This window comes from Gymnoscopelus braueri (genome assembly GCF_963280865.1).
Source record: "Gymnoscopelus braueri genome assembly, chromosome: 18".
Lineage (NCBI taxonomy): Eukaryota > Metazoa > Chordata > Actinopteri > Myctophiformes > Myctophidae > Gymnoscopelus > Gymnoscopelus braueri.
The window spans coordinates 33226571-33298659 of NC_137618.1; the positions used below are offsets into that span (position 1 = coordinate 33226571).

General features: G+C 41.0%; 3 protein-coding genes across 5 annotated transcripts; all 3 read left to right on the forward strand.

Moving 5' to 3' along the window:
- Positions 1–25699: 25699 nt before the first annotated feature.
- atp5mc3a (ATP synthase membrane subunit c locus 3a) lies at positions 25700–28073 on the forward strand. Of its 2 annotated transcripts, none has more exons than XM_080457188.1 (5): positions 25700–25752; positions 25954–26048; positions 26943–27017; positions 27148–27338; positions 27490–28073. In XM_080457188.1, exons 2-5 carry the CDS (start codon positions 26010–26012, stop codon positions 27602–27604), a joined length of 420 nt encoding a protein of 139 aa, XP_080313314.1. In that variant the 5' UTR covers positions 25700–25752; positions 25954–26009; the 3' UTR covers positions 27605–28073. The 2 variants fall into 2 exon arrangements, with proteins under 2 accessions (XP_080313314.1, XP_080313315.1); XM_080457189.1 differs by having other exon boundaries at positions 25749–25840.
- A 956-nt stretch (positions 28074–29029) lies between these two features.
- On the forward strand, positions 29030–37421 carry LOC308073789 (cyclic AMP-dependent transcription factor ATF-2-like). Of its 2 annotated transcripts, XR_013932045.1 has the most exons (7): positions 29030–29056; positions 30201–30275; positions 30361–30457; positions 30546–30667; positions 30782–30898; positions 35254–35368; positions 37335–37421. XR_013932045.1 is itself a non-coding variant. In XM_080412935.1 (6 exons), exons 2-6 carry the CDS (start codon positions 30228–30230, stop codon positions 35293–35295), a joined length of 426 nt encoding a protein of 141 aa, XP_080269061.1. In that variant the 5' UTR covers positions 29030–29056; positions 30201–30227; the 3' UTR covers positions 35296–35412. The 2 variants fall into 2 exon arrangements, 1 of the variants encoding a protein (XP_080269061.1); XM_080412935.1 differs by lacking the exon at positions 37335–37421 and having other exon boundaries at positions 35254–35412.
- Positions 37236–50559, forward strand: atf2 (activating transcription factor 2; the record flags this gene model as incomplete). The annotated part of the gene is made up of 5 exons (XM_080412203.1): positions 37236–37421; positions 39294–39641; positions 40141–40347; positions 45244–45349; positions 48315–50559. Coding segments are annotated over 5 exons (1059 nt in total), but the record flags the coding sequence as incomplete, so codon positions are not given.
- Positions 50560–72089: the final 21530 nt, after the last annotated feature.

The following is a 72089-nucleotide window of genomic DNA, read 5'->3' on the forward strand; positions in this document are numbered from 1 at the left end:
TCTATTTCTGAGCTAATGTAAACGATAATGAATTAATTGAAATAGTCAAAATCAGAAAATCATTGTAAGCCCACTGTGGCAGAGTGAAGAATGCAGATTTAGAAAAAACAAACTATCATTTAACTGTCATTTCAGATCAAGAGCACCCCCCACCCCCACACCCCCCAAAGGAAGAAAAAAAATACCCCAATGAGGAGACTATCAGAGTACCATATCAAGAAGGGCTGTCCGTGGATCTGCCTGTGGGATGGAGGTAAGCTTCGGGGCTTCTCTCTGCCTCTGTCTGTCTCAGATTCCTGTGGATCCACCCCCCTCCTGGATCCCAGATTCTCTCCATCATCTCCTCCAACCGCGAGGTCTGACCGGCAGGGCAGGGGCGTGTGGGCGGACATGCTGGGTGCTGGCAGCATGTTCCGTCTGCCAGTGAGTAATGCAAGTAGAGAGAGAGAGAGAGGGGGAGAGAGGGAGAGGGAGAGAGAGAACCCCCCCCCCCCCCCCCCCCAACACTCATAGAAAGAGAGACGGGCCATAGATGGAGAGGCTGGCGGTCCTGCTGTGACTTGGCGCACCCCACTGGACAGCTGGAGACCTGGGGAAGGGAGATGCTGCCAAACACGGCTGACAGAGCAGGGCCATGCTGGAGGTGGAAGGCTGGGCGAGGCCTGAGGTGGCTCCCATACCTGCAGCAGATCACCAGCCCATCATCTGTAATTATCTGCACTTATATGCTGGTGAAATAAAGGGGGGGGGGGGGGGGTTCTCACATCTTTACATGCACATGCACGCAAACACGCACACACAAATATGCCAGCACATGCACACATATATGTGTGGTGCTCGCAGTAAGGCACGCGCACATGCACGCATGCACGCACGCACGCACACACACACACACACACACACACACACACACACACACACACACACACACACACACACACACACACACACACACACACACACACACACACACACACACAACACATGCATGAACAAAGACACATTCATACCAAGGTCATGTTAATAATAACAAAAATCTAATTTCCAATGTAAATTGTGTGCCTCTGTCCATACAGTACACAAGGCTACACAGAGTTGATAGTTTTGTGAAGATATGATAAGAAAAACATGAACGATATACAGTACTCAAACTGTTTCCGCTAGTTAATGCTGAACACAAGCCTGTATAAATAACAGAATCTGCAAAGATAAAAAAAAAAAAATTATGTGTGAGGTGGATTTATGTGGGATATTCCACAACCATTCTAACATTTCATGAGCTCTCCATCTTCCTTTGGTTTCAGGGCTTGCGTGCTGTATATGCAGATGAGAGTAAAGTGCTGCAATCTACTGTGGGACTCTTCATCATGATGCTGTGGAATGAAGGTATTTTACGCTATGGCATCTCACACAGGATAGATCCCTCCTATAAGGAATAATGCCACATTAATGTTATGAATATCAAGCCAAGCTCTCCGCAATATAGCCATGGCCCATTTTCTCCTTCTTCATTCTCAATCTATCTGCTTAATCTTGATTCATCAGTTACTGAGGCTTATTATAGAGGCCTGACAGCATGCTCGGGCTCTTGATAAATGACACTGCTCAGGCAGATTTAAAATGTGAGGCTCAAGTGCCAATTATCTATGCAGACCTGGTTAATAAGGAGATCTCTTGTTAACTATCTGATCTCAGCGTGAACATCATTTGTCATGAAGGTCCATGTTTACCTCAGAGACAGGAGTTGCCGAGACCTCCCCTGCCTAACATATGTAAAACCTGGATCTTTGTTCCTTTAATAACCTTTTATTAGCGGGCTGACATCATGATTAAGTTCAGTCCAAACACGCACACAATGAGGTACACAATTACCCTCACCCACTCAGAGAACCATGCTGCAGATCACGGTCAGAGAGAATAATGAATATTGAGCTGGTGTTTGATCCATTCCACACCGAAAGCCCAATTTGCTAGGAACACCTGGAGCTGTGCCACTGCATGCAGTTTTTGAGGTGATGATGGATACTCATGGGACCTGATTTTCATGAGTGCCCCTTCTCCTGATTTGTAAAGATGATAAGTGCTTTGACCTTAACTCATCATTACAGCTCATTAAAGCTACCGTTTGTTCCGACTTTGAAGTCACTGCTTTAGTTTTATATCTGCAGACTATTGAGAGCAGGGAAACTCGGACGAGGTTCTCTACGAGGTTTTTTGTGTGTGTTTTTTTTTTTTTTTTACAACTTCTCTCAGGTCTCAAGGTCTCAGTTTAATAAACACTCAGTGTGGTCAGGAAACAGGAGAAGGTAGGAGGTGAGATGTCCCCTGTCCATTGTGACCATAAAGTCCAACCTGTCTGGCTGCCTCTCTTCTCCCCATAACTGAAACAAAAGAGAAATAAACCCACATATTTCACATTTATATTCAGAAATATACAAGAATTTACCAAAGCAAGATTAGAGAAATATATTTTCAGATCTTTTACACATATTTTGACCAATCAAAAATATATTCTCTCCCATATAGTTTCTCCAAAACATGTAGTTTATTTATATATATATATATATATACACCTTTGTGGTGTATTTATTGTGTTTTATCAGTGTCAGCGTCTGCAGGCATACTGCTTGATGTTATGTATACTGTTCTTTGGAAAAATGCAAGGGGAAAAAAAAGCATTCTGCTAGTCTGTGTAACTGAAAGGACTTTGCCTTCCATCAAGAAACACCTCGAGTGTAGAAGTTGTAAAATAGTTCCAGACAACACTTGGAACATTCTTTTAACCTTAGTTGTCTGGCACGCGTTGCAAAACAGAAAAAAATAAGAGGGGAAAAAAAAGATTTCTAGAAATAAATAATTAATCAAGGTGTTTTCTATTATTGCTTGGATATGGAGTCAGTAGGAAGCCAGGTGGAGCGATCAGATCTTCCCCAGCATGCCCACTTCCTGTCCCCACGCGGAACACTGGACTGTCTAGGCAGCATCTGCTGAGGAAAATAAAAACCCCGATTCCTTCTTATGTAGAGAAGATCATTTGCATAATATCCCCCTCTGTAAGGTGAAAACAGAATAATAATTGGTTTGCCCTTTTCTCTCTGTGTGTTGTAAAACAGTTAGGAATTAATTTGAGGATAACTGCGCAATTAATTCTAAATGCTAACGACGATGTGAGAGCTTTGAGGATATACAGACTGAGGTCATGAGGCAAAGACTTTGTGGTACAGCTCCTGCTAGACCTTATCCAGAGAGGGACTGGCATGGTTAAAGGGTGTATACACAGTAAAATCCTCACTGTTCATTTAACTTAGAGAGTGTACAAATGTAACCAAATGTCAATTTGGTTACATTTGTACACTCTCTTACAAATGGATAAGTTAACACTGAGGATTTTACTGTGTGGGCTCACAAACAGGGCCATTGTCGAAACCCGTTTACCCTTCCTAATTTATCGGTACACTTGCAGCTTTACGCCTGCCACATTTTCGCATCTCATACACGGCACCAACTTGTTACGATACTCTTAATTATGAGTAATAGTGGTGCCAAAAAAAGGGTTTCTGTGATGACTAGGATTCATGAGTCTGTTTTTAACCTCGTTACACAACCCTGTAAATTCTACATGCATCCCCATTATACCTAATGAGCAACACTGTAATCAGTGCCCAGCTGGGTGCTATAGTTATTTTCTGGGTGAACGTGTAAGAACTGTTGAGAACGATAGAACCGGATATACTCTATATATACATATAATGTACTCTATATGCTTTCTCCAGACATATGCCAATAACAGTCTCTGCATGTGAACCGTATCTGAATGTCACAATCAGGGCTGTTTGGCGTGACAGCCATGCGGATCCAACAGTGGATTTTCTGGTTCTCAAGAATTGACACAGCCAAATATCTGCTGAGCTCCCATTTAGGCCAAGGCGTACCATATCAGGACGTTCTATCATTGCGATAGCAATGGCCTGGACATGTCTCCCCACTTTAAGCCTGTCCTATTAGGAGTAGCAGCCTCATTCCTGGATACTTCCACAGCAGGAAAAAAAGAAAGAAAGAAAAAAAACAGAACACGCCTCACCATGAGTCCCAATTACACCTAATGATGGCGAAAGGATGGAGCACATGCAGATTGTGCAGCAGTTCCTTTGTCACGCCAGGCACCGGGCATGATCATTTATCACACCAGTCATATCCTGCACTCCTCCCTGAGCTGAGACAATGCATCCCAGTGCATCATCCATGCTGTTATTTGTGTTTAACTGCCAGGAAAAGGAAAATAAAAGCCTGGTTACAAAGCATTGCAGGACCACGGTTGTATCCTGACCAAACATGAGAGCACTTTGCCATCAGGGAGGAAACACTGTCATTTTTTCACTCCTCTGAATAGATTCCTCACCAACATCCATGTCCAACCCGCCCATACAAGCCAGTCAGTCTCCCCTTTACCCTTGTGTTTAGATTATTTGGTTTGTAATCAATGTTCGCTTTGAAACACAAATGAGATAGCTGTAAGATCTGTGTATAACACGTTTGAGAGGCAAGGGAGAGCTTAGTGTGAGATTTGGGAAGTGCTGTGAGAGTGTGTATTCTGCTGCGGCAGGGAGAGGGCTAGGCGCTTGTCAGTGGCTTTCTCCTAATCCAGGCCTGATCTTTGCGTTTGATCCGCAGCATGGTCCTGAGACAGCGTGAGCAGCAGCCATTGCTGTAATTTAAAGTCAATATTGTACTCATGATCCCTCTCCCCGGGCTAACTGAACGGCCTCTTTCACTGCCATGGAGATAGTCATCTCTGCTGCTTAAAGGGAATCCTCTGCTTGAGCAGATAAAACACCTGCTAGTACTTTACGTATGTTCTTGGAGTGAGAAGGAAAGAAAGGCCTATGATTGTTTCGTTTTTTTGCTCTTTCCCTCTGTATCTTGTCTGTTATATGAACATCATCATGTTATAGAAAAGCAGTGTAGTACATTAATCTATAATATTACTGAAGTACCATCAAAATTGCTTATTGACACAAGGTTTGGTAAAACAAGCCCATAGTGACATCAGTAACTTTGATGATTCATTGATTCATTCAGAGGCACTCTAACAGTACTAAGATTAGAAGTGGAGGTCTTATCCACAAATCCCCCCCCCCCCATGTTATTAACAGGAAAGGATCTGAGCTATTTATCCTGTGTGAGTGACATGAGATATTGAGGGATGGCTCAAGGGTCCATTAAATCCATACACATGTCATGATCTGCACCGTGTTACACTAAAACTTTCAACTAAACACATTGCTGACAAACACTTTGATTGAGGCTCTACACAGCTGTAAATTTGATAGCCAGGGTCACTGAACTCTTTCCAGATAGAGGTGAAATGTCAAAAATTGATTCCTTTGGTGGCCACAATTTGTTTTGACATGCTGTGAGCTCTTTATTATAGTGTGGTCTCACCATTTAGTGTGTAACAAAATGTAATGGTTATTTCCTGTGTCTTCAAAGACTAAGATTAAATGTTGCACATGTTATATCTGGTAGGTGTTTCAGAGACAAACGATATAGCATATCTTCAGCTGAGTATAGGATATTCCACTAAGCATATACAATAATAAACTACCAAGTTCCAAGTGAAAATTCAGCTACGGTACGCCTTTAAAGAAGTGCTGCATTGCAATGGCTTTCGACAGTTCTGGGCCCCCCTGTCATAACTTTACTAGCTCTCAAACAATACTTAATTCTTGTAAAATGCATATTATGTTGTCTAACTGTTATTAAATTATCCTTCCTGATTTAAATTTCTTTAGTGGGGCCAAGACAGTACAAGTTAAAATCAACATACTGTATGATTTTGGCAGAGGACCTGTGTTGCATGTCATTCCAGTCCTCACTTTTCTCTCTCTTCACTGTGCCCCGTGTACACAGTCAAATCCTATGATAAGTGTTAATTTAACTCTACAAATGGACCCGTAAGTTTTAAATTAACAATCAGGATTTTGCAGTGTAAAGAAGAAAAAAAGAAAAGAAAAGGGGGGGGGGGGGGGAGTAAAAAAAGGGGCATAAGTTATCAAAATTAAAAGTTTGGTAGAGCAATGGAGTGTATGGAAAATGTTTATATTGCATGGAACATCAAAATATATTAAAAATAAATAATTAATCTGCAAACTTTTTCTGCTTGGAGGCAAAGGAAGTGTAGTGTAGTGGAGGTGTAGATTATTCTTTAGGCCCAAACAGATAAATCAGGGCTAAATCTAGGACTATTCTAAACCGTGTCTATTAAAGCTAACTGAAATCAGTCTGGGACTAAGCTTAATCCATATCTCTGAAAGCAGCCATATGCCAGTGGCCCACTTATAACTTAAATGACTAGTTTAGTTAACCTTCCTGTTTAAGTCTAACATATTGTTATGACAGCAATAGTGCACTGCATAATTTCCATGGCATTAGCATCAGTCATCTTCCCTCGTGCTATAAATACACCTGACAGCAGAACAGTTTCGGAACTGTTCTTCAGAGGGAGAGTGTGCGGGGCTCCAGAGGTGAGGTACTTTGATAGTACAGCTCATGAAATATTTGCTGACTTCTATCACCTATGGGACTACTGTTCTGATGGAGCCAATGATATGTGCCCCTATTAGTCTCCAAGGAGTTTCCCTAGCCCACTTTCACCCGATCCGTGCCAATTAAGCAGCGGAATTATGTATATTAGCTGGAGTCACTTGTACTTCCGAGCACAGGCACACATATAGGGAAGGATGACAGAGGAATACCATTGAATAATTAGAGTGAATTTTCAGAGCCCTGGAAACTCAATCATATTCTGCCACACGCTAACTATTTTTAACCTAATCTCTCCTTCTCTCCGCCGTTCTCTCCTTCCTCTTGCCTTCACTTGCTCTGCATACTCTACAACCGAATTACAGCACAAACTCTGTGTCCCAATGTAGTTACAAAGTCAAATAATAATTGCCATGTGGAACTCCATGTGACAATGAAAGAGGATGGTGCTTTGCAGCTGACCACGGTACGCTAGAAAAACAAACAACAAATTCACAAGCAGCACTAACTTACAATTAATTAACTAATTAACTTTATATGAACTACTGCATTTATATAATTTGGTAATATGTATTTTTAATCTCCCATTCACTGGTTTCTCTCATTGTTTGTGTTTGTCCTCTCTCTCTCAAGTATATAAATAAGTAAATAGATTCCGGAGGACATGCATGGGAAAGCATTAATGGAACTCAATATTCATTGTCGTTTTTCAGTTTTTGCAAGCTTATTGCATCACGCTTGGTTTGTCATCCGTACAATGCTCAGTGAAATGTTTGGTGGTCTCTCTGTGGAGCCGTGGAGTGTCACAAGCAGACCCCCTCATCCTCACAGTCACAGACACTTCCCACAGTCATCAGTATTCTAATGACTCACCACAACGATCCTGGGGGTGTTTATTTTTAGAGGTAGAGAGATTGATGAGATGCTCATATCATCCTTAACCACCAACTAATTAACTAATTAGGACATTCAAATGAAGCCTTGCTCTGGATAATGCAGTGTGGCTTTGGCATGGGCAAACAACTCTTAAATACAATCCAATAACAGCTTGACTCAGCTGTGGGGTTTCAGCGTCTTGGTCCCTTGAAAAATAAAATGGTTCACGTTCAACTTATTGGCAGCATCAAGGAAGGGGAATCTGGGAAGAAATATAACGATCAATGTAATGTTTCACTTGATTACGATCATAATATTCTTCCTCTTTGCTGTATTTTACGCAGGTGTTCATGTGGGTCCCATATACAGTAGTAGATCAATGAGGTGTCTCCCATCTCCCCTCTCTTGTCCATACAAATCCTTTTAATTCAACATCTCCTACTCTTTGGTTGACTTTGAACTCATGCTCTAGAGGTGAAAGGCCTTGAAGGCTTGCCGGAGCAAAGACTTCACTGTCTGTATAATTAGTTCTTTAGCATTGACATAGGACCTCTCACCTTGTTCTCACCAAGCTTAAATTGTCCCTGGGCCAAATATGCATTATGATCCATCTATTCACACTGATAGTTTGCATGGAAATCATTTATGTGTCAGCATAGATTTAACTGGGAGATATTTGGCTGATTGTTTATAGCTGTTGTTTATCAACTTCTCAACAAGTTCGGTATGTAGCGAAGTGATGAACCATCTGACCACCCCAGAGCCTCCTGATTATGATTGAATTAATGCCTGTTATACCTCACATTTGCAGCTTGTTTTCTAAAGTATGCTTTTGACACTAACGTTTGAGGGTTTAATCCCACATGGCTCCATCTTAAAGGTTAATAATCCTTTTAATTAAAGGATAAGCCTGCTATTGAACACAAAGTATAATCACCAGAAAGGATTACCAGGGAAATGAATGTAGCCGTAGCAATTAGTTCAATAATTAAGGTTTTAGTGCTGGACAGAGATCAGAGAGCTCTCGTGATGTGTCATAAAATTCATAGAGTTGTTAGGGCACTGTGAATATGTTGGTTGGAGCTTTACTGCAAAGCGCCTGCGTGTGCACCCGGGGTGGCTGTGAAACATGCCATCCCAGTGGATGGAGCTGCAACAGCTGTTCCTGCCTGTGTCTGGTGTTTCGCACAATATGATCGCTCCATCAGCGAGCTCCGCTCTCCAAACAGCCGCATCTGCATTCATCAAATACACTTATCAATAAACGGGGGGCGCGACAATAAATGATCTCTGAGGGGAAACAAAACAGCAAGCTAGGAAAAAAGAATCAGCCGTACACTTTAATCACCGATGTTGTTAATCAATAGAACAGCTTCATATCTCTTAATTAAAGTTTTATTCCCTGCAAATGTTTGGTGAAACTGTCTGAGTCTCCTTTTTCCATTAACGGAGCCAGTCGGGGTCGGGGAGCAGCGGTGGTGGCAGCTGCTGATGACCAGTCACGATGGGGCACTTCATGTTTGTAATTGCATTTTGTCACCTACAGAGGGTGTTAAGAATCCTTGTTAAAAGCTGGGGGGAAATCTCACAGTAACAATTATTGTAGAGCAAATTACCAGGTAGGCAATATCTAAGCTGTCAGGAAAGGTTAGTAGGAATGAGAGAAAGGGGATGGACTATTCAGACATTCATCATGGCCTTAGTTGCCACATCCAAATTGAAAATTGGAGGGAAAACATCATTCATTTTCACAAAATTTGAATGAGTTAGTTCATATTATTACTGTGATTGACAGAGAGGGCTGGATGAATACACAGTGTGTATTCTGTGCTTGTGTGTGTTTTTTTTAAATATCCCTTCATTCTACATCACATCATACTGTACATTTTCAAGGTCTGGCATCAACAATAAATGATGGATGAGATGTGGCCATATTTGCAGGAATGGCCCTGTAATAACTTGATGATGCTGATCAGATCTAACCTTGAACATGTATTTATAGATTATATTAGACATCTACAGATCACATCTAGTGATGTATAGCTATAGGTAAGATTTCTTCAATGGCCTTGCAGTGTTACAAGTCCTAAACCATTGCATAGTGTCGTCATTTGAGAGTTCTCATCCCACCATCTGTTTCTCCCTGTATTTCTCTTATACCCCACACTTGGAAATGATGCTTCCACAATTTAATGGGAATGTGAAGCAGCTGTAAAATATTTATTCTCTCTTTCCTCTGGTAAAAAATCTGTTGATTGGGCCAGAAGCATTCTCCTCCTTCACTGGCAACAGCATTGTCCTTTGAATTCCATTTATGCCCAGGCATAAATTGAATTATTGGAAAGCTATTTTTTCTTGCATGAAATCAGTGAAGCAGTAAAGGGGTTAAAGTCGAGGAGTCGTAAAAACAATAAGACAGGGTGTGAAAAAAACTACCTCAATCAAAATTGGTTCAATATTTAGCCTCTCGCCATATCACGGGATTTAATAGGACATGCTCCATGTGTATTTATAGATTGGCGGGCATTTTGCAAATGTACGGTCACCAGCCTACAGTTTCTGCTACGGAAAATGGGAAATACTATAGCTATTATTGTTCATTGATTATAAAAGTTTTACTCTGTAACACACAGCTAACTTTGAATTTTGGGAGAATATACTATGGGACTTGATCTAGTTTGGTGAAAAACTAGGCCTGAGTGACCCACAAAAATAGTCTCAGACTTATTATAGAAAAGTTATGCTTGGCCCTGTGGGTAATTACAGCGCAGTGGCCAACTTCTAGCTGCTACAAGTCCATTTGAATTTGGGATAATTATACTGTCTCCTCATTGACTCTGATATGATCTGACCTGCTGTTTATTGCATGTGTTTATATGAGGATTGTAAGAACCTGATTGTTCCCTGTTTTTTTCTCTACATGTATCAGTGGATTTCAGGTCTCTAAATTTGTCACAATGTCTCCGTTTAGCCATTTGCAAGCTGTGACCATTGTTGATTCAAGGTGAGACCTGATATTATTGCCATGTAGGCTAGTGTTTTTATTGTTGTTATTGTCGAGAATGGGCCCATTTTGCCATTTAATTGAGGCTCATGGGCTTGGCTGTGAAACGACACACTGGGGAATAGCACGTCAAGCGGCTGAATTTCCACAGCCATTAACTGCTCTGCACTCAATTAGAATGCATAGAATCCTGACATTTCATAACTTATGAGTCTCTGGGCCAATATAACGCCTGGCTATAAAAGATCCACATTCTAAAGATACGCGGCCAGATACTCATATCCACTTTGAGATTAAACTGATTGCTCTGTGATGTTTCTTTTTTTTTTTTTTTTTTTTTGGAAAATCCAACCTTGATAACGGGTGTAAATGTTGTGATAAAAACAAAGCAGGCGCTCCAGTTTGCTAGTGTGGTGTAAACACATAGTGCTGTGCTGAATAGAGGATCCTAGAGATTAGTCTTGGTTTGAATCTTCTCCGTCTCTGCACTATCAGTGAAATTCATTCTCATGGCAGCATTCGCATATTTCCAAGTCTAATAAATCACGTTGTGTATCAGAAATAGCGAGGATACAGGATACATATATAGGACTGCTGTAATGCATCATAAACATGAAATATGAATGGCAACAAATTGAGACACTTAATAAAAACTAAGATTTGTTGCACCACTCTGTGCTACCCGAGAAAAGGTGATCCTGACAATCAGAAATTATGATGATAGAAATGTACTTTGATTGTGGTTTAATTTTCTTTGGTGATCTCTTGCCGCCACAATAACTCTGTATGAGAACAGACAGGTCCTATTTGCCATGTAATTAATAATGGGCCGCTGAGGCTAGATTTAGCTATTATTTCTAATATGTTGTGTGATTGTAAAAAGCACCTTTTCCAACAGTACGATTGCATTCATTTATTTCTTGTTATTTTGTAAATGCTTTTCCAGGGCTTTAATTTATACAAAGTGAAGGGGAATTTTCTGCACAGCCATCAGTAATCCAATTTGAAGAGAGATTGCTCCTGTTTGAAAGGTTACCAATTAGTTGAAATTCATTGCTTATATAATTCTGTATATTACAAGAAGCAATCTTAAGTTTTGATTATGCTGGGCATGACTTTTAGTTGCTGTTAGTTATTCAACTAATTGTTCATGATAATACTTTCAAGTAAGAAAACTCTGTTTAATGGTTAATCAATCAAACAATGAATACCAGTGAATAATTTCAAAGTGATGAGTTGTGAGAGAGTACATCTACATCATAAAGTTACTAACAGACGACACTTGTTAGGAGATTAGGACCTCGGCAAGCAAATTGAACTCGGGTGTTTGGCTGCAGGTAATAGATCACACTTTCTGGGAGTTCTCTCTTGGTGGCCAACCAATAATGTTAAAATAGGTGAGGCCCTCTGCCACACACAGCAAAGAGCCATCAGCAGTGCCTTCAAGGTGGGGCCATGTATAGGTCACCACTGCTGTGACTCTTGACAATATGACAGATTAACGACAACAGGTTGAGCCCTGCACTTTCGGCCGCCCACAATCTCAATTATGTCTGTCTTAATGTACATTGAACAGCCACAATCGGAGGGCCATGGACGGGGTAAACACACTTGCAGGAAGCAGGCTAGTGACAGGATAATAAAGCGCCATGATTGATTCAGCTTGCTCTGTGCCAGATTGGTTTATTGTGTGGGAGGAGTAGTACCAGATTGTGTAGGCTTCTGTAGTAAGCTGTTCTCTTGATTCAGGACGGGTATGGAGGCAGGCCGTGAGATTATAAGTAAACATACTGATCTTCATGTAAAGCCAAAATCTCCTGTGCTGTACATGTATGCGTGCGTGCGCGCCGTGCGTGTGTTGTGTGTGTATTGCACGTTTTGTTATTCTACACAATACAATGTTGTGTTACAAATGTGACGAAATGGACCCGATTTGGTTACACATACAGTCTCGGAGTTGCAAATGGATAAATTAACAATGAGGATTTTACTGTGTATTCAAGCTACAGTATTTTCACATATTTGTCTGGACATTTATGTTATTCAGTTAGATTTTTTTGTTCTGTAGCTTTCTAGGTATCTAATGCCAAATATTGTGATGTTATACAAAGAAACAAAGTTACATGACTGACTTGCTGCTGGTGTGTTGACTGTTTGCCTGATCCTGTATATGGGAAAGAAAGTTAATGCATATTAATGGGCCCTATAAAACCAGCTAATTGAGCATTCCGGAACTTGCTGAGTTGGGCATCTGCGACTGACATTGTGCAGCTCCAGGACCCACACCAGACTGCCTTTATTAGCTCTCTGAACTGGGATGTAGGTCAAGCCATTAAAAGCAGGAAGGGCTCTGACACTAAATATTGTCCTGACAGGCTAATATTTGACACCCTGATCCATGAGCATTACTAAGGATAAATTTTGTCGCTGTCGGGTGGAAACCTTGTATGTCCAAAACTCATACTTTTCAGGAAATGGAAAAAATAAACTGTGTTCCAGTGGGTGACACACTTAATCACTTTAACTTTGTGTTTAAAAATTAGCAAAAATAGTAGATCTACAAGCTCACAACGTGCCCCGTTGTGAGCTTGTAGATCTGCTATTTTTGTGTGATACTGTAGTATGAAGAAGTAGGAAAAAGTTTAAATATGGAGATACAAGGTTTCTACCCGACAGCGACAATTTGCAGGAACCTGTGGTGAAGGGCCTCTATGGGGAAGTTATTTGATAATGGATTGCCCCCTTCAAAAGTTAATCCTAGTTTAGAGCAGTTTGATTGAACACAATGAAATCCAACCATATGTGCCCCATAAACATCAACTGCGTTCCATATGAGTGCTAATGCGTATTAAGTAAACATGTCTTATATGTAAGCAGGCTCATGTCATATTGACTGTGCTTTGAATACCAAGTAGCTTATTTAAATGTTGTTACTCATAACTCTATAGGAGTGCTCTTAACTATAATCATTCATTTAGTTGATCATTTCAAGCTTAGATAATTTCATGTTTTCTGAGGATTTTGCTTATTCATTGACTTGAACTTGTCAAACCATCACAACCCATAATTTCTGAAAACACAGGTCTACAGTATATGGTCTGTTTTCGTATGATTCAAACAAAGCTTTTACAGCCTCAACATTATGCATATAAAACTGTTCAGGTGTCACACGCTGCTTTTTGTATCAAATGCTGTATTGTCAGAATTATGTTTTTTTTTTAATTAACATAAGATGTGGATATTAAATTAATCATATTTAATTGCTAATTGTGTACTGGACCATGACTATAGTTTGACTGAAATAGCTCAAAACCCACCATGCTCTTAATCTACAATAGTGTGTTTACCATGCATTGTCTGTCTATCAAAGTTCCTCTCCATATGCCATCCTTAACAACCTTCTGTCTGTTTGTGAATTTTCATGTGCACATCTTTGTTAGATGTCATGCATGGAGAGAACAGTGGTCATTCCGTTATGGTGGTCAGCTCATCTCTGTCTGTTCTTTCGTGGCCATCAGGTGGCATTTAGGCAGCTGTTACTAAAGAGTCGTAAGCCCTTTGATTTTCAGTCTTAAGTGACCTTGAAGAGGCTAGAGGAAGCACTCATCTGTAAACCAATCATCGCACGACTACCCCTGTCATCCACGCTACAGCTCACACAAGCATTGTGGCTGGCTCTCCTGATGTTGATCAGAAGAAAAGGGAAAGGGGTCTGAAAGGAGATGATACATGGCAGTGTTGAGAATCTACTGAACACTGTAAAACGTTTTCATTTCAATCTGTGTGCAAAAATGGACCCGGAAGTTAAATTAATACTCTCGATTGTACAGTGTATATCTATTTTTCTTTACCTTAGAATCCATTTAATATTGGATTTCCTGATAAATACTTACTGAAGTAAGACACAATTTACCCCAAACATACTTGGCCAGGAAATGCATGCAAGTGATCATTTCTGCCCTTGTCGAGAGACCAAGAGCAACACAAGTTTTAGCGTGATAAATTGTCTGCACAGAACACATGCTCTTAAACATATGACATCCAATTGGGTGTTTGAATATAGAGGTGTTACAGACTTAGCTGAAAAGTCCGGATAAAGAATAATGATACAGTACTGCAAGCCTCAGCACTTCTTAGCCCACTCCCAACTGCTCTGCTCGCCAGCAGCACAAAGATCAGTGTTATTATAGATTTGTTGAAAAATCAATTGCAGGAATGCTAATGTCCTTTAAATCTTTCCGAGATAAAGGATGTATAGTGCATTATTGCAGGATGATTTCCAGCTGTATCAGGGAACTGTCTGCCTACTCCTATTGTGGATTATTGGACTAGCTGCTTGAAGGCCATCTACACTCTGAATAAAAATGATTGTAGACACTGAGGGTGTTAAGAAGGATCCATGTAGGTTGGAGGGTTATTTTGAGGATTCTGCAGCAGGTGAAAGATTTTTGGAAGGTTAGTTGTGAAAATTCATGACCTTATATGAGCTGATTTTTTTTTGTTTTGTTAAGTATGCACGTCTGAACAACTTAGTAATCGGGATATTACAATAGTGTTGCAGTGGATTTAGTACAACTATAGATCATTAATTCTCCTGTTTACTATTTGATAGCTAACTTCATATATTCAATATTACTGTTAGCCTCAAAATAGTTGTGTGTCAATATCACTAAATCGTATGACCTATAAAGGTCCCCCTCAGAACTCAGTACCCTCAACAAAACACTTTGAACCAAAAGACAGGTTAACAGGACCAGGTCAATCAGGATGGAATATAAAAAATCAGACAGATCCGTTTTGATCACATGACCATAGAGATAATGTGTACCGATTTGCGTGATGTTTGGACAAAATCTGTAGGAGTAATATAAAGAGAATCGGCCTGCTGGTGGCACTATAATAAGCCAATGTGAAAAGGGTGGCATTTCTTCCTCAATCTAGTAGGAATGTTCGTGCAAAATTTCACGGCAATCAAACATTCATGATTTGAGGCTTTTTTTTAAAAAAACAGGCCACTAGGGCCCGTTTTGGGCAAAGGTTTTTCCTTGGCCTCTATGGAGATTGCATGCCGATCTGTGCAGTTATAGGTAAAGACGCAAATCAGCCTGTTATAGCGCCACCATGAGGCTGATTTGAAATGGGTGGCATTTCTTCCTCGGCCTTGTGGGAACATGCGTGCAAAATGTCACAGCAATTGCACACTGCGTTTATGATTTGAGGCATTTTGGTCAAAACGGACCAATCCTGCAAACTCTGGAAGCCAATCTTAGGCAATTAGGATGGAATATGAGAAATCAGACAGATCCGTCTTGATCACATGACTATAGAGATACTGTGTACCGACAAAATCTGCTGGAGTGATATTAAAAAATTGGTTTTGCAAAAATTGCCCTCCTGGTAACAGGCCGATCTGAAAATTTGGGGAAGAGCTTCTGCTCTGGCATCCAGGGAGTGTGTGTCTGTGCACAGTTTTGTGACGGGGACACACACACACACCGACGGACGGACGGACGGACGGGTGCAAAACATAGTTTCGGCCTGGCGGAGACAAATGACACAGAACTGAGTTAACAAGAGGCCATCACATCACCCTGTTGAATAGATCAAGTATTGATGCTTCTCTACACCAAACCCCACCTGGTCACTTCAGTCAGACAGCCATGACTGCTCTCTGCACTCTGACACTACTGTTGCACTTATAAGACTATGTTTTGCACCCTGTCCATCCGTCCGTCCGTCCGTGTGTCCTTCTGTCTGTCAACAGCTAATCTCCCGCATCGTTGGCTTGCTTGCAACGAAAGAGCAGAACCTCTGGCCCAAATTTTTCACCTGGGCCGATTTTTGCAAAACACATTTTTGGACAGTACTCCTACAGATTTTGTTCAAACATCATGCAAATCGGTACACAGTATCTCTATAGTCATTATACGAAAATTATCTTTCAGATTTTTCATATTCCATCCTGATTGGCTACGATTGGCTTCCAAAGTTTCTTCGTCCGCAGAGGCGTTGCTAGGTCTCTACTAGGTTGGGGGCTTAGCCCCCCAGGCAACGGACACATGCACGCGTGCGCAGCGCGCGTGCATGTGTCCCCTCCCCCGCACACGCGATTTTTTGTTACTTTTTGTTATGTTTTTTGTTACTTTATTTCGGTTTTAGGGTTAGGGTTAGGGTGGCTTTGGATAAAACATTGGTGGCTATAGCCACCGAAGCCCCCGCGTAACGACGCCACTGTTCGTCCGTCTGTTCATCATTCTGTCTGTGAACAGCTAATCTCTGGCACGGTTGACTTGCTTGCAGCGAAACTGTGCACACACACTCCCTGGAAGCCAGGGCAGAATCTCTGGCCCAAATTTTTCACATGGGCCTGTTATAGCACCACCAGGAGGCCTATTTTTGCTTAACACATTTTTGGATAGTACTCCTACAGATTTTGTCCAAAAATCACGTACATCGGTACACAGTATCTTTATAGTCATTAAACAAAACGGTTCTTTCAGATTTTTCATATTCCATCCTGATTGGCTAAGATTGGCTTCCAAAGTTTGTCCGTCCGTTTGCCGCCGTCATTCTGTCTGTGAACTGCTAATCTCCGGCACCAGAAGAGAAAGAAAGTTTTTGCCAAGATATATATATATCCACAGAGCTACGCTAGTGAGGGAGAAACAAAGAAAGGGAGAGACAGAAAAGGACAGTCGCATCGCATCTATTCAACTTCGGTGAATACGTTTATTTGTTAAAAACAAGGCTCTGTTTACTGGACACACAAATGCACACCCGATACGCTTGTGCGCACAGTCACCCACCGTGACCACGTAAAAATCCAATGAATGGAAGTCCACAGTTGCTCTTCTGGCAACCGAACACGCACGTACGTGGGCATGCACACATTGCACAAGTAAGACGCGCGAACGCTGGAAGCGAACGCAGCTCGAAAATTGTGTGTGTGTGTGTGTGTGTGTGTGTGTGTGTGTGTGTGTGTGTGTGTGTGTGTGTGTGTGTGTGTGTGGCAGGCTGTGTCTAAATTCCTGCACTCTGGCACCCTCTACTAGGTAGTGCATGAACACAGACACACACACACACTCACAAGCCGAGCAGAGTTTCATAGTAGGCTCCACTTGGGCGGAGGCGCGGCTTCGCCGCGCCTCCTTCCGCGTTCGCAACTAATAATAATAATAATGATAATAACTAGAAAAAGTGCTCCTCGGAGCACAGGTCTCCGCCAGGTCAGGTAGGCTATTGTGGCCTCCTGGTGGCGCTATAATAGGCCAACGTGAAAAGGGTGCCATTTCTTCCTAGGCCCGACAATCGGACACTGACTGCATTCATGATTTGAGGCATTTTGTTAAAAACATTTGTTTCGCTAAATTAGACCTGCTGGTGGCGCTATAACAGGCCAATGTTAAAAGGGTGACATTTGTTCCTCAACATAGTGTGAATGTGCGTGCAAAGTTTGACCGCAATCGGACGGTGCGTTCATGATTTGCGGAATTTTGTTCAAAACAAGCCAATAATGCAAACTTTAGATGTCAATCTTAGCCAATCAGTATGGAATATGAAAAATCTTACACATCCGTCGTGATCACATGACTATAGAGATCATGTGTACCGATTTGCGTGAAATTTGGATAAAATTGGAAGGAGTAGTATAAAATAATGTGTTTTACATAAGTCGGCCTCCTGGTGGCGCTATAAAAGGCAGATGTGAAAAATGCAGGGCAAAGGTTTTTTCTTGACCTCTAGGGAGTGTGCATACAAAGTTTTACACAGATCGGTGCAGTTATAGGTAAAAACCCAAATTGGCCTGTCATAGCGCAACCATGAGGCTGATTAGAACATTTTCAAATAGTAGTTCTTCCTCGGCCTAATGGGAATGTGCGTGCAAAATTTCAAGGAAATTGCATGCTGTGTTCATGATTTGAAGCATTTTGTTCAAAACGGAGCACTCCTGCAAACTTTGGAAGACATTTTTAGCCAATCAGGATGGAATATGAGAAATCTGAAAGACCCGTTTCGTTTAATGACTATAGAGGTACTGTGTACCGATTTGCGTGATTTTTGGACAAAATCTGTATGTTTTGCACAAATCGGCCTCCTGGTGGCACTATAAAAGGCCCATGAGAAATTTGGGGCAGAGGTTCTGAATTGGCATCCAGGGAGTGTGTGTGCACAGTTTCGCTGCGATCAAGACAACGGTGCCGGAGATTAGCTGGTCACAGACGGACGGACACACGGACACACGGACGGACGGACGGACAGGGGGAAAAACATACTCTCTCGCCATGCCTTTTGGCCTGGCGGAGACAATAAAGTTTTCTCTGGTTTACATACTTGCATACATCCTAACCACTGATATTGGCCCAGGATTTAATTTCATTTTATTCACATCTTCCTTTTATAGCACCACCAGGAGGTCGACTTATGTAAAAAAAAGGATATTACTCCTTCAGATTGTATCCAAATTTCACTCAAATCGGTACACATGATCTCTATCATGTGATCATGACGGATCCGTTTGATTTATCATATTCCCTCCTGATTGACATCATCTGCAGGAGTGTTGAACAAAATGGAGGGACAGCGAGTGCATTTTCCGGCAGCGGCAGCTGCCGCGGAGCTGCTGCGGAGCTGCCGCGGAGCTGCCGCGGAGCTGCCGGCGGCGCCAGCTTTGGGAGTGTGCTGCGTTTGTGTAGCGAAACGCAGTCAGTGCAAACGCAGTCCCCACCAATATTATTTACGATTCTGTGCCTATCGGTACATAACTCGGACGGCGCTTAGTCGACTAGCAGACCATCGGCCGGTCGTCGCGGGCACTCGCGCCTGGAGGCGCTCGGGCGCGACTCCTTGGCCTCAAGGTCTGCTGAGTCGGCGCGCCTCCGTCATGGTCCAAAACTATACTTTATCGGCGAAAAAAAGAAGTTGCCGGCAGCTGCCGCTGCTCCGCCGGCAGTCACTGCCGGCAGCTGCCGCTCCTCCACCGGCAGTTCCGCGGCAGTTTCCGCTGCCGTAAAATGCACTCGCTCCTTCTGACAAAATGACTCAAATCATGAACGCAGTGTCCGATTGCGGTGAAATCCTGAAAAGTAATAATTTCGGACATATGAGGTTTCCACCCGACAGAGACGATATGCTGCAGGTTGATTCTCTCATGATTCACTCATAAATTATATTTTCTACAGCCAAAATAAAACTAGTTGCTACTTCTTAAAATGACTGAATAGCAGGCTCGCCAGAGCCTACACATGTACACGTACTTTGATCCGTTATCATCATCCAATGGGAAATGTAATTTCAATCTACAGTATATGTGGAGGGGGAGAGCACTAGATGATATTTTGACAATGATACAATGCTATCGATGAGTTGTTTATATTGTGTTTGACTAATAATAGGCTGGATATCAATGTACATTGTGTGATGTTGATTCATGTTTTCCTAATTGCACTGTACACCCTGTTGGAAAGAATTGTTGCAGTGCTCAAAATAAATACATCATAACATTTTCATTTAATAAAAAGTGAGTGGATGAAACATTAATCTGGATCACAGTAATCTACTGCAGGCTGTTCCTTCTTGTTTTATAATAACTAAAGTGATCATGCATAAAGTTGAGACAGCTAGGTCTTTTCGGCAGTGACCCAAAGATTTAGCATCACTCCCAAGAAGCTAACACATAGCTCCCATCTACCATATTCACAGGGCAGCATATTTGGTCTTACATCACAGTGGTTCTCAAAGTGGGGTCTGGGGACCCCCAGGGACGTGTCCTTGAGGGGGTTCCAGGGGGTCCCCAGCAAAATTAGTTAATATAGCATCACAATCATTTTAACCACATTAACCCATAGAGTTATAATATATCTAGAGAACGGACTTCCCCGCCCCCAGCTATTCATGTCAATGAAAATTGCTCACTGGCTTTTGAAGCACCCGGAAGAATGCTCTACTTCTGCATTTGGACACCAAATTTGGGTGCCCAAATCAAGCAAGGTTTTGAAAGGAAGAGTCGTGCAGTCCGCCCTCTAGATATATTATGACTCTATGGGATGCGCCATGACACTCGGGATGGCAAACCTCGCACCGGAAGTTTGCTGAAATACATTGCAGTGGATGGAGCCGGCTGGACCAGCTCATGAACAAACATTATTTCTGAACGATTGCGACCTTTGTCATATAATCGGTTCAGGAATATAAAAGAAGAAATATCACAGGTTGTTTTCTAATCACTTGCTTTTCGATGTGCAAAAGCACATCATTTTATTGAGGCATCTAAACAGCGGCAGGTATCGTTTCTGTCTCGGAGGTATCGCGATATTTGGCTGCCAGACAGGAAACGTTGGACAGTCTTGCGATACTTTGGCCGTTCAGAAACATACTTTGTGCTCTTTAGATACCTCTATAAAATGATACAGTGTACACATCAAAAATGTCTTGTGCATGCTGCCAGTAGGCCATGGAAGTAAGTGCCTGAATATTTTTCACATATTGTCAATATTTTGTTTTTGTTAACATCTTTCACATTTTGTGAATTCACATGCACCGTCCCACTGTACCTCCATGTTGGACTGACGTCACCAATATGTCATCGTCAACATGACATCAGAGATCCACAGGGAAGCCATGCCGCTATCACACCCCGTCTTGTTCTACCCTGAATCGATGTAATAGAAAGGGAAAGTATGAGATAGATACATGCAAATGAGTGCTTTGATGCAGAAGATCAGCTGAAATCTAAAGGTAAAATATAGATGAATTTTAATGAAACAATAACCTATAAAACACTGATCTTGCCAAAAATATGAGGTTCTACTGTTGTGTGGTGCATCCATGGGTTGGACATTAACATGACGCCATGAGCAAGCCCCTGCTTCTGCTGTCAGAGAGCCTCCTCCCTGCTTGTCAGAAGCTCCAACGAGGCACTGTAAAAACCTTTTCCCCTCTCCTTAACAACTGCAAAACAACACGCGCTCACACACACACACACACACACACACACCGGGCTGAGGTGCCTGCATTTCTGAGGCCTCTGACAGGACGTGCTGCAGGCACAAATTGTAATTCATAAAGGTTAAGGGGGTCAATGCCTTTTATTACCAGTCTGAGTGCATCCAGCCTGATGGGGTGGGCATGCAAATGGAATGTCTTCAGAGTGTTCTCTCTGCGAGAACTCAGACAGCAAAGTGTGTGTGCACGCCTCAGTGTGGGAGTCAGAGGGAGGTGGGTGAAGGGGGAGGGGGGGGGGGGGGTTGGTCGGGGGGGAGGGGGGGAGTGCACTCTCCACCTTCTGCAGCCGTGTAGGACCATACTACCACTGGCCTGTTAATTAGATGATATGACAGTGACCTCAGGTAGTTAACGACCACTTTGATATGTGCTGTCTAGCGATTAATGTATTGTTAATGTTCATGTTTTATCACACAGCCGGCTCTGACCTATATACGGCTACACTACACTTAGACCTGTTTATGCTTTACATACATTAACAGAAATGTAACGTCAGAGGCATTCGATTGAGATAATTACTGTACGTATATTCAGACTGATTTTAGTTTTTCAAGCTCTATCAATTGTTCATTGGCTGAGTGGAATAAAAGGGAATATTTACACTTACTGGTGTTAGGATACAGTGCAAGTTAGAATAAAAGAAAACTGTACCGACCATATTAATAGATGTTGTTGCAATATACAGTACTGTGCGGTGTGCACCCTGTGTGCTCTTAGCCTGCATAGGAAGGGTACCATGACCCTGGCAAAAAAATGCTATGGAACACATTCGACCCAATTGCTCCCTCTGCTGGAATTTAAAAGAACCACTATGTCTTGTGATTTAAAGTAACATAATAATGGCATGGTGGCAGATTACAATATATTATAATTATATTGTAATATATTGTATTATATTGTAATCTACTGCATCCCCAAACAAAAACATGAAATGGTGCTTTTTACATAAGGCTTACCACTTCAAGGTAAGTGTATAGTGAGAAAAAGATGTTTGATAAATGGAAATGTCTGAGATAATACAACACCCACTTATGTAAACTAAAAGCATAACGTATTTGCATCTGTTCTGTGCTTTGTTAATGCATGTGATGCGATCCTTCAATGTCCTTTCCACTATGTCTGGGACACTTGACCAACTGAACAACTCTGTGCCTCGCATGTGATGAAGAACCTACAGTAAGTCTTCCTCTCCTCTTTGGAATTTAAAAGATCATATCCGAGGAGTCAGTGGGAGATTCCTCCCCTAAAGCCAGCATGCGGCAAAGAAAGACTCTCCGTGCTCATTACCTTTCCATCACTGGCCAGCTGCTGTGGAGTCATTCATCTATATTACAAATCCACCAGTGTAGGTAGCCTGCAGCTCCACCCTCAGCCTGTGAGCAGCACAGGCAGGGTCCTGGGCCATCCATCCCACTGGGCACACTGTTAAATTCACACCACAACAGGTTGTGCTAGACTAGAGGTAAGCCGCAGGCTGTTGTATATTATGAGAGAGAAAGTGTTTTCTGAAATAATTGAAACTTGCTACTGTGTTTCCATACACTTTTAAGTATCCTGAGATAAGGTTAAGAGATCTGGTCTGATTAAATAAGGTGTTGACAAATTATGTCTTCATAGAATGAACAATGAATTAAAGGTTAAACAATTCTTGTGCAATACTAGTTGTCACCCACGCTTGTAAACAATGGTGCCTCTAAAAAGAATCCCTGCTTCTGGTGGGCTACAACATCTTGGGAAGATATTTAGTTGATATGAACAGGCTAATTGAATATGGCACCTTTGGCTCTTATTTTACTTTATAGTCAGGGGATATTAAAAAAATCTTGGAATAAATTCCTTACCAAAAAAACCTTCACCAATGTGTTTGTAAAGGTGTCTAGTAACACATCTCACAAAGACTGAAATGCAGTTTCCCTAGGAGAATTTGTGACAGCTCCTGAAAGTTGGGGTACCCACCATAACCTTATGCGGGGGGAAAAAAAATCAAAATTTAATTCTGTTTTAAGTAGCATGTGAGGGGTAAAACTAGGGTGTTTTTATAATTCTGAATCCATTGCAAGCATTTGTTTTGCACCAAAACTACTCCTTGGGCTAAAAACGGCCATAGCCATCCTTTTCCAGGTATACTTTTTGTGTAAAAAGCCCATTGAGATTGGGCTGTTTTTAGCCCAAGGAGTGGTTTTGCTGCAAAACAAATGCTTGCAATGGATTCAGAATCATAAAAACACCCTAGTTTGCCCCCTCACATGCTACTTAAAACAGAATTAAATTTAGATTTTTTCCCCCTGCATAAGGTTATGGTGGGTACCCCAACTTTCAGCAGCTGTCAGAAATTCCCCTAGGGAAACTGCATTTCAGTCTTTGTGAGATGTGTTACTAGACACTTTTACAAACACATTGGTGAAGATTTTTTTGGTAAGGAATTTATTCCAAGATTGGACATTTTTCTGCTAATATCCCCTGACTATTAAGTGAATCCAGCTGCAAATACATTTTCATAAATGTTACTCAAAATACAAACATACCACCTGATTGCTTAAAGGAATATTGCACTTTAAAAAAAAAAATCATCGTCTACTCAGGCTTTTGTGAACACCGCAGACAATTTTTAAGTTGTTTGATTCAGTATTTAGATATTTGATATTTATTTTATCAGACACGCCCCCTTCCTATACAAACCCATTGTAACTCCATTTTAACCATGATAGATTCATCAAGAACACCCGTTCTTGGTTCTGGTGACTCATACTGCCCTCCTAATACGTGAGGGGGCCATATTTTTCAATTATTTTTTTCATTTATTAAATATGAAAAGATTTGGAAAATGAAAAATGTTAATACAATTGAAAAAAATGAAAAAGGTAATCAAAAAAACATGGCCCCCTCACGTATTAGGGGGCGGTATGAGTCACCAGAACCAAGGACGGGTGTTCTTGATGAATCTATCATGATTAAAATGGAGTTTGAAGTTACATTGGGTTTGTATTGGCTGTCTGATAAAATGAATATCAAATGTCTAAATACTGAATCGAGCAACTTCAAAACTGTCTTGGGTGTTCACAAAAGCCTGAGTAGATGATAAAATGACCCAATTTTTTTTTTAAAAGTGAAATATCCCTTTAACCTCTACCCTGAAGACAAAATGAGGGTAACTCACCCAGCCAGTAAAATAATTACAATCATTTTATCTGTTTGTGTTTACCTATACTTACATTATTTTCTTGGTTAGCTGTGAGGTCTTGAAATGTTACAGCCATTAAAGCAGTGGTTCCCAACCTTTTTTCCCGTACACACACACACACACACACACACACACACACACACACACACACACACACACACACACACACACACACACACACACACACACACACACACACACTACTACTCGTACAACGAATAGTGAAAATAGCAAGATGTGTAACAGTAGGCTAACAGAGGTGTAACAGTTACTCTGGTCCTCAATGGTCTGGGACCCCAAGTGGTCCTTGATGGTGTTCCAGGGTGTCCCCATGCAAATTATAGTGATAGTTCACCAAATAAGATGTTTTTTTTACAGAATGGGTTCTGAATTGGGAACCAAATTGACCCTTACGGGTCTGTAACTCTGGAAGTGCAGAGGACTTTACAGTGTGGATTGGGGTCCCATATGGCAATCATATCTTTATTCTTATGTAGGCTAGCCTACACTTTCCCATAAAGTTCAATCACAGAACTGGAAGTCCAAATTAGGCAAAGTCTTATATGTTTCTCTCTTTTTAGAACAAGGCCGGAAGGACTTACTTTTGGCAGTTTTACCAGAAACTTAAACGAAGCAGAAAATATCAAGTCTATATTTTTTCATAGTGGCCTTAATCAAATTACAACATACATTTACCACTTCAGCGCTATTTCAACTTTGGCTATTTGAAAATAGCCGATCTTTGAAAATAGCCGATCGACAAGCTCACAACGCGTCGCATCGCGACACGTTGTGAGTTTGTAGATCTGCTATTTTCAAAAGATTTTAATACATTTTAATACATACAGTATGATATCTTGTGAAACGGGACATTCTGCATATTAAATGAGTACTTTTACTTTGGTACTTTAAGTATATTTTGATGCCAATACTTTTGTAATTTGTGTTTTTCTACATTGCAGTATTGCTACTTTTACTTATAATTAAAAAATGTTAGTATTTTTTCCAGCAATGCCAGACGCTGTAAATTGAACACATTTGAATAAAGTTTATTGTGAAAAGCCCTCCCTCCCTCATCATCCGGGCCTCTATATACGTCACACCGCGCGTGCGCATACCCTCACTGTGTTTCGACCTTCTGCAGTCGGTAAGTGTCTAATGGCAGATTCAATGAGAAACTCTACTTTGTAAATCCTCCATCATCCTCCTTTCTCTCTGCATCTTGCACTGCGCGAGTGAGGACTGCATGCAGAACAGATGATAATTGATATTCGAATGTCTTTATTTTCTCAGTGGAGCATATTTATATCCATTTGACCTTACTTTGTGTCTGCTCTGCTATTCACAGATATAGACCCGGGCTTCAGATTCGACCGAACCGGTTAAAACTACCTAAATTCCACCATGTTCACCTGTGCAAAGTTCGTTTCTACGCCGGCTCTGGTGAGTTATTTTGTATGTTTTTAAATTGAGTTGCTGTGCATTTCACTGGCTGTCTAATATGCTTATTATATTCGTATGGGCCTGCGGTTGAACTTGAGTGTTAACAGCTAGCTTGGCAAGGGTATCTGCAGGCTAGGCTAGCAGGCTAGCTACCTTGTTAGCCTGCTATTGTCATTGCTGTCGCATATATTGTGTTCTACTGGTGGCATTGCATAAATGATTATAATATTGCACCAAAATGAACATGGGTTACTTACATCTGCAGGGACCCGTGCTAATGCATATCTGTTAGCTTGTAGCTAACATGTCAATGACTATATAAGGTCAACTAAAGTCCCATTTCTTTGTAATGCAGAGTTCATATTATGGACACTTATGCCACTCAGTAGAGCACTTTTCACTTATTTCAGCAGAGAACTGACAATGTTCAGAAAGCTGGTGTGTGAATTGTCCAAGGTCATGTTTCTGTTTCAGCTGTCAGTCAAGGTAGCTAACCAGATAGTGTTAAATACACTGTTTGGCTCAACAAATGCAACATGCTTGGCCAGAACTATGGAGCCACATTTGAAACGACAAAAGAAATGCAGGACAAATGTGATCAGCGTTGGTATTTAATATTAGTGATATTAATGTAAACAGGCATGCATTCAAAAGACAACACTGAATGGATGACATTTAAGAGTTCAATGACAGCCATGACATTCAAGGTGCCTCCCACCTGTTCTCACAAATGCATGCAGCCTTTGACAAAAGAAGCTGCACAGTAAAATCCTCTGTTATCCTTTTGTAACTCAGACTCAGAGCTCAGTTACATAAGGATTTACTGTGTAGCCATTGCCTCTGTGGGCAAATTAGTGCTTAATATGAAATGTACCCTTCTTGTTTTTGACACAGGTCCGTGCTGGCTCCCGGGCTCTTTGCCGACCCCTGTCTGCCTCTATGTTGTCCAGACCCGAGGCTAAAACAGAGGTAAGAAACGGGGAGTCTTGGAACTTTTGCTTAAAGCATTTCCATCGTTGGCTGCAGTGTCCTGCCAAAATGGAAGTATTATTTGAAGCTTGCTTATCAAATGTTTGCATCTTTCCTTCCATCCCCACAGAGCTCTGTTGCCCTGTTGCCACAGAGCCCTTTCACTCAGGTTGCACTGAGAGGCTTCCAGACCAGCGCTGTGAGCAGGGACATCGACACTGCCGCCAAGTTCATTGGTGCCGGAGCTGCCACGGTCGGAGTGGCTGGATCTGGTGCTGGAATTGGAACAGTGTTCGGCAGCCTCATCATTGGCTATGCTAGGTGAGTGTCTGTCATGTTCGTTACTGTTTAACGATCAGGCCATTGTGACCTTGCACTATCGCAATTAACATATACAAGTTCCTTAATGCTCAAATATTTTTGGATGCTTGTTTTGCCTCACAAGTCCTGACAATATTTCTTTGTTTTATAGGAACCCATCTCTGAAGCAGCAGCTTTTCTCTTATGCCATCCTGGGATTTGCCCTCTCTGAAGCCATGGGTCTATTCTGTTTGATGGTTGCTTTCCTCATCCTGTTCGCTATGTAAAGCTGTCATCATATAGAACACTTTAATTACAGATGTGACTACATATTTTATTGTGGCTACCAAATTGTTCCGTGTTGGTGTCATGGAAATGTACATTTTTCAAGTCTGTCAGAGGCTGTCAGAAATAAGCAAAACATGTATTGTAAAAATGTAAGAAATTACACCATTAAAATGCATGTATTTGAATATTTAACAAATGGCAGTAAATTTTGTATGTGTGGAACATCATCCCTACTCACCTGAGCAACCCGCTATCTTGACTGTCACCTATACTGCGAGGCAGCTGTAAAGGCTTGCTGTCAATCAGCCTGGTGTGTTAGCCCATTTTCTTGATGCATCAAATGCAAGCTTTTGGGGGTCCACAATGATGCTTGTTTGGGTTCATCCGCAGGTCAGTAGCAGTACTGTAAGTAGGCAGAAAGTGCTGGCTTTTGTAAATGGCATTAAATAAACCTAGAGATCAATTTCATGGTGCTACATAACGGTTTCAGCTTTTATTTCGAATGTGATGAATGAATGTAATGGTCAGGATGATCTTGAAAGATTGAAGCCTATTTGATAAAAATATAATGGATTCCTGTACTTGTTTTTGGAGCAGAATATTGAATGACTAAATTACTGTAATTTGAATGGGATGACCAAATCTATTTAACCCACTAAATGATACAGGTAGCTGATCATCTGGAAATAAGATGTGAACCCTCAGCCCATCTACTACACATAATGTAGATTACTTTTCAGAACAACTTAAAGTGTTAGGTTTTTTTTCACCACATAATGAAGTGCTTTATCTCGGTAATACGATTTGAATGTTTGCTTTAAGCCATGCCATGCTCTTAATACCGTGGAAAAGATGTTGCCTTGCACTTACAGTGCAAGTGGTACAGTGGTTCTCAAACTTTTTATGTCAAGGACCCCCAAAATATGTATTTGGCTGCGGACTCATCTGAAAAGATTTCGTGCCAGAGGACCCCAGGAAGCAAAAAAAAAATCGTATTCAAATACTTTAAAAAAATAGCAGATCCACAAGCTCTTAGCGTGGCACGAAGTGACACACTATGAGCTTATATATTTGCTATTTTTTTAAATGGCCAAGTATAGAATTTGGTTGAAGTGGTTAAAATGATTGTGATGCTATATTAAGTAATTATGTTGGGGACCCCCCCAGGACCCCTGGGGGTCCCTGGACCCCACTTTGTGAACCACTGACTTAAAGCAAGATATTTGACCTAAAATACCTTGTTGAGCTGCTGTCCATGTCTTTTTAGTTGTCATTGCTAAACTGTATATGACTGGGCCCTGGGGGGGGTGATCGAGTAAATTGAACGGTTCCACAAATCTTGCCTTCCATTCAACACCATTCAACATGACGTTTACGGAAGATCCCATGCTGCGCTCGCGATATGTTGAGACAGACGTGGGATTTCGGCTGGAAGGGTTGTGCCTGTGTGGGTAAGTGTCCATATAAACTGACAGCCTATTGAGCACAAAGATATCGTAAAAATAATAATTTGTCGGACTTCGAGGTACTTATGCGTCATTTGCAATGAAGTGGGTATAGAACGGATACTCTTCACTCCTCAGTTAACTGATATTTAGAGGTAATATGGTGACGGGTGTGATATGTTGTTACAACGCTGGGGCTCTGACTATTCCCTGGAACGGCCTGGTTTATTATGTGAATGAACGCTCACACACAGTATTTACATGAAGCCAGATGTTTTACATAATGTCTGGCAATAAGCAGCTGTCAATCGCTTTCGGCGGAAATGTTGGCTAAAGAGTTGCGTTGAGGATGGAGGCGATATGGCGTCTTATTTTGACACAAACGGTTCAAAACCAATGCATCGCAGTCTCTGAATAGCGTTGTTCAGAGCAGAGGTGTGTATTCTGTGTGTAAACAATCAAGTCAAAGCAGCCGCCCATCTTTTAGGCTTTGTCAGGATGACAGGGTTTCTAGCTAAACATCCGGTCCTTTGGTTGCTGGACCCTGGTTCTGTTTGTCCTCCCAGCCATGATCCATGTCATATGTCATCTTATCTCTTTGTTATATGTGAGCTATTTGTCAGCTATTTGAACTAAAGCAACACTGAACATTGTGAATGGTGATCACATGCATACATAGGTAAGGATAGGTGGGCACCAAGGAAGAGTGGGCACCTCGGTGTTAAATTGGCTATTTTTTTTCCAAAATGTTATAAAATAAAATATTTGGAAATGTTTTAAAGTATACATGATTAGAACATGTTTAAACATTTGACAATTAAGGTCTAATAGTTCTACAATTGCTACAAAACCTGTATACCGGTACGGTATCCAGTCATTTTGGGGCATAAACAAGAAGTTGAAGGATAACATTATGTCTGATAATGATGTACCGTGCATCATGTATATTTTATATTACCATTTTTTCTTTTTTACATTTTGGACAAAATAGCCAATTTTACATCGAGTTGCCCAGATGTCCCTATTGCCCACCTATCCTGTATCACATACATACATACATACATATATGCATGCAGACTACGTGGTCTTTAAGATTTTACTGTAACGTTATAATAAACTCTCAGATGTATCATTCTTTGTTTTATGTTAGGGTGAAAAAAAACAGGATATCCTTAATATGAGTGATGATAAACCATTCCTTTGTACTGCTCCTGGGTGTGGTCAGGTAGGCAATATATTTATAATAAGACTATTATAATGCTCCTTCTTTACAATATTGGTTATCTAAGAACTTTCTGTACCTTCCACAGAGATTTACAAATGAAGACCACTTGGCCGTTCACAAACACAAGCATGAGATGACACTGAAGTTTGGTCCAGCAAGGCACGACAGTGTCATTGTTGCTGGTACGTACTATTCAAGTCAATAGCTTTTTCTTTATCTTGTAGTTAGTTGTTGACCAGTCGCAGTGTAAAATACTTTACTCCATTTCAGACCAAACACCCACACCTACTCGCTTCCTGAAGAATTGTGAGGAAGTTGGACTCTTCAATGAGCTTGCAAGTCCATTAATTGAGCATGACTTCAAAAAAGTTACTGAATATGACATAAAAAAGGTTTGTGTCCGTTAGACTTACATGAGTATGATGATACGATAAGCGATTTACATTTTGTTTGTGCCAAGTATGGAAAGTCTGATGAATTGGGATTACTTATTTTCCGCCATGTAGTTACCATTGGATTTGTCACCTCTTGCAACACCTATTATACGAAACAAAATTGAAGCGATGGAGGCACATCGAGACAGTCCACTGCCTCATCCTGAATCTACTACAAGTGATGACAAGGTAAGCATCATCTACCTCGTGTAACCTGCCAAATGACAAAGAAGTCACAGAACTTGTCTCGTTGTGAATAAATAGCAGCCCACTGCTTTGATAGGCAATCTACTAATTTTGCTCGTTACAATGCGTATGCATATTGTTAAATGAATATGAATATGATTTAAAAAAGAAGCAGGTTTTTATTTTCATGTGTAGATGTGGAGATTTTCATTTGGCCACAAAATGTATAATGGTATAATTGTGCTGATAGATTTGCTGTGTTCAGATTTGAAAACTATTTAAGGTCACTCCCTCACCTGCCCCCCAAAACTAAAAGAAAACCCCAGAATACTATACTGCATAATTTGTTAATATTATTCTTTAGAATAATGTAATATGTGTAATGTATGTAAAATGTGGTGGTCATTACAAAAAAAAGTGTCTGTCTTATCCTAAAGATAGTGAGAAAAAAACATATTATCCTATATTCATGGCTGTCCTACAGTATCTTAGACCTCCAATCTCATAAGAAATCCTTAATATTTTTGTTTAATTGTTTGTTTTTAAATCTGAATCAACAATCTTTTCCTTATGTCTGTATTTGTGGTTAGAATGGACACAAAATTCTTTTTCATTGTTAGATTTTTATTTTGATCAGTGAGTATGCATTTCTATCAACTGTATTTTTGTTTTTAACAATGGTGCTACTTTTTTGTGTGTCAAATGTTACTGCAAAAGTAACTAGGAAAAAAAGAGGTAGGCCTTTAATTTTGGGAATTTTATGTATTGCAGCACCATAGCACAATTAGCCAGGGTGACGTGTTTCCACTGTTTCTCCCTTCGCAAAAAATGCAAGGCTGTTGTTGCAGCTCCATGTGTCTGAGTTTGCTATACAGTAGCAGAAGTAGTTTAACTTCAGGCAGACAACTTCAGTCACGCTGCCAGACACTTGATACGCTCTTTTCACTGCAACACACATTCAACTCCTCTGTAATAAGGCAGTATATTTAAGCTGTGAAATAAGGCTGCAACTATTCATTATGTTCTTAGTGATTATTCTACCAATTACGTTTTCGATTAATCAAATTATTAATTATTAGGACTGTATTATATGTTGTTTGGGATTATGTTTTTCTATATCAACAACTTAACACAAAACATTTCTGATATTTTTCATAATCAACTAAATGTAATAGTCTGATTAACCATTTAAGCCCTACTTTATACTTCGATTTTCAATGGTGCTGTGCAAAAATAGTAAGAATAGCTGATGTACATGTTGCAAACCATTGTTAACTTGTAGATCTGCTATTTTGGCCACTTTTTTATTGATTATTTGATTTAAAATTGATATATATATATATATATATTAATTGATTAACTGTTGCACCCCTACTGTGAAATGCACTTTCTGACTCTCTCACCGTGCTATTATGCTGGTGCTCAGTTGCTGAGATTACAACCTTCTCACCATTCTTGCATCCCCCACCCAGCGCCCGCCTGTAGGCTCAGATTCTAGATTTCTCATGGGGATGTTAACGATCATCACTCCCTGCACTTTCATTTGCTCTCATTAAGGTGTATGCTTGCAGAGAGTGTTAAAAGGGTATTTCACTTCTACTGCAGACTTTTGTGTGCACAAGACAGTTTTGAAGTTGCTAGAGTAAATTATTTGCCATTTGATCAGCACGCCCTCCTATATTAGCCCAATCAACTTCAAACTCCACGTTAACCTTGTTACGCCCAATTCACACACCACCAACAGCATCATGATGCTTGCACGTTCTGACTGAGTAGCGAGTTTCAATGCCAAGTACTCTATGCAGACGTGCATTTCCATGCCTTTCAACATGTGAGGCGTAGAATCTGAGAAAACCACAACTTTGCTGATGGTGCATTAGCATCCAACCAATCATTGCACACCACCTCCCCCCATTTCTCCACCCGCCAGGGACAGAAGAGTTTTCTCCCTGTCCGTCAGAAAACAAACTGTGCCGCATTCAAACCTGGAAATACTAATGATTTTGTTCTTTTTATGTTGTTAATCTGTGTATATAAAATATATATTCCCTATCGAATGTCGACTTTGTTACACCAATATTGTTCTTGTGAAGCAGTTTGCTTATGCCTATTTATTAATATTATAAAGATCGCGTCTGTCATTTTGACAGCAGGATTTCCACAGGTAATTTGCTTTCCACGTGTGCTGCACTCAGGGCGTTGCTTCTTTTTATATCAAAGTTTTGAATGAGCAGCTGTGCATTTAAAAGTAATGAATATTCGGCGACTACACAGCATATTTAATGCGTAAAATATATACATCGTTTACTAACTACTAACTACTACTAACTAAGCCATCGGAGATGAGATTCTAGTGCCTGCATTTCTCCTGCCTGTTTGTGTGCTTTGTTGCTGGGCTTTGTTCACTGATAGGCTGAGCACTGGACTAGTAACTGGACTAGTAACACACTAGCTTGACATCATTCACAATTGACAGAAACAAACTGCTGTATTTACGTAGAGAATATTAAAAGGTAGGGTAAGTGATTTTCTTTGGTTAAAATAAGTGTTAAATAGCTCTATATTCTGATAGTGCTGATTGCTATAGAGTGTTTGTTCAGTAACAGGAGTCTCCATGTCTATCCTCCAGTCAGGATACCAGTTTTATCCAATCAGGATAGAGAACTCAGACAGGATACAGATTAAACAAGTGCAATTGGAAGTGATGACACAAAGAAATGAGCAGACAAAATTGGAACTGGAACACTATAAAAATTAAGCTGATAAATGGGTACTCTCTCCTGATTGGCTGAAAATGTGTAACCTACCTGAAAATGTATTTTCTGTTTATTAAAGAGCTGGAGAGACAGGGAGACTGTAACTGAACAAACACTCTATAGCAATGATTACTATCAGAATATAGTGCTTTAACCTTTTAACAGAAAACGTTTTGTTTTAACCACAAAATATCACTTACCCTACCTTTAGTAGCAGTTGTAGATCGATAATAAACAGTCAACTAAACAACATACATAAACAACCAAGTTTGTTTGTAAAAAAAAAAAAAAAAGCTATTAATTTAAGTAGATAAATAGGTTATATAGTCGCTCAGTACTGATTTCTTCAACAGCTGCTAGTTTAAATCTGATATGAAAATGCACTACCCATACAGTTGTTTCTTTAACTTCTCAGCAGACACACACTTTGATACACTGTGACAGCTGTCACTCATAACCCTGGACACGCCCAATTTATTGACACGTCGACACTGGTGGTGTGAATTTGGCATTAGACTCATTGAAAACACAAGTCCCTGGTTCTGGTGACTGATGTTATCCTTGTAATGCATGAGGGGGCATTTAAAAAAAATCATTCATTAGACATTTGAAATGAAATAGAAATAATAATAATATCAGTAACCAGAACCAGGGACATGTAGATGCATGGGCTTAGTAGAAGGGGTCCGTGTCTGATCAATATCTAAATATTGAATCAAGCAACTTAAAACCTGTCTGGGGTGCACACACAAAAATTATTTAAATTATTGTTTTAAAGTGAAATACCCCTTTAAGTTTGGAACCCAGATGCCAAAATCAACTCTGTGTATATACTGCCTACTACTTTAATTCCAAATAAATATTTTTCATGTGAGTTGTCTGACTGAAAGGTCTCATATGGTGTTTTCAGGACCTATCTTTGCAGCCATCCTCAATGCCAACATCCACTATAGTACGTCCAGCATCTCTCCAAGTTCCCAATGTACTTCTAGCAACCACAGAGGCTAGTGTTGTAATACAGCAAGCACTCCCATCGCCAACATCTAGCTCTGTTATTACCCAAGTCCCATCCACTAATAGGCCTATAGTGTAAGTAACTTGGTGTTCATTTTATAGAAGAAATAGAGCACTTTCATTTTATTTTATTTCCCTTTTAAATTATTTGAGCAGTTTTTATTTCATGAGGTACACTTGTTTTGCTTTTTCAGTTGCACTCAGTTGTGAATTGTTATTCATTTTCCGTTGTTTGTTTGTTGTTAGTGTGAGTAAAAATATTGCATGTATATTTGATGGCAGTTTATTCATAGTTACTTTATTGTCATGCAAGTTTGAAACAACTTAGCAAAGTGCTTGATCTCATGTTCAGTTCCCCATCATTTGTTGCTTTGTTTTGCATATTAGTGATGTTATTAACCACTTTTTCATCAGTCATTTCAGCGGGTTGTTTGTTTTCAGCTGTATTAGAAAGTCAAATCCTGAGTGTTATTTTAACGTAAGGGTAAATTTTTACACTCTCAGAGTTAAACTAACACTCAGAATTTTAATTTGTAGTTGGATTGGTACCTTTCTGACCTGTGCTTGCTCTCTTTTTTTCTCCTCTAGCCCAGTGTGTGGTACTTTCCCTGTGCTCTTACAGCTCCCTAACGGCCAGACAGTGCCAGTGGCAATCCCTGCAACCATTAGAAGCTCAACTGCACACATACCAACTGCAATCCCTGTGAGTGTTGTGCAATTAATATTCAGTCTATGTTTTCGGCATATGTCAAATTTTAATAACACCGTATATCTACTGTGTCTTCTCTGATTTGTCAGTTTGGTACTTGAGTTGACGTTTTGATCGAGTGACAAAATGATTCTTTGCAAGTTTTCAGATTCTAACTTCAGATTGATCAGAATAATCAGAAATACACAACTAAGACAGTCAGACATGCATTAACCATCAGTCGGCTGTCTGTTGACTGATGGTTAATGCACGCCTGTCTCAGGTGGTGATTTACTGCGGAAAAAATAAGTCACTCCGAAATTATGCCGAGGTGTCCACGGCCTACTGTAGTCCCATTTACCCTGTTCTCGTGTTCTACTGATATATTAATGCCACTTATCTGTCTAGCTCTACTTGGACAGACTGAATATTCACAGTTTGGCACCAGTGAATTTTGGCATCCCTTTGGAAAGCAGGGAGAGGTTGAGTGAACTAATGGACTTTAGAAGAGAGCAGCTGTGTGTCACAGTGGCAAAGACGCGGGACTTGGCCAAGAGATGGCAGGCTTCATTCCAAGATGCTGCGTTGCTATTTGTCCTTGTACAATTTGAGTCGCTGCTCTTCATTTCTGGCACAATAGAAAGACTATATGGCTAATGTGTTTTGCGTTCCAATTACTATGGCCGCCTCTGATAATTTCTGAGCATCATACAGGCAATATGTTAAAGATAAAAGCCTGTTAGAATGTTTTATGCTCCCTATGCGGGAGCTTGTCTTGTTCGCTCTGGTCCTGATTGGCTGTGGAACACTGAGCAGCAGATGATTATCTCCTGATAGCGGCTCAGCAGGGAAAAAGCCTCTGTCATCGCAGTCTGTGGGGATTGGGCAAGCCACTGACGAGTAAAGGAGTGAGAAGCGAGATTGAGAACATGACCCACAGTTCAGCCTACAGTAGATGCCAGATATTTGGGTCCGATACAGATCCCAATTTTGTAGATAAAAAATTATAATCAACAGAATCTTTTATTTAAAAAAGTATTTTTATAATTTTATAAAGTATTAATATAATTAAATGTTGTGAGCTGTTGTGTCCAAAATGGGGATGCCAGGTTGAAAGTGGTAAAAACAAATGGAGACATATTGGCTGCATAACTGATAAGCCTTGTTGGTAGACTTGTACCGCTTGTTAAAGTGTTTCATTTGTCTATTAACTGCTACTATTTGTAGTTACTTACAACACGGTACATGAACATGCCTGTCCGGTGATAATGATGTTAAAGTAGTTGATTGATATTAGTTAGATGCCGTTTCTCACTCTTTCTGTGGTAGTGAAACCTTTGGCTGTATTTTGTTTGTTGAAATAGTAATGTCATGCACTTTTTCCAATGCATACTGCAGGCATTGAAGCTCTGGCTCCAAAAAGGATCGATTATTTTATGTGGGGAAAATCCAATGCAAGTCAATGAATGTGCAGCGCTGCTTGCCAGACCTAGAGTTGCTGAGTGGCGGGGGCGGAGCTTAGAAAAGGGTCAATGACAGAAAAAGTAAAATAATGTATATATCGGGCAGGCTCTAGTTCTGCCCTACTCTGCTCTCTCTGTTTCATTGTCAAGGTTCAGTAAGAGGAGGCCTGGCTCTGGCCTTCTAGCTTGTGTCTCTCCATCCTCTTCTCAGCATCTCTGCCCATATGCTCTCTCACAGGCAGGGAGAGGTTCATTAGCGTGCACACTGCATCTCCATGTGGTGTTGCCTCCACAAAATAACAGGCCATCCAACCTAATGAGCCTGAGAGTGTGTGTGTGTGTGTGTGTGTGTGTGTGTGTGTGTGTGTGTGTGTGTGTGTGTGTGTGTGTGTGTGTGTGTGTGTGTGTGTGTGTGTGTGTGTGTGTGTGTGTGTGTGTGTGTGTGTGTGTGTGTTCACCTTTCACCAGGGAAGGCTAATTCTCTCTGTGTTGATCTCTGCCTGTGTCTCTGCTGTCAGATTGTCAGACCTGTCACCGTAGTGCCTAACATCCCCGGGATCCCAGGACCCCCCTCACCACAGCCTGTCCAATCAGAAGCCAAGCTGGTAATTTATGTATTTAATTATTTTTGGGGGTCTTTGTTCAGGTTTTTGTTTCCAACTCCGTGTGTTTTCCTTTTTTGTGTGTTAATCAGAGAAGAGTTAACAAGCTGAACAACAACAAAAAAGCCTGACAGACTATGCAGTTGCTTGGTTTGACCAGATGGGGGAACTATTGTGAGCTGGTTGTATAGGCTAGTCTTTCAAAACCTCTTTGTTTTCATGTACACAAACCTGCAGTGTGCCACTGTCTGTCTTAATTAACACATGTTCAAATTTGGAAATTGATTTTGCCCCCCTTTCTTGAGGCTAGAACTAAAGTTGATCGGTTATATATCCAAACAACCAAAATCATTCCACTGTGAACAGCGCCTTCCAAACGGTTTTATGCCGTAAGCTCTCTGCTATGAAAAGTGATGTCTGAAGGGCAGGGGATATGAAGCGTTGTTAGGGAGAGCAGTGGCACTGTGATGGAGCACAGATCACAGAACCTGTAAGTGTTCACAGCACGCTACTCCTCTGAAAATTATCAGGTAAACCGTTGAGAGGAGGGGAGGGGAAGGGGGTGGCTTCAGGGGGCGGGGGAGGGGGGGGTTGTCGGGATCGAGGGGTGCCGAGATGACAAACGTGGAGACAGCGTTTCTGCTCAGCACGCCGTCACCGGGGCCAACCGGAGGGGGGCTTCCTCCGAAAGCCAGCTGGGGGCATCCTGGCACACGCTCAGCAAGGCACATTAAGTCAGCCTTACCCTGCATGGAACCTTTTGTTCAGCAGAATCCTGCCTGACCTGTACTACCCCCCCCCCCTTCCCACCAACCCGCTACTCATCCCTGGCGCCTCCCACCACACTCTGCTCATCAGCAAACACCTAATGAGCCCACGTCAAGAAAAACAGACCCCCGCTCAACCTGCCCGCGCCCCACCCCCACCCGGCTCTCTGGGGGGCGCGGAGACGGCACTTTACAAGGACTGATGATGCTGCAAAGACCACAATAATGATAATTAACTTGCTGAATTTAGAAGATTATGCTGTTAATTAGTTGTAAAATAAAGATAAGTAATATAGTAGCAGATGGTTGAATAACACCCATGAGATGGAGGGTTATTACACTGATGAGGTTTCCATGGCAGAGATGAAATATGAATCCGACTGGCTTTTCCCTCCTTCTATGGGCCGTTCCAGGAGAATAATATCTTGTTTCTGCCAGAAGAGCTTCTGGAAGGGTATTACACGATAAACTAATTTGGTAGATAGATTGGTCTGGCAAAGGTAGTTGTTAGAATAATGTGCTCCTCTGTTTTCCCATGTAAATGTATTCCGTCTCACTTTGTTATTGGTTGAGAAGGCTCATTCACGTTCAGCTTGTTTACTCACCATTTGATGCTAGAGCATTTGGGTTGTAAATTATAGACTGCTTTCTGTAGAGATATAGCATGTGATGCGTGTGTGGTACGTATTAAGCTAAAGTTCAAGTACCCCTTAGCCTACTAGTAATTTCTGTTCACGCCTGGGTCCCTAGGTTTATCCAAGAACAAAAGCTTAATGTTATTTAAATGAATAATTTTCCCTCAATTAGGCATAGAATAATTCACTTAAAGGGACTGAAAGGTCAAATTTAACCTCAAGAACTCTTATTTTTAGCTTTATATTCTATTTAATTAACCACTGGGAGACTCCCCCTGAATATGAAGTAAGAGCAAATAGCCACTGTGTGGGTATGGCCAACCACATCCTAATGCCTAATGCTTATGACAACTATATCAATTGTAAATGTAATGTATTTTATAAGTAGGTTTGCTCATATGTAGCCCAGTAGATGTTGCATTGATCACCATTCATGATCAGTTGGTGCTGTGTTGACTGTGTTTGCTTTCCAGAAGCTGAAAGTGTCGTTAAGCCAGCAGCTTCCTCAGGTTGCCAATGGAGATGCTGGTGACATCCAGAGCAATGCTGTAACCTACACTGCTGCTCCAACTTCTCCACCTACCCCAACCCTAGCCCCTGCACTAATCCTGTCACTTGCCCCTACCCCTACCCCTGTCCCTGCTCCAAGTCTGGTCCCTGCACTGACTCCTGCCCCCGCTCCTGCCCTGGCTCTGGCCCCAGCGCCGGCCCCCGCTCCTGCCTCACCTCCGATTCCTCACTTGGCTCCACCTGAGGAGCCTTGCCCACAGTCTCTTCAGCAGCCAGCCACCTCCACCACACCTGAGACACCTGTGACACCTGTGAGTGTTGACATAAGCCTCTACCTACTAACTGCACTATTTCACCAGTATTAGACAAGAAAAGCTATTTGACTACAGTGAACATCAATTGCTTTCACTATGCAATTTCATTTCTGGGCTTTGATAAAAGGCACAAAAAAGAGAAAACAACTTGGATAGTTTTGCGACAACAATGTTAAAAGAATTGTGTTTATTCACAATTCAATCATTCACTGTTCTTGTATTAGATAACTTGTATTTCACCTTATCCATTTAAGTCCGATTTGTCTTTGTATGTTACTGAGGAGTTTTGGTAATTACATTTAGGTTATATAATTGACCATACATTCACACAGCAGCCATTTTGCCCGTACTTAATATTCAAGGGTAGGAAGCCCCACCCCAACCCATGGGATGGAGTATTAAGTAAGAGCAAAACGGCTTCCGTGTGATTATGGTTTATTGTAACGGGTCTCGGTTGTGCTAGTTATCATGTATTGTTCCTGTGATGTGTGTGTAGGCCTCTCCGGCGCCCCCAGCCCAGCACACCCCAAGCACAGGGGGCCGGCGGCGCCGAGCCACAAGTGACGACCCAGATGAGAAGCGGCGCAAGTTCCTGGAGCGCAACCGTGCCGCAGCCACCCGCTGCAGGCAGAAGAGGAAGGTGTGGGTCTCAGACCTGGAGAAGAAAGCTGAGAATCTCAACTCTACGAATGGAACACTGCAGGTAAATCTCACCTTTAATCACTCATCCCCTCTATATTTAGTCAAAGAATAGTTAGTTGAACATGGTTGGCTCTGTACATGGTCCATTATTTTTTTCCCCCTCGACACCAAATCTCTTTGGTGAAAATAGCCGATGTACAAGCATGTAACGCATCAAAGCGACACGTTATGAGCTTGTAGATCTGCTGTTGTCAGCAAATGTTCCCCCCAGAATAGGGATGCAAGGGTTCAGGTGGTTAACCTCTAAGCCCTGTGCGTAATCAATCCATCATCCATTGTTCCATGTCTCCACGCGCACGGCTGTTTGTATTTGTCGCATGTCTGTTTTATTGTTTTGTTGTTTGAGTGTGCACGTGCTCCTCCCTTCCGTGGTGATGAAGTCATTAAAGCCGATTAACCCATTAAGACCTGAGGCCGATTCTACAAAATGTCTTCTAAATCCTAACAGTTTTCTGAAAAACGTATGTTACTATATCAGTGGTTCTCAATCTTTCTAATGTCAAGGATCCCCAAAATTACATGTTTTTGGCCGCTGACCCCCCATCTCAAAATATTTTGTTCCGGGGACCCCCAGAAGCAAAGATTTGACTTAAAATGTTTTACTTTTAAAAACATATACATTCAACGATTTGCACAGATTTTCACGTTTTTTTCCGAAATTGCAGATCTACAAGCTCGCAGCGCGGCACGAAGTGACGCTTTGTGAGCTTGTAGATCTGCTATTTTTGAGTAGCCAAAGTATAAAATAATTCTTAAAGTGGTTCAAATCTAAAATGACACAGATGCTATCCCGGGCCTTAATGGCTTAAGAAGAGCTGCCGCGCGACAGCGGCGCCTTAGTGAGCCCTTTACATCGATACGTCCCTGTCAATAAAGATGTATCCTCCAGATGTCAGCCGCACACAAGCGTGTCTGCGCTTCTGTCTCAGCAGTTTACTGAATGGCCTCGGAAAATCTCCCAGGGAAAGGTGTCTTTTTGAACCTTCATTTCGCAGGAAGCAATTAGGATCTGATGCTGACAAGTTCGAAACAGTTCATGTAACTGCTGTCTCTGTTGATAAGTGTGAGCCGGGGGTGCGGCACGTCGGTGTTCCAGACAATTAAATGAGATGTGGTGTTTATTTGCTCGCTGTCTTATTTGTCTATGAACGCGGGGAGTAAGACGTGAGGAGGAGGAGGAGTTGGGGGGGAGGGTGGGGAGGGTTGTTGAAGATGAGGACAAGGGGAGAGGGGCTGGAGTAGAAATGGGTGGAAGGAAATGGGTTTATGTCATTAATATCCGGGTTCAAAACAAGTTATCACCGTTTGTCACAGGCTCGCCAGCTGCAGTTCAAATAAATGCCTCGGCAGATGAGACAGGAGGGAGGGGACAGATGAGTGAAATAGGCAGAGCGCTGCTTTTTACTGTGAAAGAAAAGAGCAACTTGTGGCAGAAATATAATGTATAATTGAACATCAGAGAATGAAAGTGCTCTTTGTGTGAGGGCATTAATCAAGCCGGCCCTTTAAAAACATGTAATTCTTTCTTTTTTTTAAATAACTCCCATGCTGACATGGCCTGGCTGATCAGCAGAGCTGGCTCTAATGATGCACGATTACTTTAACATCATCCTTAACTGACTTTTTAATGAGGTGTCAGAGCAGGCAGCTCACACGGTTCCTAGAGTCACCCAAGGCCAATGCACTCCCTTTTCTGTTATTCACAAAGTTAGAGAAACACTCTTTAACTCTTTAACCAGCCTCTAAGTTTGTCATGAATGCACTCATCAGCAGCAGCATCTACGGTTCTAAATAAGGCTTTGTGACTGCCTGGACACATACTAGCACTCACTAGGGGTGTGCCGATCACGATACAATACACGATATTGGGCTCACGATATCGATACAATACGATATATGGCACTTTTTTATTATGAAAATATATGGGGGGGGAAAGCAAATGCAAACAAATACTTCTGTTTTTGCAGTATTATTATTGCAAAATATATATATAAATATTTATTTATTTTCAAAAACGCCACAACGATACATATCGGCACGAAAACGTATCGCGGAACGATATATCGTCCCGCGATACCCCAAATCATAGATTTGTCTTCTGATTGAAAATTCCTGTGTTATCTTCATATCACTTTTTTTTTTTAAAGAAGACTGTGTTGATTTAACGTATTCTCTTGCTCCAGTTTGATAGTTAGGCAAAAAGTTAGACAAAACAATGTATAACTCCTATTTTCACTGTAGTCGTAGTTTTCTTGAACAGCCAAGTAAAGCAAGGATATTTCTTTTAGTTGTCGCTGGTTCTTAAGTGATGAGATGGTGTTCAGAGGGACCAAATTGGGTGAACCAAAAGCATAGCATATATTGGTCACAGCTTCTGCACAGCAGCAGCGGTTCCATTGTCACGGCGGAAGGCAGTGAGCATAGCATCATATATGGTACAGTAGATGTGATACACGCGGCCCATTCCAGCTGTGTTTTAAATCTGTCTCCTGGCATCTCAGCACTGCCAACACCAGCAAGGCTAAACAGATGGAATCAAATAAATTGGCTGCTTTTAGACTAATAGATTAAGTCACCCACATGCCCCCCTTTTCTTTAAAGGAGAAGAGAAAGAGTTTAAATCTGCCATAGGATGTTCCGTCGTCGCCCTAGCCGCTTTAAATCCAGTTAAAGTCACCTTCAGCATAATGTGACTCTCACTTTACGACATGCAGAAATCCCTGGCTCCCTCGGGAGCTGTAATGACACAGGAGTGTAAATCTCCTACATCGTCTCCAAACTTGTGCTGACAATCGGAACAGCTCAGCTACTGACAAATGTGCCGGTCAGTAATAGATAAAGGCTCATAATTATTGCTAGGGAACATATTTGGAATAAAGGGAAAAAAGTCTTTATTTTACAATATATTAATCCATTCTAGTGTTGCCTGTTCCCACATTTGGCCTTTCTCATGGTAGAAAATATGAGCTCATCTGCAGTAGGGATCTGCGCAGCTAATCGACTAGTCTATTAAACCGTGCTGCCCCTACTAATCGTTTACTAAATACTAGTAATTTAAACTATTATTTATTATCGTAATTGTATCGCAAAATGCGCTTTTATTCTGCGACAAGACATCATTTTGACCCACAGCAGTTTACACAGCAGTCCCAGCTCACCATCAACTTCCTCAAGGGTCATGGTAAATTATTTCTCAGAGTTACTTTTAGGTAGCCTGGTAAACCCTCCCTCCGGAAATCTCAATTCCATTTCATTTCAGGAGTGAGTCTGGCCTTATCGCCCATTCTGCAATATTGGCTGTGTATGCCAAACCTGTGCCAAACGGCCGAGCCTATCAGCGTCGTCGCTCATTGTTCTGTGATTGACAGCTTACGTTGGCCAATCAGGTGGCGAGTTCGAGTGAGCCAAAAACACGAACGGCAGCCATCTTTTTCTTGTGCGCTATAATCTCCGCTATTTTTTTACTTCTAAAAGCTCTCTAACTTCTATTTTGAGGCACGGAATTTACTTATAAGATATCGTTTGGATAGAATTTAGTTGTTTAACTTCATACATGTGGTCAATTAATCATGACAAAGCCTATTTAGAAAAAAAAAATTTGAGAACCGGTAGGGGCAGGCAGTGACACCCATGTATCCGAATAAGGCAACCCATTTTGGGCATTCGCCGTCTCAAAAGTCCCGTTGCGTCACATTAGACTGGTGAACTGTCTGATTGGCTGAAGGGGAAAAATTATCATTGGCTGAAGGGGTTGTCAGTCAACGGTATTACTCCCGCCCAACTCCAGCCCACAGCCAATATTGCAGAATGGGCGATAAGGCCAGACTCACTCCTGGAATCAAATAGAAATGAGATTTCCGGAGGGAGGGTTTACCAGGCTAACTTTTAGGCAGAACAGCAGTTTTCAGCGTTGTAATGCAGTGGCTACCTCATGGGTACATTTATGGATAAAGCTACCTTCCCCAATGTAAATACACCAGCATGCCAATCTTTGTCAGAATGTTCACTGGAGTACATTTCCATTCAGCGAAGTTAACCATTGTTTGCCTTGTTTAGATTTCACGTGAGAAACTCTAAATGTTGTCTGAAATTAAACCATTTGCCATGAAACATGTTTTTTTTAAAAAAGAAGCACATACTACTTTTCTTTAAGATGAGATTATTTGAATATTTATATTAAGCAATTCCAAATGGCTTTTATATACCATAATATTTTTTCCCGATGATGTTTGACCTTATAGATGGAATTGTGCTTACCGGTAGTTTTGGGTGTTTTCAGAGTGTTCCCTTAATTTTAGACTACGGTAGTCATAGTTGGTTACAAAAAACATTGTTTAACCGTCAGTGAAATTACTTGCTGCGTACATCCCTAATCTGCAGTGATGTACTGTGTAGTGGTCATATCAGCTTTTTGTGCTGAGCAGCTCAATGACCGTATTCATATCTGCAGTAATTGCCTAAATGTACCTGAGATGGATAGGATAAGAGGCTGCTTGTTCTAAACCATCCTATGGTGTAACTTGAAAATGATTGCGATCATTCTGGATCGCAATCTGGATCGTTGTGATGGATGTTGGGACTTCACTTCCATGTTCGATTTTCGTCTAGACCACTCTTGATGTGTCGAAAGCTATGTATTTTAGGATTTCAGTGCCAGGTGTTAATGGCACCCAAATGTTTTTGTTCATTGTACTTTTAGGTAGGTTTGTATAATGAAAGCCTAAAACCAAGGATAGAAATTTCATAAACCACATTTAGTTTGTGAAAATTCTATTTTGGCTGTATATCTCTACTGCATGGACCTCTTATGTGTGAGTGCTCGGATGTTGTAATCCGACAAATCTTCCAAAGTGACCACGTTATTGAGTGCTGTTGTCTGTCTCTTCTTCTCTCAAAGAACGAAGTCACCCTGCTGAGAAATGAAGTGGCTCAGCTGAAGCAGCTTCTTCTGGCTCATAAAGATTGCCCTGTAACCGCCATGCAGAGGAAATCTGGCTATCACAGTGAGTAATGTTCCATTATTCTCAGCCTGCGGCCGCCCATGAAACATTTCCTAAAACGAGGCCCAGCCAACCACCAGAAGGACACGTCTTGCTTATGGTCGGCCTGCAAGAGCTATGGACACATTATGCTGCTTTCTCTCTCTTTTTTGAAAAACTTTGCTGAAGTTTAGGCATTGCTATGCAGTGTTGTTGGGAGACAAATTCTGGTTGTGTGATGCCTCAGGTGGTTTCCACAAACATGTAATGGCGCTCTGGGGATGCAATATATCAATAAGCCTTTAAGTAAACATAGATGTGTGCCACATGCTCCCAGGAAGACCGATCACAAACCAAAGGACAGAGCTGTCCAGGAATAGACGAGAATACAGAAGTATGAATGGAATGAATAAAGAAGTATGATCTCCTGTATCTTTTCAGCGATGCCTACGTATGGTATCTTGAAATTTACAAAAGTTTCATGTTATTCCATGCCGTTTTCAACATAGCTCTCAGAAGTGTTTGAATCATTTAAGGAGTTTTCCACGTGCATCCTCTTCCATTTAAATGTCCTATTGTCAGAGGGAGGAAGACATGCTTGTAACTTACGTGTTAAGCGTATAATTTATTTAATGGTTCCTACTAGTTCCTCAGTCACACTTTAATCGCTTTTGTAAGATCAAGCTACACTTTTTAATTTCCTGAAATGTACAACTCACCACCTAGGCTCCTCAATCGGTAAGCATAGCTTCCTGTCAGCTGAAGTTTTGTGGCCGTAGCTCACCGCCCCACTCAGATGAGCTGCTATCCAGAAGAAGTGCACTCAAGCCACATCTCCAATGAGCTCCAGACGCCACCACTGACTTGTATTGACAATGATTGCCTCTGAAATGAGTCCATTAAAGCTGCGAGCTTGACAAGACAGTGGAGCGCTCTCATGGCGGATTGGCCACTGAGCCAGGCTGTTCATTATGCATCGGCTATTGCTAACCATCCCACTGACACGCGTCATGAATATTATGGGACTGATGGCTTCCTGGCTGTGGTGGGCTGTCACAGCCAGGCCTCATTTGGTGTTGTCTGGATTGTTTTTAAGCTGGTTCTGTAGATGAATTGGGTCATCGTTTTTCTCACGTTTGTTGAGAATTTCTGTCCTCCCTTTTGTAGACCTTTTTTATTAAATTGTTTGTGAAGGATGACATTTTGAGTGCTTTACCTGTGGTGGGGGAAATATTGTCTCATCCAGGTACCCTGCCACCTCAATTTGGCACTTTGTTGACAAGTGAGGGAGATTTTTAACAGCACCTAAATGGAAAGAGAACTTATTGATACTGTGTGTGAGACAACAGCCTGAGCTGCGCCCGCACCATGGCTTATTCATGTAAAGGCCTCATCAACTCCAGTATTTTCATATCTCTGAGGCTCCAAATGCCCTCCAGCCCCTGACTGGTAATACCCTTCATCGTCCTGCCCAGGCACAGAGATGGCAGGTGGAAGGAAATTACCCAGCCTGCCCCGCAAACAAGCCAGGAAAATGCTTTCACTTGGCAGACCAAGCTGTCCATCTGCTTATGGTGAAAACCATATCGGAAACCGAGAGAGCAAAAAGGAGCTTTGGATGCTTAGGGGGCCAGAAATGCTGGGTATTATGACATATTGGCCGAGCACTCCTTAATGCCATTAGGAGTAATAATATGCACTTGAACATGGAACAAAAGCTCGAGCTGATTTAGTCGGAGGCCAACCTTCTCCAGGGAGAAATGGCAAGATAGTTTATAGTACTCTGACATTCACTTGCACTAAATCACATGGTCAAAACTCCAGTTATGAAGAAGGCAGAGGGAGACACCATTTGTCAAGGCATTTTAAATGCAATTTCATTGCTACTGGTGCTATGGAATCTGTATTCAACATTTTCCAAATACCAAACCCAGTCATTAATTACCGAGCGCCATTTCAACTGACTTCATATCATTAGCAATATTAATTATCATAGTGCTCCTTATTCCTTTACGAGACAGAGCGTGAGAGTAGAGTATTTTTTTTTCCATCAGGATCCAATTAATTCAATGCAACTGCTTAACAGCTGGTGGCATTTCGACTCCAAGTCTTCCCTACTCTCCAGTGTGAGCATCATTAAAATCAGGTGCTGTAATCATCTGTCGCTGCAGTAGTTGGCAAGGTAACAAAAAAACGACTGAGCACGCAGTTAGGGATAGGAAACACTGCCACATGCCCCAGAATGTAATGCACCCTTATGATGTGGGTTTAAATTGACATAGGAACTTTAATTAAAGGAGGGTTGGGGGGGGAGGGGGGTAGTAGCATTATGGGGATTAATGAAATGGTTCACATTCACCACACGCAAATAGCTGTTTTACATCCAATTAGGCTTACATGCATAAGCCTTCCTGGAACGTATGAGGTGGATTCATAGTGTATAGACAGTTTTAGGAAACAACAGTATCTCCACAGCCTGGGTGCATGATAATCAAAACAATATACCAGTGTTTCCCAAACTTTTTAGCTTAAGACCCAAAAGAGAACTTTGGTGTCTTCCCAGGACCCAAAGTTACAAAAATACTTTTTAACCACTTCAGCTCTATTTTGAAGTGAAAATAGTCGATCTACAAGCTCACAACACGTCGCAATGCTGTAGATCGGCTATTTGAATTTAAATAATTTAATTTAATTTAAACACTTCTATGCAAAACATCATATAAACAGTTAGAAAACAAAAACACAAATTTGTACAGTAAACTGTTCGAGGGGGGGGGCTTTGACTTTTACAGGGGCCAGTTTACAGGAGCTCTGTGTGTGTGTGTGTGTGTGTGTGTGTGTGTGTGTGTGTGTGTGTGTGTGTGTGTGTGTGTGTGTGTGTGTGTGTGTGTGTGTGTGTGTGTGTGTGTGTGTGTGTGTGTGTGTGTGTGTGTGTGTGTGTGTGTGTGTGTGTGTGTGTGTGTGTGCGTGCGGTCCCTGCAAAATTCAGTCGCTGAGAAGGAGGAGAGCTGTGAAGAGATGTCGGTCCCTGGTAGCCCCCAGAACGAGGCCATCCAGCACAGCTCCGTCAGCACATCCAATGGGGTCAGCTCATCCTCCATGGCCTCCGCCCCGGCTGGCTCCGTCGCCACATCTGACCAGAGCACAGAGGAACGCCAGCCGCAGGGGGACCCCGCCCACTCCCAGCCGCCAGGGAGCTGATTGCCACCCACCAACCACCACCACGTTGTGATGTTAATTGTTGAATGTTGTCGCCTGTTCAGGCATGCTGACAACAACAACAGGGTTAGAGGAACTCTCACTCAATTTCAGTTTGGACTGTATTGTGCTTTTTCTTTTCTTTCCATTTTTGGTTGGTTGGTTTGTGATTGGTCCGTTTTTGTAAAAAAAAAAAAAAAAAAATGCTATGTCTTCTCTGGCATTGATGAAGACACATGGAAAAAGGCACTTTAAGTGTAATAGTGATGTTGTATTCATAATTTTTATTTTGTCATTTATTTGATTGTATTATTTATTTTTAATTCTATGAACGGTATAAAGGTTAATCAGTGAATTGTTGTTGCAACCGTACCAAAGTGTTGTTCACTTAATTTATTTACTTACGGTAATTTATTTACTTAATTTATTTGCGTATTTTTCATGACCTATTAAAATAACTATCTTTATGATTAAACACATAAAGAGGATTTACTTTGATTATTAGATTTTTCCATTTTGCACATTTTGAGAGATGAAGGGTTTACATTTTTTAGAGTTTGACTGTTCATATGTTAAGTACTGGCAGCTTTTGGAAATAAATTTGAATACAGTCACATTACACATGTATATGGATGAATTGAATTTTAAATTGACAGCTTTTTGTTCTTGTTTTTTTGTTCGTACTTTGGCTATATCTACTGTACTTGCATCATGTGATTTGAATGTTTAATGTTGCCTCTAATTGTAAAATATACCACTATTAGCGTCCCTATTCTGGGAATGTCATAATAGGCGAACATTAAGCAAAAATAGGTGAACATTTGCCAGATATACAAGCACAGTGCATATACAATGCACTGTGGGCTTGTAGATAGGCTATTTTTGGTGAAGAGGCAAAAAAAATAAGTGGACCTAGTATGGACCCCTGGGGGACCCCGGTCAACAAAGTTTATAGGGTTTATGTGGTTAAGGAGGTAGCTTGAGTAGAATTGTTATTTTATTAACATTCCATCTGTAGTCTGATTGTTTCTGAAGCAGTGATTGTAGGATTGCAGTGCATTTTCCATTTCTAAACCATGTTGACGTTTACTATGTGCCATTAATATTTTGTATAACTTGCTTACATTTTCAATGCAAATTAGTTTGACTTGATCATGTCTTTCTCTCAAATTGGGGGCCTCATGTACATAATTGCTTGATAGAGGAAATATCTTGCTTTCGAATACAGCTTCTACATACTAATTATAGTTTAATGCTTTGCGTGTCCAGAACACTTGAGAACACATGAGAAATTTCCCTTGCAATTCTAGATATGTGATTTTTAGAAGACATTGTAAATGACATCATCAATAAGACAAAGTATGTGAACTTTCTAGGTGTTATGTACATCTTTTTTTAATATATAAATATACATATAGAATAGTTTGGATTGTGTAGCTGAGCTGAGTTCTATTGATTGGATTATAGTTTAAGCAGTTGAAGGTTGACTGTAAGAATCATTAAATCTACAAGATAGATATATCCCACACATAATTGTCCCATAATACCTGCAAAGTAATAAAAGAAATGAACTGGAATCACATGCTCCGCCATTCAACGAGTAACCTAAGGAGGATGTATATTAAATCAACATCTTTGAAGCCTTGTGAACATTTGATCATTGACAATAATGTAGGATTCAAGTAACTCCATTTCTCTTAGACTGTACTGGCTTACTACTGTGTAGTTTTTATGATACGCTAACAACACATTTGTTTCTTAAGACCTTTTTTTCTTATCACTGTTATGTGCAATCTGCATGCGACGATTCTCCACGAGAATTTTAAATGTCTATTCAATACTGTCTCGGATAAATAACATTGAGCGGGTTGTTTCAACTTCAGTTGAGGTTCTTTATCAAAGTTTTATTTATTCATTTTGTTTGAAAATACCTTGGCTTAACCACTTAAAAGGGTGTGATACTGTGTTGGAAGTGAGCTTGTAACATGTGAAAGTTCTGTATAAAATATGAATTCATAAGATGTTGTAATAAACCTTTTAATATCTCTTTAAATAGATTTTCTGCCTTAATTATTTGAAATATTTGATTCCATCTATGGCCACTTTAATTTGATATAAACAAGTCTTTTAATATAGTAATAAACCTCATACTGAACCAGATATAACAATAGTGTATTGTACATGTATTTAGTACTGTAAATACTGTATTTTGTGATGTGAAAGAGTTAAAACGAGTAAAATTGTTGGATTGCCTGCTATACCTGTAAGCATTGACAGTTATTACATGGCAAAGATTTTCCTGTGGTGTGTCCTGCCACCTTGTGGATTATTTGGAATAGACCAGTTTTAGGGAATGAGGCATCATCCAATTATTGCATTAAGCAAATAGAAAACATCATGGGTCAGGCATTAATAAAAAAAAAATAATGAAGTGTGAATAAAGAATTCAATTATTTACTGGCTCCAAAATCTGAGAACACTGCCAAGATCTGTTTGTTTACTTTTTTCATCAAAAACGTAACATGTTTAATCAGTTGATCTCAAGCTAGGTTATATGTTTTTCTTTTCTTTTCTTTTTTGTCAAACAATGTGTCAACAACAGTGTCGATATTAACAGAAAGGAAACATTTCTCAATATTTGGTATTTTCTTATGTCCACTATTTGCCTTAATTGTGCAGAATGTGAAAAATCCATATGATTCTAGCATGGTGTTTTGAATTAGCCTAATTGTCAAATTACTTACAGTATGTACTATTTAATTACGTGTCAGTCACTTGCTTTTAGGTAGGTACTTTTTTCATCCCAGAGGAGAAATTAAGGTGTTAATTAAGCAGCTCTCATAGAGACATCAATAAAAAACACATTATACTAAATTAAAAAATCTAAAATAGGCATCTAAGCATAGTCAACCTACAAACCTACTACTAAGAGAATGGCTTGAATTCAACATCCCCCATCCTAATCAGCCTGATCGAGCCAACCAGATGAGGAGTTGTACAGTCTTATTGCTGCAGGCAGAAAAGATCTCCTACCGCCTCCTCCAACAGTCTGTTGCTAAAGGAGCTTTTCTACCCTGCCACAGTGTCATCTATAGGGGGTGAGAGGGATTGTCCATGATGGCCAGGAGTTTAGTCTTCATCCTGCTTTTGGCCACCTCCTCCACAATAGCCAAGGTGGTACCGAGGACAGAACCAGCTTTCTTGATAACCCTATTCATCCTCCTGCTGTCGCCTTCCTTGATACTACCCCCCCAACATACCACGGCATACAGCACTGCGCTGGCCACCACTGATTGGTAGAACATGTTCAGCAGAGTCCTACACACACCAAAGGCTCCTCAGGAAGTAAAGCCGGCTCTGGCCCCTTGTACGGGACATCTGTGTTCCCACTTCCCAGACAGTCCAGTCCAGTTTATTGTCCAATTGCACTCCCAGATACTTGTAGCTCTGGATCACCTCCACACGCTCTCCCTGGATTGAAAAAATCCACCACCATCTCTTTCGTTTTGGCAATGACTTGAGTAACAGGTGGTTCTGTTCACACCACTGAACAAAGCATTAACAAGTCCTCTGTACTCCATCTCCTGGCCTCCACTGACACATGCCACAATAGCAGAATCTTCTGTGTACTTCTGCAAATGGCAAGTCTACTGAGTGAGTACTGAAGATGAATGTTGTGCCTGAAATCTGAGGTGCAGAGGCTAAAGAGGAAGGGAGCCAGAACTGTCCCCTGGGGGGTGCCAATGTTACTCACCACCCAGTCTGACACAAATCACATTTTAGCACTGAGAAATACCCATTTGGGTTAAAAGGTTATCCTATTGATAAAATAATAATTACAATTTTTGTTGCATTTCTCTGGTATACCTGTTGCCCAAGTCTTTTGTTCAACTGTGCAGAAGTATTTTAGATAGTCTAACACTTTACAATAATACTACATGAATTGACACACACAGCCTGTGTCTTGGGGAAGGTCATGTATTTCTATGGACGAGAGGCACTAACTGTACAAGTTGGACACCAACACAATGTTTTGGTCTGCAACTTAAACCAGAGGCACTCCAACACCTGTTTCAGAATGTAACTCTGCCACCATCATCGGGACAAAGATGTAGTATGTTGTATGTATGTTGTATTTCGGGGCTGTGGGGGCCAGGCGGACTACTACAACAACATCAGAGTGTTTGACAAAGACACAAACTGCTGTCTGAGCACACCTTCTACAAAGTTTCTTCCAGAAGGAGGCCATGGCCATTCAGGCTTTGCCTTCAGCTGTGCATATTTGGCGGCTGCAACTATAACCAGACCTTCAATGATCTGTGGAAATTCAATCCAGAGATGTTCTCCTGGAAGAAAGTTGAGCCCAAGGGGAAAGGCCTGGCTCAGATGTATTGGATGTGCTGTTGCATGGTGGGAGATCGTATCATCCTCTTTGGAGGATACAGAGGATACACACCCGCTGATGACCTGAACATCTTGAGTTCTAATCTGAAGACGTTACGCAAGCTATCAGTTCTTCAGTACAGTGCAGTCTGACTGGAGCAGTCAGGACTCCCACGTGACATCAGGAGGGAACTGGCAACCATGACTACCAAGAACAAAACAAAAAAATAACATGTGTGCTCCATAGAGTTAAAGATGTGCTCACTGCCAACAAGCCCAAGAAAAAAAGTTAAAGAGAGCACACTGGAAAAAAACAAGTGAAAAAAGTGGGCCCATTAAAAGATGTAAATAAGGAAAACAAAACAAAACCCCCACAAAAAGTGTGTGGGTGCATGCGCGCATGCGTGTGTGTGTGTGTGTGTGTGTGTGTGTGTGTGTGTGTGTGTGTGTGTGTGTGTGTGTGTGTGTGTGTGTGTGTGTGTGTGTGTGTGTGTTTGCACACATGTGTACCTTTAATATCAGATATAAGAAGAGCATGCTCCAAGGGAAAAAGGTTGGGAACCAGTGGCCTAATGCATGAAATTAAATGGGTTCAGAATCACTGTTCTAGATGGCTCACCTATATGCATATAAAAACAGTGAACGTGTCGTGAACCCACTGAAAAGAAAACAGCCCAAGAAAACAGAGGAAAGAAGGGAAACACAGGAAAAACATTCCACCTTCAGTAATGGGAGAGAAAGCAGAGCTCAAGCATGTGCTCAGTGCTACCCACCAAAATAGCATCATACAGAAGAATAGAGGCTACTACCAAGTGAACTGCACCAGGGCAGAGACCTGTTGTGACCTTTCAACACTGACCCAGGTGTTAGTGATAAACCTGATTGATTGACAGCCAAAACACATACTGTAGACTGACAAGCACCTATTACATGAACTGGCCTAACAGAACATAATGGCGGTCCGCAATTATGTTCTGCTTCTGTCGCGCTATTACTTTGAAAGATTGTGTGGCAGAGGCAGAGCAGTCAAAGGGCGGACTCAGTGCTGCTGTATTGAATGTGTGGTGATATGTGGAAGTGCATTTTACTACTAACTACAAAAATACAAAAACACCCCAGGCCTTGAGCCAGCCTCCAGACATCATTAGGGACGTCGTTAGTTCATCATATTCAGGCTGGACAGTCTGGACAAGATTGGGGATAAGGTTGGTTATTTTTTATTTAAAACTAATTACACAATATGTTGTTGTTGACTTGTCTTGGATAGTTCAGACGCCATTTGAGTCTAGTTTAACAAAAAAAAGGCATGGGTTTCCGAGGCTAAGTTTCTAGTAGCTGAAACAGTCATGGAATTTCACTTTGATAAATCCTCATGCCAAAAAGAAGAGGGAAGGGCAAAAAACATCAGGCTATCTATCTAGGCCCCCTGACCTATCTGATTTAGATAATAGGCCTAGGCTAGTTAACTTAAAATTTAGAGTGCATGATTTACCCCCTTGCTATTTTGTTAATTAACGTTGTTCACAATGCTCAGTCCAACTGTGCAGTGCAACTGGATCAGGGTTATTTTGACGACCGTCAACTCTGAATAGCCTATATAGGCTATGGCATTACTTGTTTACGTTTTAAATGTCTCTTTATAGAACATAAAAATGTAATCTTTTTAACCATGTCCCACTGTCCCTACACTCCATTTTCAAATTCATATTTTATGGAATTCACGGAGGGAATTGTTTTTAATTTGAATGTGAATTTGGGCAACTACTGGTACAGTGGGCAACTAAATATTTATTTCATATTTTATTTTATACATATATCTTATAAATGGGGGGCCAAATACATTCTAATGACAGTTAAGGACTAATACCTTTACAATTGCTACAAATTGTTACAAAATCTGTGGATATTTTGGGCATAAAAGTTGATGGGTAAGTTTAGGTCTGATAATGATGTTTAACACTGAGGTGCCCACAATGTTTAGATGCCCACTCAACCTGTTTCCACCAGAAGGTGACCGGTTCACCTCCCAGGCCGCCCATGTGTCCCTGAGCAAGACACCTAGGGCCCTATCCCCATGTGCCTAATGTTATTAGGCATTTTTATTATTTTGAAAAAGAAAATAGTGAAAATAGCCGATCTACATCGACAGGTTGTAAGCTTGTAGATCGGCTCAAATCAAAACCACCTAAGTGGAAAAAGCGGCACTCCAAAATAAATACTGCAAGACAGTTATAAAATGAGAAACATCTGAGCCACTGTCTTGCAGTATTTATTTTGGAGTGCCGCTTTTTCCACTTAGGTGGTTTTGATTTGAGTTTTATACATAGCTGAGCACCCACTGCCTAAACTAAGAAGGCATCCAGAGGAAGCGCACCGGTTTTTCTTTCTTACTTGTAGATCGGCTATTTTCACTATTTTAAAATGTTTTTCAAAACGATACATGCCTAACAAGATTAGGGATAAGGGATAAGGCCAAGATGGGGCCCCCTAACCCTAACTGCTCGCATCAAGCACTAAACATGACCATCTGAGCAGCGCAGCCATCAACGGGGTGTAGCAGAAACAGAATTTCCCCTGCGGATTAATAAAGGTCTACAAAACAAATCTACTAAATCTAACGTACCCATTATTGATTAGCTGCAGCTGTGTTGCTTACATGTTTTGTATTAACCTGAACTGGAAAACAAACTACAAAATCAACCTATGGTTTCATCGCCCTGGTTTAATTGTGTTTCACTTAGGCTTCCCTGGGATTCCATATAAAATGCCTCTGTCATCCATGGCAGAGTCGAGATAAGAACTCCTCCTGTACTCCACCTCAAGGGTCTATTCAGCTGGAAAACCGGTCAGATGTGCTTAGGAAACTGGAGCAACATGTCCGCTGATAGCCTGGAGCCCACAGCCAGTCCGGCACTGCTGCCCACAAAATTGGGTGGTTCCAGTGCTGGTCCTGGTTCAGGTCTGGACTCCGGAGGGCTGAATGGCACTACCTGCTGATCTGATTCCCAGTGGACGACGCCACTCGGCCTCCAGTGCAAATGGCTCCATGTCCGAAAGACAACATCCACATGGGATCAAACCGCTGATCATTTAGGGACTCCATCATCAGAAAGTAGAAACAAGTTCAGCAACTACTTGTGTCCCAGCCAGGTACCAGTCTCTGTGACGTAATCTCAATCACACATACACTGTATAGAGGACAAAGCCCTTGTGATCCTCGTAAATAGGGACAAATCTACATACAGGAGCAGTCTGAAATAGGGACAAATCTACATACAGGAGCAGTCTGAAATACTTTGTTCTGATTGAAGTCATCCGTCAGACACATGCATGTCTGGCCCCATCCCTTCCTGTGGCCACTGGCTACTCTTGCTGCACACCTAGTTCTTTTTGCCTACGCTGCCCATAATATTTCCTACACTGATAAAACTAGATAATAGTCTCAAATAGATTCAGGCTCTAGTCTCTACTCCTGATTCACCTGGCACAACACGACAGGTACACTTGACCACCTGCTGTATAATTCAACAGTTCATTCATGAATCATGCAGTAAATTGTGTTTATGTATGGTGTTTTAAAATATTGTGGCCATGTACCTCTTTTGAGTTTTGAGCACCTGCTCAAATGGTCTCTCTGACAGCCCTGCTGGAATGTATCCAACGCATGCTTCTGTTGCTGCGCATATAATTACCACGTATTGCATGAAAACGATCTGATTATTGTCTCCGTTATTATATAAGTTGTGTCTGCTCGTCTTTAATTGTCAGTGAAAAATCTGTGCCCTCAGAATGGGTATGTAGCAATATCCCTTTAAGAGGAGGGCATAAAAGGGGTGACCAGGTTGGCAGCCTTCCTTTTGGCCCAAAGCCTGCATTTGAGTGTTTGGGGAGAGACTTGGAGGCTTGGGGTAATGGAGTTATTCAGCCTAACACTGGGTAAGGAAACTGTGAACCAATGCTTCTGTAATTATTTTAGGCAATATGGTGGCATGTTTTAACAAGTGGCATTCTACATCTCCCTTTACAGAGTCCAGCAAGTGTGACCGTTTATGAGGGGGAGCTGGGACACTGCCGGATCTGTAAAGGCCAAGGGTAGGTGGATGGGTTTTTAATATCTTTGTTTGGCAAATTTATTTTCTGTGTTTCCAGAGAATAAAACAAACACCAAGACTCTATATTCTTGCCCACCCTCTGACCATTATGACTTTTCTCACCCTCAGTCCTCTCAGAATATAAACCATCTCCCTCTGCTGGTGATGTCATGCTCCCATCTTCCCAGATCAAACGGAATGTTGGAGTAGACTGTACCAGATCCTCAGCCTGACTTGACTTTACTCTCCTCTGTTGGCCTGAAGTGACTTCTATTTCTCGCATTGCATCACATTTCACGTCTAGCGGCTCTATTCTGGGCATGTCATAATAGGCAAAAATATTGAACATTTGAAAAACGGCAGATCTATAAGCTCTTGTTGTGAGCTTGTAGCTATTTTTACTATGTGATGTACAATGAAGTATAATAGGGTTTAAGTGGTTAAAGGTCATACCCAAACAGCTACAATTTAGTTTTATGACAAATAAAAGATACCATATCATAAAAATAGTAAAAAGAAAAACATCACTACTTTTCGTTGAATGATGAAAAATTTATTTTAGTAACTGGACTCAGACTTTTGGACCCCTGGATATTAGTTATTAGATATTAGTTATTGATTTTAATAATTGTATGCCCTGCAAATGCCATGCTTGTGTCATGTATCTGATGATTGTCTCAGTAGTAATTGTATTCTCTCCTCTGGTGAATTTGTAGGTCTTCATTGTTGACAATAGATGGTTTTGACAACCATGTGCTGACATGTAGGAGTGCATCACTGCACACTCTGTCAGTGCAAAGGATCATCGATGTGCTTCTTATTCCACCCAGGTAGCTATTGCCCCCTCAGGGTTTCGATCAGGTTGAGAACATCTCAAAAAACAAGAGGAGATGTCTGTTAGTGTCCCTGTACACAGGCTCTCATTCAAATTGAAATTTGACAGGCAAAAGTTTGCTTTAAAAACTCCCTCAAACTTGTTTTAGAACCTGTTTTATGTGTGATCCTCAAAAGACGTTTCTCCATAGTAAGGTTAAGCAGTGGTGGGAAAAGTACTTACATTTTTTACTTAAAGGGATATTTCACTTTAAAAAAAATGGTGGGTCATTTTATCGTCTACTCAGGCTTTTGTGAGCCCCCCAGACAGTTTTTAAGTTGCTTGATTCAGTATTTAGATATTAGATTTTTTATCAGACACGCCCCTAGCCCTTGAATGTCTGTGATCTTACATACATTTCATGTATTCCAAATACACAGTCATTGATCAATCTGGTCGACGCGCTGTGTAGTGCAGGATCTGCGCGGCCGTAAAAGTGCTCTAAACTCCGTCTGTACTCACCCAATAATTAATTCCTAAGACTTGGAGTCAGATAGTGTCCTCTAGTTTCATATCCATTTGAAAGTTCTGCCAGAAAACGTGTGATTAGTGAAATATCTCGCCCGTACGACTTTCTGTACGGGCGAGGGGCCTGGAATAAGTGCAGGACTGAATATATCTAAACTTCCTTTGGGACGCTGAAATGTTTGGGGCACACAATTGGCAGATGGAGTGACTCATTACCCCGCACCAATGACAAGCACCTGTCAATTGTGTGCCCCATTCGTTTGTGCTTCCCTGTGTCAATTTGTGATGACGTTTGTGATGGAGGATGTTTGGATAAATTCGGTCCTTCACTCAAGTCAGGCCCCTAGCCCGTACAGAAAGCCGTCTGTGTGCAGCTCGTGGAGATATTTCACTAAACACACGATTTCTGGCAGAACTTTCAAATGGATATGACTCCAAGTCTTAGGAATTAATTATTGGGTGAGTACAGACGGAGTTTAGAGCACTTTTACGGCCGCGCAGATCCTGCACTACACAGCGCGTCGACCAGACTGATCAATGACTGTGTATTTGGAATACATGAAATGTATGTAAGATCACAGACATTCAAGGGCTAACACGCCCCCTTCCTATACAAACCCATTATAACTTCAAACTCCATTTTTAACATGTTAGATACATCAAAAACACCCGTCCTTGGTTCTGGTGACTCAACCTGCCCCCCTAATACGTGAGGGGGCCGTGTTTTTTCGATAACGTTTTTCATTTAATTACATTTTTGTATTGTATTAAAACATTTTCATTTCCCAAAAAACATTGAAAATAAATGAAAAAAGTAATTGAAAAAACACGGTCTCCTCACGCATTAGAAGGACAATATCAGTCACCAGAACCAAGGACGGGTGTTTTCAATGAATCTATCATGATTAAAATGGAGTTTGAAGTTACAATGGGTTTGTATAGGAAGGGGGCTGATAAAATGAATATCAAATATCTAAATACTGAATCAAGCAACTTAAAACTGTCCGGGGTGCTCCCAAAAGCCTGAGTAGACGATAAAATTACCCAAATTAGTTTTGAAAGTGAAATATCCCTTTTAAGTAAAAGTAGCAATACTGCGATATAGAAAATACTCTGTTACAAGTAAAAGTCCGGAATTGAAAAGTACCGGTACTCATTATGCAAGATGTCCCATTTCAAGTTCTCAAAATGAATGAAAATCTTTTGAAAATAGCAGATCTACAAGCTCACAGCGTGTAGCAAAGCGACGCGTTGTGAGCTTGTAGATCGGCTATTTTCAAATAGCTGAAATATATAGGGCTGAAAGTGTAATAATAATCAAAATCTACATGGTAACTAGTAACTAAAGTTTTCAAATACTTGTAGTGGAGTAAAAAGTACAATATTTGCCTCTGAGATGTAGTGGAGTAGAAGTAAGGGTTTTGAATATTGGAAATACTCCAGTAAAGTAAAAATTCCTCAATTGTACTTAAGTACAGTACTTGAGTAAATGTACTTAGTTACTATCTCCCACTGAGATTAAGAGATGGATTGGAATCAGATTCACTTTATTGTCAAGTATGAGATTCAGACAGGAGTTTTTCCTCTGCCATCTGGTGCTATGACAGGCCAGCAGGACATTTAACAATAAATGTGAGACTTCTGGCAAGTGCATTACAATGTATGTTAATAGCTATGTACTATTAGAGAAGTAGTGAATACCTGAGTGCCGTAGGACATTTAACAATAAATGTGAGACTTCTGGCAAGTGCATTACAATGTATGTTAATAGCTATGTACTATTAGAGAAGTAGTGAATACCTGAGTGCCGTCTCATTATTAGAGGACTATTAATAATAATTATTTATTCTATCTGAATTTTGCCATCTGAAGTATTCCCTTGTTTAGACATTGTATAACTTATTATTGTTTATTGTTAACTGAGTATATTTGATTTCATGTTTGAAATGACAGATGATATACAGTCAGAATTGAGTTGCTAAATATGCTTTTACATTCTTGCATGTCATCTTAGTGTGAGCCCAAAGATAGGAGATTTAGTAATCACGATTTTTGACACTGACATTTTGTACACATATTTAAGATCATTTCCTCTTTATGTAAATAATGACGTGTTCATTTATTTGGCGCTCACTATGTTTTTGCAGATTACCATTGTCAAGCAGGCAGCTGTCAGTTCAGCAGTACCACCTCTCAATGTCCACCAGGAGGCACCTCATTCATACTTTCACCACACATGTGAGTGTCTGCTTTCTTCCCCTGTGCTATGCTGATGTTATTCAAAACATTGATACAATGAATCATGATGCAATATCATGTCAGGTGTATTTATCATTAAAAGTTGTTTTTCTAAATTGGTGATTAATTGAGAACATCCAAGAGGAGACAGGAATCTTACTTGTATGATTTCATCATAATCGTCTACTAAAAGGATTTCAGATGTGGTGGAGATGGTGCACTTGTCAATAAGGTTTTGAGAAAACAAAGCCTTAGTTACAGACTCAGATTATACTGTATGTTGATTTGTTTCAATAATGTTTGCGGCAGCACAACACACGCTGGCAATCCCTAGTAGTATCTGTCTAGAGACCAGCATGATTAGCTGATCATCAGCCAGAGAAGAATTGTAAATGTTAATATGTAGGTCACACATTGCTTGTGAATAACAACCCCCTTTGCCCCAATTCTACTTTTTTTTAAGCTGGTGTTCACTCCCCCACTTGCTCTGTGTGTTTATGAGAAATCAAGAGACACTGGTTGTTTTTCTTCTTTTCCACCAAATGATGTTTTTTATCCTTGTTTGATTAATTAAGACCCCAAGGTAATGGTTTTGAATTATTCAGCCAGTAAGGATTTTATACACATTTGACGATGCTTCTGTGAATAAATGCAGAGAGCATCTATGCCTACTCTAAGTTTTACTTATGGCGTTGTGTTTGATACAAAATAAAATGAAATACATTCAAGTCAGAATAGCATCTGTAAAATAGCAAAGTAATCCCATAGTGTCTCTCTCTCTCTCTCTCTCACACACACACACACACACACACACACACACACACACACACACACACACACACACACACACACACACACACACACACACACACTCTCTATCTCTCTTACACACAGAGAGAGATACTATAGAGAAGTGAATAGTTTGCTGAATGTGTATGATGTGCATTCACAATGATTTCACCAACTAAATGCTATATACTTTATTGACAGGGTTCCCTCAAGGGTCTGACTTGGTCCCCTTCTTTATTCGCTTTATTCTCTTTGCTGAAAAAAGGCAATCTACAAGTGTCATGTTGTGAGGCATTGTGAGCTTGTAAATCTGCCATTTTTTGCTGAATGTTAGCCTATTAAGATGTGCCCAGAATAGGGATGCTAATTGGTTCATGTCGAGGAAATATACATGCAGTATGTTCGATCTGTGAGACAAAAAACAAAACAGCTGATTTTAAATATAGTCTGACACACACACACACACACACACACACACACACACACACACACACACACACACACACACACACACACACACACACACACACACTGTATAAGGAACTATATATAGGAAAATAATGGTTTCTCTCTTTGCCCTGCGATTAAATGAATGGGATAATGCAGGGCTGATGTGCTGACAGGGAAGCTGTTCCTGCTGTTTCCATAATTCGACAGGTATGCCTTGGCCCATAGCCGTCTGCCTCAGCAGATTGGCCGCTCACTTAATTAGGCAGGGATTAAGAGCCAAGCGGCCTTCTCGTTTACGTGAATTGTATTCTAAATACAAATTGGGTACCTCCTCGCTGAAGGGGGCGTCAAGTGTACATTTAAAATATATCTGGGTTGCTAAAAAAAAAGATGCTTCAGGCCTTAATATTGAGCTTTTTATATCATGAATCCTTATTCCCCCTGGAGAGAGTGCTGTTTTTGAGCACAGACTTTAACCCCTTTTATCCAGAGAGACCAAGATGAAAAAGCTTGATTTGCATTTATTTCAGATTATGTAAATACGCTGGTTATGTCCCAAACCAAACCTTCAGTGTAAAACACAATGCACCCCGCCTGCAGCACCCTGCAATGGTAGCCTCCATTGTCATTCAAATTTACATGAATAATGTACTTCTTTCATATGTGGTCAACGTTTTATTAGAAGTCCTGATGAGATACGAGCTGTTTCCACCTCACACATAGTGATAATAATTAATTAGTTTCAGATGGGAAGCAGCAAATACTATCATAGTCAGTCTGTTTGCCTTCACTCTTGATTGGAGGGCGACTGGGCCTGGCATCTGCCTTTGTTTTCACCAGGGACGTGCATGTATTTAATAATGTGTTACCCAGGGTGTATCAGTTCAGCCATCGTCAAGCAGACCAATGGAGGCGATCCCCACTGGGCATGTGCACGTGCATGGACTGAACCCAACCCTGCCAGGTCCTCCCCTGGGTACCCCCCCCCCCCCCCACACACCCCCCTGATGCGTCTGGAGTTGCAAGAAGCAGCTCCTCCGTTAATGTCTATAATGAGATTAGCATGCTTGGCGCATGCAATTGTTTTATTCATAGCAGCGTAGTGGGTCTGCTACATATGTGTTAAGGCTACTGTGTCGCCTAAACTTAACTATACTAACCGTGTCTAACCTTTAGCTAAAATTTATAATTTTTCACACACCAAACCCATGCCCAAACCTAACCACACTAACAGTGTCTAACCTTAGCTAAAATTAATTAATTTACACACACCAAACCCATGCCTAAATTTAGCAGTGTCAAATTTGAACTAAGAGTAACTAATTCAAACTCGCCAAACTCATGCCTATAAACGTAACCATACCAACGGTGCGTAACCTTAACTCAAATTAATTAACTTAAACACACCAATCCCATGCCTAAACCACACTACAGTGTTTAACCTGAAACAGCTGCAAGCCATAATAACCATATAGGGTTGCATGGCAAACTCCTCGGGTTGCACTTGCGTGGCACTCCTCGCAGCGTAGGTCTCCGCCAGGCCGGATTGCCTACCCAGAGCCTGCAAATTTTTAACGCCAGTCATAGCCAATTGGAATGGAATCTGAACATGACCCCAGATATGATGTGTAGTTTGTGTACTGATTGATTTGTGTGAGCTTTGGACAAAATCTGTATAAGAGTAGCAAAAAGTGTGTTTTGAAGAAAATGCTAAATAGTGGAAAATCTAGTCTGGCACAAATGGCCAGAACCAATATACTGAGTTGCGTTATGATTCAAGGAATCCAGGGGGGGGGGGAGATTTTGATTGTCCTACAGTTCAAGAGTTTTAGACCAAAACGGGACGTGGGCTGTTATAGAGATATTAATTGAAAAATGTGTGGCAGAGGTTCCTTCCTTGGCCTACTGGGAGTGTGCATGCAAAGCTTCACGCCAATTGGTTTCACGGATGGACAGGGTCGAAAACGTAGTCCCCGGCCTGGCGTATAGACGCATGTCCACAAAAATACTGTAAACTGGTCTTACCTCATGTATTGTAACTCTGACATTCAGGTGTGCTTGGAATTCCAGTGCCTTCTCCAAAAGCCTGGAAATAGGAGCTGCTGTCTTCCCCACTGGGCTTTTCCTTTCTTTGTTTGTGCTTTATGCTTTCAATTCCATTGTGCTTGCACTAAACCCATATTGGTTAATAGATTTTTTTTCTACAGTGAAATAATCTACGGCTCCCAGCAGGAAGACAATATTTCTAAATGGTTTTAAATGTTGTAACTGCGGTGCCCTTCACCTCAGTGAAGTGTTGATTGTCCTTGTTTGGTACATGTGCTTACAAGAGGGAATCTTCACTAAAATGCTGATCAGTGCAAAGCCATATTGATTTGCAGACACTTCAGGATTTAAGAATTGATTTTATCTGAGTTGTGTCCACTTAATGTAAAGTTAAGTTAATTCCAATATTTCTATGAATTTGGTATGAGGCCTTTATTACAGTATTATTTAATTAGCATTTTTATGGCTCTTCATCTCCTGCACTCCAGGTAAAATTAGTCTTTTTCCATGCACAATGAATCCCGATTTATGCTTCGTCGTAAGATGGTGTCTTGTGCCGAAAATAGTCGATCTATGAGCTGTGAGCTTGTAGATCGGCTATTTTTGGCACAGGATTCCATCGTATGACCAAATAAGCATCAGAGGCCATAAACACAGCCGGCGTGTGCTTGACATTGACTCGCATTGCAGTTTCAACCCTCCCCCTCTGCTCCCCTCGCTCTGACCATTGTTACTGATTGCTCCTATATCATTGTAGGCACAGTTGTGTTGATTTATTGGCTCTGCAGCAGTCTTGATTCCCCTCATTAGCTTCTTCATTACCCTGTCGATCATTTCACGGTGTGCCATATTGTACAAAGAGTTGTAGCCTACTGAGTCGGTTCTGGGAGGATTCTTTTTTTTTGGGGGGGGGGGGGCATTGTTACATATGACTTATTTTAATATGTGAATTACAGTAGCTATTCACATGTTTTCAAAGAACAGCACCAAATCAACACAATCCCCGGCTTTAACTTTAGAACAGAACATGTCATGTATGTATATATGGTATATTTATAACTGAATGCAATACTTAGGTGGATGGATTTAGCATGGACTGAACTCAACCCTGCCAAGATGACGCAACAACAGTGAATTTGTGGCTTTTTTATTGTTGTAATTGTCCTGGTTGTAACAGACTCACACATTCAATCCACTGAGCAATTTTCATTCTGCTAATAATTTTGTACAGTTGAGGATAGTATGGATTGGAGGAGGGGCTTGTAGTTTCTAATGTGATTGTGCCAAGTAAGCAGCTTTCAGTACATCTGCAAATGACCCAGCCCCTGCAATCTATTCATTCGCCAACACATTATCAGCAACAATACACAGGGAGGCAATTCAAGGTTACATCACAGGCACATTCTTTCTTTGCGTTAGGAGAATAAACTGGCCTGCTCCTCTGTCTGTTTGAGACCTAGTGTTTATTGTAATGTTTAGTCCATTGGTTCTCACAGTGCGGTCCGGGGACCCCCCGGGGGGGGCTTCCAGGGGGTCCCCAGCAAATGTAGTTGATATAGCGATCATTTTAACCACTAACCATTTATATATTGGCTATTCAAAAATAGTAGATGTACAAATTCTCAAAGGTTTTCATGTCAAGGACCCCCAAAATGAAATGTATTACCCAGAACTACATGCTTATTTGTGAGGGCGTGACACTCACACTCACACAATCACTCACCATAATAACAGCCACTACATCACAATGTACACATTTTCACCTCATATTATGTTTCATTTCTGTTTTGTAATTTTTCATCTTAGCTGGAAGAGAGTGACCATGTTTCATTTATTCACAACAGCTGTATTTTTTTCATTTCTGCACCAGTGACTCAACTGACATTTTAATGGGATTTCCATAAATGTAATGTGGATGGAAGTGGATTTAAAAGCAGGTTTGCCCTGATGTGGATTTCAAAAACCCTGCTGTGGATTTTGGAAATTTGTTCAAGATGAACACACAATTAGATTTTGTTCTGTCTGAGCTAGATCCTGGTTCCACATGCAATTTCTCAAACAATTAAGTTCATGGAGGCTGAGCTTGGAGAAGTTAATGGGATTAAAGAAAGTGCTTCAAGCCCAGCATTTAACTATCGAATATTTAACACTTAATGAGGGCACACTCTCATCACACATGAAGGAGAGCATGACTTCTGTGCGCCTTAAGATGACGCCAGGGACTGTGAGGTCACTGGTTTTATTGGCCGTATTAAAGTCTGTCTTATGCTGCTCATGCTCATAGACTATATTATCGAGGTCAAATGAGGGCCCATAAAACCTGTTTGACAGGCTCACGCTGAGGACATAAACTCCTCTGGGCTACCAGTTGTTTACATGGCATGGATCCCCAGGATGAGTTGTGCAAAAGCATAGCTAATATGATGACTTTCACATGAAGACTTACACTCCTGTTAGTTATAACAAGCAAAATAAGTAAGCAACCAAATTATATTGTAATAGTTCTTATAATACGTTAATATAAACTAAACCGGTGCGATTCAAGTCGAGAACAATGCTGGGAATGCATGGCCCACTCGTTTATGCAACACCCGTTGTATTTGTTGTCAGAGTACCGTTGTACTTGTTGTCAGAGTACTCATTGTACCCGTTACTATAGTACTAATAACGTTAGATATTACAATCAATGGATGAGTTTATAAATGAGCACCGGCATACTCGGGAACGAAGCAAGTCGCAAGAAATTCAGCCCATCACAGATTCCAGTTCTACACTGAAATCATGGAGTCTGTTCTTACCTCTGCCATTATGGTGCGGTTCAGTGAAGATAATCAGCCTCAACCTGCCCCCCCCCCATCAATGATTTGTGCATTTCCAGAGCCAGGAGGAGATCATCTCTGACCCTCTCCTCCTGGCCACAATCTGTTTGAAGTTCTCCCCTCTGGGAAGCAACTCCAGACTATCAAAACCAAAACATCCAAGCAACAAACGGCTTCTTCCCACATTCAGTACTCAACAGCTGCATTTGCTAATCAACAGTGGATTATAGGACATTGGACTGAATCATTCTTTGTTGTTGTCTCCGCCAGGCCGAAAAGCATGGCGAGAGATTATGTTTTGCCCCCTGTCCGTCCGTCCGTCCGTCCTTCCGTGTGTCCGTCCGTCCTTCTGTCTGTTAACAGCTAATCTCTGCCACCGTTGGCCCGGTCGCTGTGAAACTGTGCACACACACTCCCTGGATGCCACAGCAGAACCTCTGCCCCACATTTTTCAGATCAGCCTGTCATAGCGCCACCATGAGGCCGACTTTTGAAAAACATTTTTTTTGATATTTCTCCTACAGATTTTCTCCAAAAAACATGCAAATCGGTACACAGTATCTCTATAGCCATGTGATCAACACGGATCTGTCCGATTTTCCATATTCCATCCTGATTGGCTAAGATTGGCTTCCAAAGTTTGCAGGATTGGTTCATTTTGAACAAAATGCCTCAAATCATGAACGCAGCATGCACTTTCCGTGCAATTTTCCACGTACATTCCCACTTGGCCCAGGAAGAAATGTCACTTGAAAACTTTGCTATAACAGGCCGATTCACGTTTTTAGCTATAACCGCACCGATCTGCGTGCAACTTTGCACGCACACTCCTTAGAGGCCAAGGAAAAACCTTTGCCCTGCATTTTTCACATATGCCTTTTAGAGCACCACCAGGAGGCTGAGTTTTGTAAAACACATTTTTTGCTCGTACTCCTTCAGATTCTGTTAAAAGATCACGCAAATCGGTACACAGTATCTCTATAGTCATGTGATCAAGATGGATGTGTCCGATATTTCATATTCTATCCTACTTGGCTAACATTGGCTTCTAAAGTTTGCAGGATAGGTCCGTTTTGAACAAAATTCCTCAAATCATGAAAGCAGTGTGCGATTTCCGTGAAATTTTGCACACACATTCCCACTAGGCCGAGGAAGAAATGCCACCCTTTTCACATAGGCCTGTTATAGCGCCACCAGCAGGTCTAATTTAGCAAACCACATTTTTGGAACAAAATGCCCCAAATCAGGAATGCAGTGTCCGATTACCGTGCAAGGCCTAAGAAGAAATGGCACCCTTTTCACATTGGCCTATTACAACGCCACCAGGAGGCCATAATAACCTACCTGACCTGGCGGAGACTTGTGCTCCGTGGAGCACTTTTTCTAGTTGCTACTGTATTTGCAATCGTGAACCATATCAATTGAAATCCATGCACAATATCAAATATGTGCAATTGCTTGCCCATGCAATATTATTGATATATTTCTAACTGGTCTGTGTAATACATGATACATGACTCACACCTGGTCTGACCGTATACTCCTTATATTCCTATTTGTACTTGTATAGTAATTTTTTACACTGTACTCTTATAATGTCTTGTCAGCTATATATATTTTTAGTTTTAGTTTTTTTTCTCTGTCTGAGAGCAATGCACCAATTCAAATTCCATAGATGTGTGATTAAATGATGCCATGCAGACACCACATGGATACAAGTCAAATCTTGTGCATTATACAGTACAAACAAATGAGAAAGCCTCTGGTGCCCCGGGCTCATATGCCTAACTGATATGCTGTGAACTGATTATAACCTGTGAGAGACATCAAAGAGATGGTATCTCTTCAGACCCTAATTCACCCACTCATTCAGATTAACTTCATTCTGGGATTGCATGGAGAATTGATTTCTTGGAAAAGTAACACCCAGCTCTGAATGGGAAGTTTTTTTTTGTCTCAACCCCCCTGCACCCTCCTCCCACCCAATCCAATTTACACAGAGACATGTAGGCACCCCATTTCCCCCTTCTTCTTTAACCACATTAACCCTAGAATCTTTGGGAACATTTTTTGAAAATATTTAGATAGATTTTCATGATGTTACTTTTTTCCTTTTATTCAAAAATAGATCTATAAACTCACAACGTATCACACTGCAATACATTGTGAACTTGTAGATTGTCTATTTTCACTATTTGTCATACAATGAAGTATATAGGACTTGGTGGTTAATTCTTGGTCATGTGATCAGTGGCGCGGGAAGGGGGGGGCTATGGGGGCTGCAGCCCCCCTGGTGATGGGAGCAGCCCCCCTGGTGATGGGAAGAAAAAAAAAAAAAGTTTTATTTTATTTTTTATAATATATATATATTTTATGGATCATAGCAGTCTGTTACGGTCATGGATGAACTTCAACCTGGTGTTTGCACTGTCTTTCTGCCTTTTTGTGTGGGGAAAAACACAGAAAACCCCCAAAAAATCACAGTCCCCCCCGACGCACAGCCCCCCTAGGTATTAAGGACTTCCCGCGCGCCTGCATGTGATAGTGATACACATACTGTATGCTCTGGGTTCTAATAAAATCTTCAATGTATTTGCATACATAATTAGCTACAATCCATGGTGAGTAGCCAACGTAATCATGGTTATGTGTTTAATGTGGAAAATCACTATATCACAGAAACACACATCCTGTTTTTGTACACATATATATATTTTTCAGATCAGGTTTCAAGGTGTTGATTGTCACCACTGATTACCAGACATCCAGCTGTTAGCTTTCATGTCATGACAGCAATGAATTAATCAAGACAACAAAGACATGCTAATCACTGTTTTAACATTCTGCTAATTAATTGAAGTGATGTTTAAATATTGTTTGTGCCTCACAACCTTTTGTGAAAGCAGAAATTGATTTGATGTTAGATATCTTGTTTGATTTCTTTCCACAACAGATAACTTTAGTTTATGTCCTGACTCACTACTATTGAGGTATACACTGAGAAAAATCTGGATGAATTATCATTTCCTCATACTGGTATAATGGCAAGCAGGCTAGTCCTACCCAAGTATGTCCTTCTGTGCACTTTTGAAATCCGTCAAGCCATGGTGTTGCCAGGCGATCCATGGTAAAGCATCTTATACCAAGTAAGGGCGTCAGCAAAGTTTATAGATGTAAATATACAATTTTCCCTGGACCTGCAACCAAAAAACTATTTACCATTTTACCCAATCATAATCTGCTCAAAGTTGTATAACTAGTTGTTTGGTAAATTTATTTACTATAGTGTGAGTGCACTTTGTGTTCATTCTGCTTATTGGGGATCAGTGGCACATGGAACCAAAAAAATCACATGGATCCCTCAATACTGACTTTATTGTATGCAACATCAATTTAACATCCATTAGGGCTGGGTTAGATGTTTGTGTGCGAGTTCAGTTCACATTGTACATAAAGTATAAAGATACTCTCGACTTTGTAGTAACAAATGTTTGGTTGCACTTGCTTCAAGTGTGGGGGGGGAGTGACGTTCTTATTTTTTTTTCTCATGTAAGCTATTTATTCACCCTCAAAATATTAAGTTAGGTGTCTTTGAAATTTACAGTGTCGTGGAGTCAAGGTGACTATTTACAACCACGAGTGGCATGCAGCTAAAGTCCATGTCATGTCTGTCTGTATCAGTCACAGTCCGTTCTTGCGACTGGACCGTGCTGCTTGTCTTGTTATGGTCCACACACAGAGTGCTAGTTGCGAGCCCAGTAACATTTTTAAACTGCACTCCATTGATATTATTTTATTTATTTATAAATAAAAAAATCTTGACTGAGGGGGCAGAACGGTCCGGTTGAGGTGGCGTCGCCCCCTCCACACGTGACCACACGAAGCAACATCTTCTGCCTTTTCTCTTTTTCTCTTTACTGTATGTGTAATGGAACGGAGTTACTGAACACATACTGAAAAGTTTCAACTAAAAACGGTGACATCTAGATGATCCTTTATTCATAGACCTTTATTGATCCTGTGGGGGAAATTCAGTCACCAGATGCAGCACAGCAGTTAAGTTAAGTCACAGTGTCCTCACAGTATCCCGCCCAAATCACGACCAAATACATAAGCAACCGGTATACCTACATATCTATCTATTATTACATTGGAGAGAAGTCCGTCCACATACTTTTCATTGCTCACCACACATTTGCCTCCACACATGTGGAATGCCCTACCAAAAGGAGTAAAGGAGTGTAAAACCCTACTCACTTTCAAAACTGCCCTAAAGATACACCTTCAGGAGGCTGCAATTAGAAAATGGCCCCTGTCTAAGTCTTAACCTACCCCCCTCCCCCCCTCCTTCATTTTCCTCTTTTGTATATATATATATTTTTTTCTCTCTTCATACCAGTAACCTGAAAGCTGATTGTATGACATTCTGTATAGTAGTGTGTATATCTGCCTGCCTCTTATATTTCATCATGATTTGTGTGCATGGGGTTCTCATCTTAAACAAGCTTAGTGCTTAATGAGAGTTCCAGTTTAGTAGACCTTGTATTGTGAATTTGTACTTCCATGTACTGTTATGTACTGTCATGTACTATTCTCATGTCTTACTAAATAAACTACATCAATCAATCCTCGGAGCATAATTAATTGCGGCCAGCACAAACTCACAACATTACGGGTCGACCATGTTATTACCTAGCGTCAGCACCGACCACCGCCGAGCGCAACCGAAAGCAACACCACGCAGTCGCTATTGAAATCTCCCCACAACAACACACGCGACGCGACCACCAACCCCCGCCGTTGCTTTCACTTTGCTCATGTCTCTCTATCACACCACACTCACGCTAATATGTCATGCACATCCCACACAAAACATTAAAAGCAAAAATAAGCGAGGCCTCGCAAGAGCCCCGTGCGCGGCTAGCGGACCAGGCGCCTCTAGTTAGTCACAATTGACATTTGTCGCATTTGTGGCGCACCCCTATGGGTGTAAGTGAAATTGCCTTTGTCTCTGCATTGTGTAGAGCTCACAAAATGTGATTCAAATTTGATAAAAAAATCTGTATGATGCATGTTCTTCACGATACTCCCCATTTATGAGAGGTTCTGTATCTGTGTCCATAGCTATTCTCGCAAACCGCTGGACTGATCGTTGCCAATTCAGCGCACATTTTCTTCAAATATGATTTATACTTTGAAATACAGCAACTTTAATTTCATTATGAAAGTCTGATCAGGCTGAAACCTTGCCCAAATTTGGAGTCGTAGGTCATAAATATGATGACTGAAGTCATAGATGACGATGATGAGATGAAATGATGTCACAGGCTGGCCACATGAAGTCGAGATCCACATTGCGGCCAAGTCCAAAAAAAGGAGCCACTCCGTTGTGGTTCCTGAGATACACA

Bases quoted from the DNA above. Each gene is read 5' to 3' on its own strand.
- atp5mc3a (XM_080457188.1), top strand. From the start codon at position 26,010: ATGTTCACCTGTGCAAAGTTCGTTTCTACGCCGGCTCTG. The intron at 27,018-27,147 runs GTAAGAAACGGG...CCATCCCCACAG, and splicing joins GACCCGAGGCTAAAACAGAG to AGCTCTGTTGCCCTGTTGCC. The intron at 27,339-27,489 runs GTGAGTGTCTGT...TTTGTTTTATAG, and splicing joins CTCATCATTGGCTATGCTAG to GAACCCATCTCTGAAGCAGC.
- LOC308073789 (XM_080412935.1), top strand. From the start codon at position 30,228: ATGAGTGATGATAAACCATTCCTTTGTACTGCTCCTGGGTGTGGTCAG. The intron at 30,458-30,545 runs GTACGTACTATT...ACTCCATTTCAG, and splicing joins CGACAGTGTCATTGTTGCTG to ACCAAACACCCACACCTACT. The intron at 30,899-35,253 runs GTAAGCATCATC...TTTCTCCTCTAG, and splicing joins CTACTACAAGTGATGACAAG to CCCAGTGTGTGGTACTTTCC.